Consider the following 72089-nt stretch of genomic DNA (forward strand, 5'->3'; position numbering starts at 1 on the left):
CGGCCTGTAGACGCTACCCTGCCAAATAAATACAAGACAAAGCCATACTCCTCATTTAGATATCACACCTTCAAGTATAAGAACCTTCCTAGGGATTATTTATCTGATTATTACATTTTGATTATTTCACAATTCAATAGTAACACGCTATGGGATTTTCATGAGGGGCAGCACAATAAAGGAAAAAAAATGCATGAACCAGATTTAAAGCAAAACTATTAGTGTTGAATAATGCTTCTAACATCCCCTTGATTAAAAAACAAAACATTAAGTTCATCCATTCCACATCATCTGACTTTATCAGACACCCATTATCCAACTGTAGATTGGGTCTACCCTTTCCAGACTCCACAGACTGTAAACTCCATGCCTAGATGACCTTTATACAGACACAGGATGATTACGGTACGTTTAATTTGCTTGCTCTGCAAGCAACTTTCACCACCATGTGGATTATTTTGGTACTTCGTCCTTTTCCAAATTTAAATCAAATCAAACTATATTTGTAAAGCACTTCTTTAGAAACTGAAATCCAACTCAAAGGGCTGTATAAAAGCATTCCATGTACAATAACAGAACGTCAAAGACACAAAATAAACACGCACAGACCAATGAATATTTTTGAATAATATTCCAATCAATGTTTTTTTTTTTTTTTACTGAATAAAAATTGTTTGTATCACAAAGAGGCGCTAAATATTACACACTGTTCTTTTTCCTATCTTCCTATTTTATAATCTTTTGTGCTAGGACCTACTCATTTAAACTCATATGCCCGTCCGTGCCCAGGGTTGGCTAGGGTTACTTTAACTGGATTACTTTCGATTACTTTTGGATTACTCCAATACCAAATATGCTAATAAAAGACAAAAGAAACTAAATATGAATAAAAATTACTAAATTTTGTGAAGGCCTGGGGAGTAACGGAATACATGGATTGGCAAAAATGATGTTGGCAAGCTGTTTGGATTTATTTTCATTTTGTTTCTGTCGCATTTTATGTTCGTTTTGCCGGAGATCAAAGAGATCAAAGCCAGGAGAGAAAGCTTACCACGCGTTGTGAGTCATCATTTTAGTCATATTTAGTTTCTTTTGTCTTTTATTAGCATATTTGGTATTGGAGTTATCCAAAAGTAATTGAAAGTAATCCAGTTAAAGTAACCCTACCCAACCCTATCCGTGCCAAAGTTGAGTAACAGTGGGAACGAAATTACCGTAATTTCACGGCCATAAGGCGCACATAAAAGTCCAGGATTTTCTTCAAATCTTGCAGCGGCCTATTGTGCAGTGCATCTGGTGCCTCATGCCCCCTGATATAGTGGGGGTGCAATTGCACTTTATTCTTGAAAAAAAAAAAAAAATCTCTGAGGTCACAAGGACCCCTCTTGAGAGAGGCTTGGGCCCATTGGAAGGACATGCCCCACTTTTTGAGAAACACTGCTTTCATATCATTGACATTATTTTCAAAGTACAGAGAGGATAACAAGGGTCTGAATAATATTTGGGGATCAGAACTATTATATAAAAATTTGGTTTAAGAGAATAATTAACCTTGTTTTTCTTCTTCATATTGTGATATATAATACTCTAACGGTTATAACTATTATTATAGTCATTATTATTGGTGTCGGGATGATATTAGTTATTAGTAGTTTCATACATTTAATAAATGGGTAAAACGAACAATTAATCTCTTATTATTCTTATTCTAACTATTGTGTGTCATTTTTATCATTATTATTATCATCGGTATGCAAATGATAGTGAGCAGAAGCCTTATACATTCAACATATGGGTCAAGCTAATAATTAAGCTTGTTTTTATTATGGTAAATGGTCTGCATTTATATCGCGCTTTTAAAGTCAATGAAGACCTCCCAAAGTTTTACAATGTGCTTCACACTTACCCATTCACACACACACACACACACACACTCACACACCAATAGTGGCCATGCAGCCATGCAAGGCGCCTACCTGCTTATCGGGGGCATTAGGGATTCAGTGTCTTGCCCAAGGACACTTCGACATATAAAGCTATTATCATGACCATCATTAATATCATTATCATCTATGTGATTTTTTTTTGTTGAATGTTCTTTTTGTTATAATATTGCTGTCACCATTATATTATGAAATTTCTGTACAATCTAGACCTATATTTATAAACAAAACAATGAGGTGAAAAAAATATGTTGGTGATGATGGCGGAAACTAAACAAAAACTAAATAAACAGAGATACAATCACATAAAGTTAACTTAATAAGAACACAAAACAGACGTACTGTACTGCACAACTCATAGTTAGGGCAGACAAGTGGTAGCTTTGATGCCTGAGACATCTGGCTCAGGCTCCCATGTTTTGCTTTTTAATGCACAGATCAGGACACTAAGCAATGGGTAATCCTGCTGCCTGGGGCGGCCCCCCCTCTACCAGCAGGTTCAAAGATTCTTTGTATGATCGACAACGCACGCCACAAAACAGTCAGTTGTCATAATGATCACCAATGAGAATTATTATTAAAATATATACACTACACATATATATATATATTATATATATAGTACACTGAAAATGTACGGAGACAGCAATAATGACAATGCCGATGAAAATCGTGATGGTGATAATGAAGTAACTGTGTATCCAAAATCCAAATAATAGCAGTACAAAGCGACTAACCAGAATATATTTTTTATTTTTACATACCAGAGAAGTTACCAGCAGGTGCAGTAGATTCTCAGGAAACAAACAAGATCGAGCATTCATAATAGGCACGCTCCCAAGGCTGTGCAATTGGGCAACTCGTTCAAAAGGGTGTGTTCAAAAAAATAGCAGTGTCTGCTGTTGACTGTACAATCTCAAAACTATTTTGTATTTCCAAAATTAAAGGTAGGATTAAACAATCCCAATATTTAGTTGCATGACCAGTTTTTTTTCTGTAACTACTTCACATCTGTGTGGCATAGAGTCAACAAACGTGTGTCACCATTCAGTTATTTCACTCCATGATTGCTTATCATTCCACAATTCATTTACATTTCTCGGTTTTGCCTCACAAACAGCATTTTTGATATCACCCCACAAATTCTCAATTGGATGATTTCTGGGGATTGGGCTGGCCACTTCATAACATTAATTTTATTGGTTTGGAAGATTTTGCATGTCTACTGGTGTGTTTGAGGTCATTGCAATTTCACGGGCATGTCCCCTTCAGCATAAGGCAACATAACCTCTTCAAGTATCTTGACATTCACAAACTGATCCATGATCCCTGGCATGCGATAAATGGGCCCAATACCAGAGTAGGAGAAACATGCCCAGATCATGATACTTGCACCACCATGCTTCACTGTCTTCAATGTGTACTGAGGTTTGAATCCAGAGTTTGGGAGTCATCTCACACAGTCTGTGGCCCCTGGACCCTAAAAGGATAATTTTACTTTAATCAGTCCACAAAATGTTCCTCCATTTTGACGTGTTCCTTGGCGAATTGTAACCTCTTCTGCACATGCCTTTTTTCTAACAATTTGGACTTTGCGTGGGGTTCTTGAAAATCAATTTTCTTCACACAGACCTTTTAACTGTCAAAGCACTTACAGGTAACAGCAGACTGAGTTTGATCGTCCTGGAGGTGATCAAAACTTTCGTTTTAATTTTTTACAAATCAAACGTTTGCTTTATTCCAATTTCGAAATCTTCGTTCGGTTTGGAAATTTCGGTTTGTTTGGCAATTTGCATTCTCGGCAGCCAATGAGAAGCCTGCATCGAATAACTTCGTACTTTCCCGAGCGTTATAAGGTCGCGCATTTGCATATCATTTTCCAAAGTAGACGCACAGAGAACACAAGAAAAATGGATAAGTGGGTAGTAATCAAGCCAAAACCTCAGCCCCAGAAGAAATATTCGAAAGAAGCTAACAAAATTTATGACGTTACAAAACGTAAACGTACATCAAAAGCATCGTGGAAAGAGGAGTTCATGTGGCTTGTAGCAGACGACGCAATGCAAGCATTGCATGAATGAAGATGAGTAAATACAGGTACATACTGATGGTAGATGGAAAATGCGGTCATATTCATGCAATGAATGTTACAAACGGATTTATAACAAACTTAATTTTAAAGTGTTGTTCTGTTATACATTCTGATTATCAATCCTTAATACTTTGCAACAATGTTTTTTTTTACGATTAGACGTCTAATTGTTTTTCAAGTTGTGAAAAATGGGACAGGCAACTTTTCAGAGTCGTCTGCTCTGCTGTCCGGTAACTTTGTCACGAGTTTCAGACACTGCTTTAAGACACAATTATTAGGGAAGTCAAAAGGGTAGGATTAAATAAACATGCATCTTCCTATTCCTTTCCGATTATATTACGTTAATATCGTTATTTGACTTGTTTCGCTTGATTCATTCAAATCCTTACTTTGTGTGCGACAAACTTCATGTAGTGGTATGCAATGTTCCATGTAATTTTCCACGGGTCTGAGCGTTCACACAAAGTCGGTGAGCAACGCTCGAAACAACAGTGAGCAACAGCAACCCCAAGTGTGGCAACTAAATCATTATCAAACATGTCCAAAACTTGACATCAAGGTAGAGTTTGCGGAGTTTCCGGCAATGTAAAATTATTTTTCACTTTTGAATGAATTTACTCATGTATTATTGCAAAGGTTGTACGGCCTACAAACGTCGTTTGTTCTTACAATTCTTTCACAAGATATCCATTTCTTTTTTTTTCCTGGTATCTTTTGTCGCATAATACTAACATTTTTGGTGGCTTGCACGATACACAACTGTATTTAATCACATTTTTGGTGGAAGTACAATGTTGGCAACAAGATTGACTTGGTATAATCAGAAATTATTTGAATGCAACACAAACATTTTCTTCTTTTTACCTTTTTTTCCCCAATTTTTAAAAAATTCCTTTAAAAAAATCTCATTGAGTTTATTTTTTCCTAGCTGTTACTTTTTTCATTTTGTTCTCTACTTTTTTCTTAGTTTGTTACTTTTCTTTTTTTTTTTCCCCTGAAATTTTCCTTCTTTTTTCTCTTCATTTTGTTTCATTTTTTTCTCAGCTTTTAACTACTTTTTCATTTTGGTACTTTTTCTTTTTTGTTCTATCCCCCCCTTCCTTTAAGTCATTTTGTGCACAATTTTACATAATATTTGGTCGTGTAGGGATTAAAGAAGCAAAAACAACCTGAAGAGCCGTTTGGGACCCAAAAGAGCCAGTTCTTTTTAGTGAGCCGAGCCAAAAAAGCCGGTTCTCGAAAAAATCTACTGACTTTACTCAACTTCGTTCTACATCGACCTTCACTTCCAAATACTGCATTTAGAACACAACGTCAGGGAAACCCTTGTATTTTTACCTTCATGCACTAACTTTGACTTAATTCGCTTCTTAATTAGCAATTTCGAGCCCTGATTTTTGTGAGCTGGCTAGATTTTATTGTGCGCGGAAAAGCTCCGGGTAGTGCTCAATTGCGCACACACGCAGCTTAGATGGAACATTGCGCTGGATAGATTTTCTTGAGCGCTGAGAATGTGCGGGCAGTCCGCAATTGCGCAGTTTAGAGGGAACATTGGTGGTATGTGTACTTAGTATCAGAATAGAATGGTAACTAGTTGTACTACAAAATTCATACTTTCAACACTATCCGTTTTGATTATGTCAAACAAAGTTGTGTTAAAGCACACGCTGATCTCCTCATTTCAAATCTCTCCTTTATTAATGTCTCACTCGATAAAGTTCATCAGTTAGCCATCGAGATTATCATATGAAACATATTTATTCAGTGTTTAAGCTGTTTGGTATAATTTTACATCGTACATATGTAAATTCAAAATATTCTGGATGTAAAGTTCGGGAAAAACAGAGATGAATGAAACTAATATTAGAAGGTAACATTCATTTTCAATTAACATTTGAAGGTGATAACTATGAACCCCAGCCATGAATAACACAAATCCAAACTAAAGCAGGCAAAAGGTACAGCATATCATTTTTTTTCAAGACCATCTGTTTTATAAAACTATAGCTTTAGGTACTAAACCATATTTTTTTATTCTTGCTTTGTTTAAAAATATACAAAATTGTCTCAATAGGTTTATGTCTATTCTGCTTTTTTCTTTTGAACATCAATTCAAAATTGACAATTCGGTAAGTCACTTTTTCATAACGCAGCAATGACTGTAAAATCAATACTGTAGTACAATAATAATCAGCAAAAATACAAAAAAAAACACACCCGTGCAACAATGCATTTTGCAGTGTAACTTATAATTTGCAGTTTGTAACCTGAAAACTTCAAATCATAAGGCCCACCTGTAATCAAAAAATGCCATACATTCGGGATTTCTCTACAAATCCTTTGAAACATTGCAAACCTTTTATGATTTTGATATTTCTGGTTATGGCTTGCAGCCTACTGTTATAATTTTTCTTGACATTAAAATATTTTGAGATGGGATATTTGTGTTTCTTTCCATCAGTGTTCTTATGGTCAATCCGATAAATGGAAGGCAATGGATGTTAACAACAGTGTTATAACAATAAATATGTAAACAGGCTCACAAATTTCTAATTCAAATGATTAAACTAAATGGAAGACAATATAAGTTTAAATTTCAACGGGGACATAAGATAAAGTATGCAAAAACATGACAAAGTGCAAAATATTTCACTTAAACATTTGGGCAACAAAGCAAATGAAAACGGGATAAACTCAGAAATGGGCAAATTATCTGATAGGCGATAAAATGACAGTATGTATGATTAGACCACTAGATATCAATGTAGTGTCATGCACCCGAAAATGAAAGCTAAAAATTACAAGAAGAATACAAACTGCAGCGACTAAAAGTCACCAAACCACACAATTTTTTTCATATTTTTATGCCAAACCTTTAGCGAGGTTTTTGGGAGTACCTGTTGCAGGAAGATGGCAGACAGTTATTTATTAAAACCACGACTATTTAAGAAAGACTATGCTCATATGATGGTTTACGAGTTTTTGCTTGTGATCTAAAGCAGGGGTCTCCAACATGGTGCCCAAGGTGCCCCCTAGGGACTGTTGAGGGGCCCACAGACCAGTTCTGAAAACAGCTCACCAGTGTTGGGTCATTGTGATTTTTTTAGTAAAATTATTATTATTTTTTTTTAAATTGGGATCAAGAGGTCGCAGGTTCAATTCCCGGCTCCTCGATGTTACATGTCGAAATGTCCTTGGGCAAGACACTGAATCCCTAATGCCCCCAATAAGCAGGTAGGCGCCTTGCATGGCTTACTCCCTATTGGTGTGTGAGTGTGTGCGTGAATGGGTAAGTTTGAAGCACATAGTAAAGCGCTTTGGGAAGTCTTCATTGACTTGATAAGCGCTATATAAATGCAGACCATTTACCATTTATTGGTTGACTGAGTCTATTTAACTCTTGTTTTAAAATGTAGCCTGGTAATAACAGAGTAATACCATGATGAATTGTTATTTTAGAAATCCAAATAAATTCCAGTTCAGAGGCTTCATGGACAAGAGCCTCTATTCAAGTATTAATAATTATTTTAGGAAATTAACAAGACAATAGAAAATTTTGATGCATTAAACAAATATATTTATTTATCAATTTTTTATTGGACAGGAAATAAAACAAAACTAAATTCAAATTTATTGGTTTTATATAGCGAATGAGCAAAAAATGGGAATTTTTTTGGCTAGCTGACTACCTTTTTCGCTATTTGGTAAATTATCTTGCTCGCTTTTTACATTTCTTTGCATGCATCTAGCTAACGTTTGATCTTTTTACGATGGTTATCAAGCTAATGTTTGGTCTGCTTCAAGCTAGCCTTTTTTTAAATAAAGATTCTATCTGGCTATTTAGTTGGCTTTTTACTTTTAGCTAGCTATCCAGTTACCTTTTAGGTTTTACCTGTAGGTTTTAGATCAGGGGATGGTGTAATACTAGTTTGTGGTTTGCAATAATCTGTGGTCTGTGCAGCCCTTTGAGACTCTTCGTGATTAAGGGCTATACAAATAAACAGGACTTGACTAGATAACCATCAAGCTACTTTTTAGCTATTTAGCAAACCATCTAGCTAAGTTAAGTCAAGTCATTTTTATTTGTATAGGCCTTAATCACAAAAAGTCTCAAAGGGCTGCACAAGTTGCTATTTTATAATATTGTTTCATCAAACCCGGGGCTGTTTGCGCCATTTAGTAACAAAATGTAGTTCTCAGCTTGAAGAAGGTTGGAGACCACTGAATTAAATTTGTTTTAAATTGAAAGGTTTTTTTTTAATTTTACAAATAGGAGGCTTTAAATATTACATACTGTCCCTTTAATGAATCAGTAAACTAAATATGAAAACAATTATTTTATTAATTGGGAAACCAGTCACATTTCAAAGATTCTGACAGTGCAAGTACTGCTGAATTAAATAAAACTCACGTGAACAAACTTGAAACACCAAAACAAGCGTATTGTCATCGAAATTTACGTTTTGCCGTGAGCTCAAACACCTATGAGCTTCTGCATTGATGTTGGTTGGAGTTGATATCTCAGTGGAGCTTTGTACTCGTTTTCTTTGCTTGGTCTTTTGTCCATGTTGACTTGTGTCTTCTGTTATTGTTCTTTAATGCCATCCCCAAAGTGCCGGGGATACAACATGGACACTTTGTGCGCTTTCGCGTCCTTCCTATTCTACTAGTATCTGAATGAGCGCTGTAAAGGCTTTGGGCATCGGAGTGCTGCAAATTCGGAGTTTCAAGTTCATCCAAGTTGGGTATGTCATCATCGATGGGCTCCACATAGCCCACCATCAACTCTGTGAGAAAACAGAAGATTGTCTCATGAGCAGTTGCCAGGGTGTTTTACATTTCTTAACCTTGGTTTTCCCATCCGCTTATCCTCAAAAGTAAGGTAAAATATTTATAAAATGAGTTGATTTTAGTGGCAGCGACATGGCTGCTGAGTGGTTAACACGTCCGCGGCAGTTCTGAGGTCACGGGATCAAATCCAGCTACCAGACTTCCTGTGCGGAGTTTGCATGTTCTCCCTGTGCTTGAGTAGGTTTCCGGGCTTCAAATCCAGCTACCAGTCAGTCTGTGTGGAGTTTGCATGTTTTCCCCATGCTTGCGAGGGTTTCCGGGAACTCCGGTTCTCCCACATTCAAATCATGCGTGTCAGGTTAATTGGCTGGTCCAAACTGTCCCTAGGTGTGACTGAACGAGAGAGCTGTGTGCCCAGCGATTGGCTAGCAATCAGTTGAGGGCGTCCCCTGCTCACGGCCCTAAAATAGCCGAGATGGGCTACAGCACCCCCACGACCCCACTGAGGATTAGTGGTGCAGATAATGTATGTATGGCTGATTTGGTGCCACTCTTGACCCCAAAATTCAAATAGCTGGCTACATTTTTCTTTACTTGCTCTTTTATCAGACGATGGAAGATGCATTATGTCTACCAAGATATTCATCAAATTTAAAGTTGTAATATTTGACCCTTAGATGTCACTGTATTGTTTAATGCAACTGAAATCAAGTGCTGAATGGTAAACTGAAGAGTACAGACTAAGAAGACCTAAAGAAACCAAACCACATCATTTTTCTTCAATTTCCCCCCCCCCAGCCTTTTGCAATGATTTTGGTTCAAAGGGGTACCATCCTTTAGCAGCAAGGTGGTAGACAATCATGTCAGCTCCCTTTAGTGGAGCCTCATGCGATGTAAAATAGATACAACTAATTCTTAATGAGCATTTATATAATCAATATTGAATTATTTTTAATGAATGAAGTTTAAATGACAGGTATGCTTGCCTCAAAAAAGGTTGAGAAACACAGGATAAGGTACACAATCAGAGAATGAATGTGAATGTCATTTTTTTAAAATCAGGTACATAGATTTAAAAATTGTATCAAATGATCAATTATATATATTATATAAAAAAATATCTGTTGGAGTTTCACGTGAGATCTGTCAACTGCCCCTTTCTGTGCAGCCCTTTCAAACCTTTTTAGTGATTAAGGGCTAGAAAAATAAACATGACTTGACTTTTAATCTACAATGTAGCTTAAATATGCAAAACAAAAACAAAACACTTCCGAGCTCGCCTTTGAGTTTTTAAATACATCATACAAAATGTTGTGCTTAGAAAAAGGGAAATACTACTTTACTTTAATTCAGAGTATTTCAATACCTACTTATTTGAATGGTCTATTTATAGATTGAAAATTGAAATATTTAAATGTACATGAACTGTAGGTGCCTGCATGTTAATTTATCGCTGCTATTCTAAAAAGACTTGGCTTCACTCCTTGTCATTTATTTTTTGCATCACTGAAATGTTTACAAGACGGTAAATAAAAGACGTCATTTTAAAATATGTAAGACAAATTCGATACGCCGACACTAAATTTTTTCCACATGTATTGCCAATGTGTGGTATAGCAGTATAATTCCTCCAGACCTGCTTATCCTCAAGAGCAGGGATAGGAAAACTACAGCCAGTTGGCTTCATTAAAGCCCTTGTGTGTAGTATTTGACCACTAGATGGCACTGTTGTCTAATGCAGACAAAAAACAGTGCCACAGCAGGATTCAAGATGGCAGACAATAATGGCAGCGTATTAAGTAGGGATTCCACTAAGTAAAAGGAATACAAATTTCTCGGACTAGGATTTATTTTATAAAATAAAAATTAACATTTGGTTTGATAGTTTATGTATTTTGGCTTAGTATTCTAACCAATGTTTTGTTTTTACGGAATGTTTTTGTGCCCCTTAAAAGCCACTAAATATTATACGCTGTCCTTTTAAAACTACAGTACAATGGTAATAAGTATAAATTATTTTTGTTTAAAGTATATATTTGTTGATTTGGTGCCACTCTTGTTCCTCAATGAAAAACATTTTACCCAACGCAGCCTGTGAATCAAAAATTTGCCCACCTATGGTCAAGGGGATCAACTGGGATACTGGAGCCCATCCCAACAGACTTCAGGTAGTGGGCAGGGAACACCAAGGACTTGTTGCCAGGCAATAGCAAGGAAAACAGGAAAACAGACGCAAACAAGCATTCCCTCACACACTTATTCATAGGGACAATTTTCTTGACTCGCCAAACAACCTGCATGCATGTTTTAGGGATCTGGGAGAAAACCAACGAATGCAAAGAATGAACATGCAAACTCCACATAGAGGAGTTGGTTGCGATACTTGAACCTTTGAACTGGGAGGCAGACGTGATAACAAGTCACCAAGCTGCCAGCGTTTGTTCTTACCCTTCAAAAAACAACACTTGACTGGGTCATTACCTGCATGGGGACTTGTGGCAAGAACATCTTCTGATGAATTCTGTTCAGATGATTGTGTTTTGTGATCAACTGGAAAACGTCTGATATCGACATATGGACAGTTGTAACTGTACTGCATGAAAATTTCACCCTCTTTCAGAAGGTTTGTGGTTCCTCGAAAGTCCACCTTTGACTCTTTGTGCACCAGCTCTTTCAGGCCAAGCCCTGAAGAATCTGAGTCTATTCTATGCAGGCAGATTTTCACATTAGATGTAATCCCAAATGCTAGCCTTAGTTGGTGGTCAGTAGATCTGCAAACTGGTGGATTGTTTGTGGAAACCTGAAAGTCAGATCAGCATAGTTAACAGGAAAGAATGAAAACAAAACACTATCCCATTAGGTTAAGACAAGCAGAGAACTGAACTTGAAGATTACACAGCTTTCTATGTCATCTCTACAGTCACTATTAGAGCTAACGGTTACAAGTGGGCAAATATGACTGCTTTTAAATCCCGAGGGGAAAAACACACAACAAAAACAAATGTTAAAAGAATTAAGTAACGCTGATGACTAATACGACTAAAAACATTAGTTAGTGCAGTTTTGCTCATCTTTCTAAGCACTCATTTGAAAATGTTTAACCCTCCCATCGGAAGATCTGCAATAGAATGCCGACTGAAGACGGACTATTCAAATTAGCCCATTGGAATGAGTTACAGAAATGAGTGCAGAATAACAAATTTTATTCTGACCAATCACCTCGGATGATATCATCATTAGATGACTTGTTTTGGGGAGATCTACCGTTTTACCTGGTAGGACCAGGAGAAATGGAGGAAGTCTGGGATCACACCTCCAGCCTCTCAATTGAGACGACTACTATAATTTTGTGACTGAAATCAGTTTGAAATTTGCGTGTCTGTGGAGTTTCCTCACCTCTTTTTTGTTTGTTGATTCGCCAGTATCAAGGGCTGCAGCATGGAAATTTGATAAATTCTCAGTTCCTGAAGATACTGTTGGGATGTCCAACAACTGTTCATGGCAATTATTTTGACAGCTCGTGACTGAATCCCTGTCGTCAGCAGCTTCTGTGCTCACCATCAGGCTGTCACCAGTATTTAGGCTTTTAACAACAGAGCTACCTTCCAAGTTTGTACTGTCGTGTTCTGGCCCACTATCCGAAGTCTTTCTGTTCGTTTGGTTCAACTCATTACCGGATGTGTTTTCTGCCACACTTTGCATTGGCGCATTTGCAGATTTTGGTGGAATATATGACACAAATATCACATTATCCCCATCCAAAACAGGGTCTGTCAGAGGTTGAGACAAGTCCTCTAGATTGTCATCACTGCAAAGGTCAATGACTTCATTGGGCTCCTTTGAAGTGACAACCCTCGACTTTTTATAAAACAAATGTGAGGATAATGGTACCATGGAGTTTTTGAGCTGCAAGTTTTCTATCGTGTCCTCGCAAGGTGACGAAAGGACATCCTTTTTGGCTGCAAAAAACACCCGGCCATCGCACATGACTAGATCTTGCTGATGATATGTTTTGCTCGACAGAGAAACGGGCATCGCTGTTTCAAGCACACTGCTTTCACAGCTTTGTGAGGTCGTTGATGGAAAACAGGGAGAACGGGGAAGGTCATGCGCCGGCTCACATGAGGGAATTTCTTCTATTACCCACTTCATTGGACTGTCAGGTTTTGGGGAATCCGTGGGACGTAGTTTCAAGCATGTTTTGTGGGGTCTGTGTGAAAGTGAATTCGCAGATGATGTTGGATGAACATTCTGAAGTGGTGAAAAATATGAAGAAATATTGCTTTGAAAAGCATTTGTCGTTGAGGATACAGTGGGCACACTGGTTGAGTGCGTACTTAAAGTGCTGGTAGATTTCAAAACCTTTCTCCCACAAACCGGGGAACCTGCTTCGACGTGGGTTTTGTTGGCTCTGGTAAATTCTAGTGGTCTCGTGGTCCGTGATGGCGTCACGTTGTTCTTCATCTCGACGGGAACCGGCGCCGATACAGAAGGTTTAGGTTTTGTGATGCCATTTGGGAAATATTGATCATTGACCTTCTGAACAGGAATCAGTGTCATGATATTTCGTCCATCAGCAGTGATAGCAGGCAAAGCCTGGTAGAAAATCCCAGTGCCTCTGAAAAATACAGAGAAAATGTTAATTACTTTAAGACAGTGTTTTTCTAACCAGTGTGCCGCAAGAAATCGCCCAACTTTGTCTTTTAAATAAAACATGCTATTTTTAGTATCTTTGCTTACTTCCAGGGATCAGCCGAGTAACTGTAATATTCTTCCATATCAATAGGTGACAGAAAACGAGGTTCTTTTTTTCTTTGCATATGCTCATGAGAAGCTTTTTAAGATAGCACTGCAACAAAGTAAACTGAGAAAAAAAAAAAAAGTATTTTGTTAAATTTAATGACTTTGTTGTTTTATAAATTTAAAAAAAAACAGAAAATGTTTTTGTTCTTCCCTAGGCGGAAATATTCGCTATTTTATTTTTTATTTTTATATTATTTCCCTGGAAAACTAAAGTATAGAATTATAGTAAACTTAAAAACAGGTTAAATATATGGAATATAAAAAATGACAGCAAATTTATTAACCAAAACACATAAGCTATAATACCTCCTGAACCACAGTGGCCTCAAATGATAACAACTTTGTATTGTCAATTTAGCCAACATGACACACATGATGGATGGTGCTGCAATAGACGCTGAAATAAAGAAATAACGTTTTTAGGGGTCATAATAGACAATAAATTAAGCTGGAAAACACACATCAAACACATACAAACTAAAGTATCTAAAAGAATTTCAATAATTAATAGCCAAATTCATTTTAAACTATAATGCATTGTATTTATTATATTGGTCTCTAGTTCTGCCATACTTAACATATTGAGCAGAAGTCTGGGGCAATAATTACAAAAGTTCACTACAGCCTCTTTTTATCCTCCAAAAACATGCAATTAGAAACATACACAGGGTAGGATATCGAGATCATACTAATATTTTATTCCTGCAGTCCAAATTATTAAAATTAGATGATTTAGTAAAATGTTTAACTGCACGGCTGCTATTTAAGGTAAACAAAAACATAGTGCCAGAAAACATCCATAAATTATTCATTCGGAAAGAGGTAAATTATTATTTGAGGGTCTTTAGTAATTTCATAATCCCAAAGGTGAGAACCACCAGGAAAAGTATGTGTCTGTCCGTGTGTGGAGTCAAACTTTGGAACAATTCACAAGACGAGATCAAACAATGTCCAACTATTCACTTGTTCAAATTTAAATACAAAAAACATTCCTGGCGGAATACTGAGATGAAGAAAATGGGGTATGAGTGATACGAGAGATTGGGAATATTGCGTCTAAAACTATGCTTAACTTTTTGTCATTGTTGCTATTGTTATATCATAAATGTTATTATTAATATTATTACAACTGTTGTTATATCATTGGTGTATTTAATAAGGAAGATGAAGGGGTAGGGAATATAAGCATTTGCTTCTTACTACCCCTTTTTATATTTTGTAACGTTCTTTTGTTGTTGAGTTATTGTTTTTGTTCTATTTTTATTTTAATGTTCGAATAAAGTTTTCATTCATTCATTAAAAAAAAAAACATTATTTAAGTTTCAAGGGAATAAGCATCATTTGAGGTGTCCTTAAAAAAGTTGAAAGTTAGGTAATTCCCTGTTTAGTATGCATCAATGCTCAACTGAGTTCAAAGAGCCCTTATACTTTTTCCACTGCTCTTATATGACTTTTATCAGAGATGTTTGGGGCAGAATACATTAGGGTAGATGAACGGGGGCTGGGAGGAGTGCTGGAGAGTGAGGTCATGCTCGTACCTGCAGGTTTTTAATAAATTGAAAATGGTAAAAGGAACCAAATGCCTGCTCCAGCAGAGTTCAAATGTCAACCAAAACCCCCCAAAAAAAAGAGTTTATCTAAGCACATCTAAGAAACGCACGTTCTCGCACATGCATCATGAATGAGCAGAGGCTTTAAAATTCCGGACAGGATTACACTCTGCCGCAATCCTCTGATTTAAAATTATGAATGCAGCCTCAGTCAGCTCATTCCTCAAGTATGTGCATTTCTTAGACGTGTGAGAAAGAACTCTTCTTCCCCCATCTTTTTGGAGGTTTGGGATGGCGTTTGGACTGTATTTGAAACAGGCCTTTACTTTAACCAGTTTCATGCTACACTAACATAAACACAGGGACGAGCATGAAATCACTCTCACCCCTTTCTCTGCTCCTTAATGTGTTGCATGTCCCGGGAAAGCATTGCTAAAAGTAAGATAAAGGCAGCTAGGCGCGGTGGGAAAAAATACAAGGGCCCTTTGAACTCAGGTGGGCATTGTTAACACATAATATAGAAAATATTCAACTTTGTAGGGAGACCTCGCACGACACCCACAGATAAAACTAAAAGGCTCAGGTGTCACATCACCATCTATCTAGCACAATTCATCTTATCTGAGAGGTAGGATCTAAGCATCCAGCCATCCATTATCTGCACTGCTTATCCTCAGTAGGGTCACGAGGGTGCTGGAGCCCATCCCAGCTATCTTCGAGCAGTGGGCAGGGGACAGCCTGAACTGGTTGCCAACTAGTCATAGGGCACACAGAGACAGACAATTCGCCTGCTCATTCACACCTAGGGACAATTTCGGCCGGCCAATTAACCTGACATGCATGTTTTTGGAATGTGGGAGGAAACCGGAGCGCCCGGAGGAAACCCAAGCAAGCACGGGGAGAAGAAGCAAACTCCACACATGCAGTGGACACTCTGAACCAGTTGCCAGCCAGTCACAGGGCAAGGAATGAGGGACCAATCCATTTTCCCAGCTCCTTCTCAAGTCTGTTTAAATTTCCCCAAGCTGAGGTTTTTGAGTTTTTCTTGCCCCGATGTAGGTTACAGATCAGGCGATGCAGTAATGGTCGTCTGTGCAGCCCTTTGAGACTTTTTATGATTAAGGGGAGGTTTGAACAATTTTATTGACACTATTAACAGCAAATAAACAATGTGAGGTTTGAACATTTTTTCTCGACAATTTCAACAGCAATTGAAATATTCACAATTTCGTTATATCATTTTCTAACAATATGACGTTTGAACAATTTTTTGTCGACATTTTTAACAGCAATTAAGCACTTTCACAATTTCATTATGTCATATTCCAACTATATGAGGTTTTATCGAAACTTTTAACAGCAATTAAATACATTCGCAATTTCATTATGACTTGACTACTGTCTGCAAGTGTAAACCATGTTTTGATTTCTATGTTACTACAGTTGGAGGACTTTAGCACGTCATTCGTAATGACAATTAATTAAATGTTACTTTTAGTAACACGACAGCCTTGTCATTTGCTGGTTACTTTACCTTAATTCCGTACTGTCCTCCCCGACTGTGGAATACATGACTGTCCAACAAATGGGGATCACTTCACTCGTGATGAGAACGATAAACAGAGGATGGAGGGTGGCATGCTAACTCCAGTAACAAGCTAACGATTGTAAGAAAGCAACGTTACTGAGTAAACTGAGCGTCCACGTTTCTTTGCCCATCTGTCTTCAGCCATCTCGCCTACATTCCGTCTAAATATTCACTGAAAACAGAGTTTGATAGCAACATTGTCTTATTTCCTGCCTGTTTTTGCAAGCTTTTTCGAAGGTGTTGCTTCTAATTCTATTGCATGGCAATATGTTAGCCAAAAACCAATAGTGTGCGTTGGCGCCACCTTGTGACTTGGAGACCTGGCTGAATCTAATAATCAAAAGTGGTGCGCAGATCGTATAAGGATCGCTGTTTTAAAAAAAATTAGCTACAGAGCATTAAAGGGACAGTTTGGTTTGTTTAGCACCTTCTAGAGGTAAAAAAAACACATTTATTTATTAACATAGTAAAAAATGCATGAACTGTCATATAAACGTGCATTTTTCAAAATATTCATAGGTGGAGAAATTATGAAATGAACTGATCTGCATTTATACAGCGCTTTCAAGTCAATGACTTTCCAAAGCGCTATACAGTGTGCTTCACATTTCCCAATAGCGGTCTTGCATTGCAGCCATGTAAGATGCTGACCAGCTTATTGGGGGTATTAGGGGTTCAGTGTCTTACCCAAGGACACTTCGAAATGTAACACGGACAAACCGGGATTTGAACTGGGATCCCTTGATCCCAAGACGAGCGCTCTACCTCCTGAGCTACTGCCGAATTTATTTTACATGACATGAGCCTCCCCTATAGAAAGCTAACATAAATGTCAGTCATCATGCTGCTACAGGTATCTCCGAAAAACAAACATCTTGAAAGAGGCTTGACAAAGATAATTAGAAGAAACGTGGTGCAGTTTGGTCTTTTTGACCCTCTGAAGTTTGTTTTCTTCATTGGGCACTTGTTTTCGGTTGCCCAACACAAAACAGCAACATCTGGCGGTCAAATACACACTGTCTCTTTGAAATTTATGCACTACTTGCAAAATATCATTGCTTACATCAGTCAGTCATTATTGTTTTGATTTGTCTGTATCTGTTGACCACAGTCAAAGGGCAGTGTTACGACGGTGTAACGTCACGGCTGTAAAGCATACGGTTGCCAAAAAAGGTTGTTTAGTAAGTGGATCCTGAAAATAAAAATGACAATGAAAACAAAATATTTTTTGAACACAGAATTGGCGACAAGGATGGAGCTTCCACTATCGCCTCTTCCTCTGTTCCTCGCCTTGCCGGCCAAACCACCAATATAGAAGCCATCGGGCGCTTTGAGGCTAGCGAAAGAGAGCAATGCAAATTAATTGCCTGGGCAGTGAGGAACACATATCTCGTACCCTTGGACCCGCCCAAATTTTTCCGGACGGTACTAGATTGCTCTCCGGACACAGAGCATCACGCTGCGCCGAGTTACCTTCCGGCAGCATCGACAGCGCTCCACAACTACGTTTCCGACCTCCGGGGCTTGACCGGACTGCAAGTTCGGAGATTTAAAAGACAAAATGATTACAGACCAACTAGCTAGGAACACGACAGACCTTAAACTGTGAGAGATGTTTTCATTGCCAGACGACACGTCACTGTCTACGGCAATGGAAATGGCCTTCCCGACTAGCTGCCTCAGACCCAGCTCATGTCTTTCCCCACCTAGATCCACATCCAGATCCATGACAATAAAGGCATATTCTATTCTATTCTATCCTACTCCTCCATTTCAGACTGTTGTTCTCGTGGCCCCACTTTGAACACACCACACCTCCTGGCGAGCTCGAGATTAACGTCACAAGACGTCGGGGTGCCACGATGAAGCAACATTGTGGAGCCACGATGAAGCAACATTGTGGAAACTGCTGCTCCTTGTCGCATGAAATACACACACCCGTGTGCCCGGCACAAGGACAAAGATGCCATTGTTGTGGTAACCTCAACCACTTTTCTAAAGTCTGCCGCTCTTGCATCTGTGGACGCCAAGCCTCACCTAACCATCGCATCTGCCTCCACCACCATCCACTTGGTGGATGCCAACACCAAGCCATTCGAGTGGTGCACAGTTGAGCTGAACGGCATGTGTCATTGCTGCTGGACATCGCGGCTTACAAGTAACTTCTAAATGAGTTCACTGTCTAGTGAATTTTTCCACGGAAGACTGTTAAACCAGTAACGGAAGACCTGTTTCGTTACGGGCAAACCAAAATGAACATGACCGGTACCAGAACTTTTTCTGTGCACTAGCTTTCACCTTCTAAGAGTCCCGCAAGGATGCCAATCTTCTCGGTTTTGACCTGTTCTGGGCCCTAGGCTTCTCCATCATGGACAACATGGGTGCCACCATACTGACCGTCTTCACACCCTGGCTTCATTGCTTGCCCTCGTTGTTCACTGGACTGGGCTGCCTCACTGCACTGGGCTGCCTCACCGCCTTCAACCACCAACCCTTGCTGAACCCAACGGTGGCCCCGCTCATCCAGCCTCTACTCCGTCTGCCCCTCGCCCCACGTGATATTACAGCTGAGCTGCAAAGACTTCTGGATGATGGCATTATCAAATGGGTGGAAGCATCGCTGGGGATTTAAAACCTAGTGGTGGACTGAAAGAAGACAAATGGCCTCAAGCAGTAGTACCAGACAAATATCCCTTGCCTGCTACAGAAGAGCTCTCATCCAAGTTTCATGCAGGGTTGGATAGGGTGACTTTAACTAGATTGCTTTCAATTACTTTTGGATTGCTCCAATACCAAATATGCTAATAAAAGACAAAAGAAACTAAATATGAATAAAATTATGACTCACAACACGTGGTAAGCTTTCTCTCCTGGCTTTGATCTCTTTGATCTCCGACAAAACTAACATAAAATGCAACAGTAACGAAATAAAAAGCAATCCAAACAGCTTGCCAACATCATTATTGCCGTTCCATGTATTCCGTTACTCTCCAAGCCTGCACAAAATTTAGTCATTTTATTCATATTTAGTTTCTTTTGTCTTTTATTGGCATATTTGGAATTGGAGTAATCCAAAAGTAATTGAAAGTAATCCAGTTAAAGTAACCCTACCCAACCCTGGTTTCATGGCTGTCCACTGTCTTCTCCAAGCTCGAGGGTTACCTGCAGGTTCTCCTGTACCTGTGATACCATTACAGCCTTGTTCTGCACCCACAAGCAGAATATTCTGTTTTATTAATCACAATTTACAAATACAAAAATTTCATGTTGATTCGTCATACTTTAAAAAGAACATCCCCTCCAATTTAACACACAGAGTTGCATGATTACACTGCATTATTCAACAGATCATCCAGAATACGCTCACATAAATACAAGCAACGCGGTAAATGGAAGAACCCTGCAGAGAAACAAATGACATGATTATACATAAAGGTTTTGCATTCAATAAAACTCTAGAGCAATGTTGTTCTCACCTTTGTAAGGGCCTCCTTTAAAATCCAGAACCACTTTTCCATCTTGAGACAGATAACCAAACCATTCGCCATGTTGGTCATCAGAAAACTGTATAACATACAAGAACATGTTGTTTTGGGATAAATGGAAAGTAGTACGGACAAAAAAGCTTTAACTCAAGCAGCTCGTTGTTATTTCAATATACAGCATGACATATCGTTCTCTTTCACAAGATAAAGTTTGACGCAATACTTGCATGATTAAACGTGTAGTCATAAACTTGAGAGAATCTCTCCAGCAGTTGGGGTCGTTTGGTTTGACTGTAGGCCATTAGGAAAGCGATCAGAGCCTCACAGTGAGGCCACCACAGTTTCATATTCCACTCCAACTGCTCAAACACATCGAAAGGGGAAATTTTCATTAGGCAAGTAGCAACACCTAAAATTATCGTCCAAAACGAAAAATATTTAAAGCTGTATTCTAAGAAGAAATATGCTGAGAATGATTCTACATTAAATGAATGAAAGTGGACCTAAGAAGCCCAAATTGAACAGGAATTTACATGTTCTTAATTCCCCAATACATTTGTCAAACATGAGCTAGATCATCCCTTCAACTGCCATTTGGGTGTCACTCCTCTCAGATATCGTCCAAAACTCAGCTAGTAGCCCATGATTCATTATGTGGCTGCATTATTAATCAGCGTCATTAAACAGCTAGTGTGTGGATATAAGAGGCATCATATGTTGTGCCAGCAGGTGTAAAAAATATATATATTTTGGATTTCAAGTGCAAATCAAATCCCGGGTAACAATGTCTGAATTACCTGTGTGGGACAGTGGCCATCCACATCCAGGAAGTAGAACAGGCCACCATACTGTTTATCCCAGCCATATTGAAAAGGCAAATCTATAAACTTATCAATAGCTTTCTCCTGGAGCTCCTTGTCTCCCCATTGAGCAGAGTACTGAAGCAGGAACCAGCCCGCTTCCAAGGCATGGCCTTAATCAGAGTTGTGAGAATGAGGATGAATAAGAATTAAATACAAGAAACAATCAGTTTTCAGGAAAGAAAAATAGCTGGTAACCAAGTCCAAGTGAACCAACTGTTACTTGCACAACTTCTTGGATAAGAGTGGCTGGCTTACCTGGATTCTGAAGTCGGCCGAGGCAACCTGGCAGCTCTGCCCCGTCCGCGGACACATTCTCCAGGACAGCAGTACCATCTCTCTGAACGAAGAACAAATGGTCAATAGGTAGTATTATTTACATTATTCATTAAACAGTATTCTTTTTGATCATTGCTGTTGGTATGACAACTTGACTGTAAAAAGTTTTTGAATCTGTGTGCTTTACTCTATATACTGGACCAAACTGATTATCAAGCCAACTACCCACTTGACAAACCGTCGCATAAACTGTACTCAAAACTTCAGTGGAACCTCGGTTCTCGACCATAATCTGTTCTAGAACCCTGTTCGAAAACCGATTTGTTCAATCACCGAAATCGTTTTTCCCATTAAAAGTAATGTAAAATCGTTTTAATCCGTTCCAACACCCTGAATGTTTACCATGAACGTAAACATGAAGCCAACCCAGGCTAATCGTACGTTCGCGTTAGCGTAATCTTCCGTACGAAAGATTACGCTAACATGAACGTGTAAAAGTAAAAAAAGGATTATGAATAGGATTTCTTACCTTTGTGGTGGACGGTGGGGAGAGAAAAATCATCAAAAGTTTTTCAACCTCTTCCAAAACTTGCGGCAGTTGCTTGCTTATGCGCTAACTTCCTTAGCCACATCACTCGATTTCACAGCCTCCTTATTCTTTACTATCGTACTGATAGTAGATTTAGCCATACTGTATTCACTAGCAAGATCGGAAATTCGCACACCTCTTTCATATTTAGCTATTATGTCTTTCTTAACGGCAATAGTTGTACGAACAACTTGTCTTTTTTTACCTGTCCTGCTTGCACCGACCTTCTTCGGAGGCGTAATTAGGGGCTAAAATACCCGTACGCCGCTCAGCATCGCACCCTAGCGTACCGGCGTTCGAACTCCGATTTTTGGACCGAACAGCGAAGCAAGAATTTCTCGAAATTTTTGGTCGAACACCGATTTGTCCGAACTGAGAGGCGTTTGAAAACCGAGGTTCCACTGTATACCGAAATGTTTATACGAGACAAAACTTTACCTCCGAGCCAGATTAACTCATCAAAAGAGCCATATATGGCTTACAAGACATAGATTGCTGACCCCTGATCTATTATAGCTATACCTTTTGAAACAGTATGGCAATGGCAAACATTTAACTAGTACAGTTCAATCTTTAGCACAAGCACCGTTAGGAAGCAGCTATGAGGGCACACACTAACCCAAATAGCAAAATGAAATGATTCAAACTCAAAACACTATTTAACATGGAGATTGATGTGGTAGTTTCTAGTGGAGAGCAGCTAACTACCACTGCACCAGATCTTAGCATAAGCAACAGTCGGAGGCAGATAATCGTACAAGAAAAAGTACCACAAATTGCAAAAGTATAATCACAAAAACTATATCATTAATTCTGATTTCTCTAGTAGATTGAGGTAAAGAGCAACTAACAAATACAGCACCAATTTCTAGCATAAGCAAAAGGTATAGGCAGAAAGTAGGAAAAACAATACTTAAAATAACAAAAACGCAGTCACCAATAATATGTTTAAGAATTCTGATGACTCTAGTAGTTGGAGGTAAAGAGCAGCTAAATACTACTACACCATTTTTCTGCATAAGCAACAAATAAAGGCAGATATTTTTGAGAACAAAAACGGCTGGATCCCCTGGGTTCCGATAGCTAGGCCTTCCTACCACATCAGCTTCTACCAATAGTCAGGATTATAATTTATTTAGGACGGACGGCATGGCAGCTGAATAGTTAGCGCGTTCGCGGCACAGTTCTGAGGTCATGGGTTCAAATCCAGCTACAGTGGGACCTCACTACTTCGCGGTTCCACGTTCGCAGGTTCAGAGCTTTGCGGGTCTAAAAAAATAAAATAAAATGAAATAATTAAAAAAAAAAATTATAAAGCATTTGTGAGATGGGATTTCCACTTTTCGCGGGTGGTTTTGGTCCCCATTAACCGCGATAACCGAGGGATTACTGTAGTAGACTTCCTGTGCGGAGTTTGCATGTTCTCCCCGTGCTTGTGTTCTACTCCGGGCACTCCGGTTTCCTCCCACATTCCAAAACCATGCATGTCTGGTTGGTGTGAATGAGCGATTGAATAGTTATCTGTGTGTGCCCTGCGACTGGCTGGCAACCGGTTCAGGGTGTCCCTTTTCCAATGCCTGAAGATAGCTGAGATGGGCCCCTGTACCCCCGTGACCCTACTGGGGATAAGTGCAGATAATGGATGGATGGATAATTCACCCACAAATATTTAGATGATAGAGGCTCTATTTCTTTCTTTTCCTGCTGCCTGGCTGGTGGTTGACCAAGGGAGGACAAACCCGAATGAGTCTGGACTTGAGGCATGCAATCATCTGCATTGACTGAGATTGTAAGCTCTGTGGTTGCTGTCTTGGACTTCTTGCACAATTTCAGTTGACTTTGTGTTGTCTATCAGTGCCCTTTCAATATCCATTGCAGCCTGTTGATCCTGTAAGGGGGGATTTTCCAATGTAGTATTTTTGCAAGGTTACTGATTTTCCTCATGCTGGGGTTTTTAAGTTTTTACTTGCTCTTACGAAGGTTTCAGATCAGAAGATGTTGTATTGTAACTGGTGCAGACTCTTGTCATTGAGGCTATGCAAATAAATGTGACTTGACTTAATAGCAAAATAAAGAAATGTTTAGGTATGAGTCATGGTTTCAGGTATACGTGATGCAACATGCCATTGCATGAAAACTTGTTCAAACCTGGACATGTTGGAGAATCTGCTGCACACACCAGCTGCTCAACTTTTTGTACTTAAGGACTGCATCCTGACCACGGCCTTCTGTTAGTTGTTGCACTAGACACATCAGCATCATCGGCACTGCCATGCTGTTGGTGTGCGTCTCACCGGGTAGCGTAGGTCGGCCCAACCCTGTTGGGTCAACCTGAACCCAGATGATGAGCTGTGCCATCATATTTTCAGCCTCTAGCTGGGTACAAAAGAAGTAGTCAAATGTTATGCTGGTTAATATTTCATTCCAGACATCTTAAAAGCGTTTCTTTGCATGAAAATCAAGAACCCTACTTATTTTTCATTTCAGGGTGTGTAAGCCGGGTTGTAAAAGGTTGATCAACTTACAAACCTTAGGCTAAAGCATTGAAAAAAAAACCTATTCCAAACTCAGAGGAGCTAATGTTATACTTTGTTTTGCTTGACGGCAGCTATGTAGGACCAATCCTGCCATATGGAGAAACAAATGTACAGATAAATAAATACATACAAATATATGACTTATAAATAAATGAAGACATGAATAAATCACGTAGTGCCTAAATATATGAAATAAATACTATGCCACTTTGTCACAATAAAACGTTATTAAAACGAGAGGGCGGGTCCAACTGGCTAAGCTTTTCACCTATTGGTTAACCGGCAAGTGCACTAATCAACTGCAATGCCTTTACCCCCAAAAAACATGAAAAAATAAATGCCAAAATAAATAAATGACAAATTACATTTTTCTTGTAAGGTTTACACATTTTCCGCTCCAAGATTTTAAGCTCTCTTAAGACCTTGAGAGAAGAAATGTTAGATCATTAAAATGTGTCACTGAATATGTAATCATAATTGCATGGGTTTTCCAGTTATACTAGTTTTGTTATTTATCAACATTATTAGTTTGGAGGGCAGCACGGCGGTGCAGTGGTTCGCGCGTGTGCTGCACAGTTCTAAGGTCATGAGATCGAACCTCCTGTGTGGAGTTTGCATGTTCTCCCCGTGCTTGCGTGGGTTTCCTCCCACATTCCAAAAACATCCTTGTCAGGTTGATTGGCCGGCCCAAATTGTCCCTAGGTGTGAATGAGCGAGCAAGTTGTCTGTCTTTGTGTGCCCTATGACTGGTTGGCAACCAGTTCAGGGTGTCTCTTGCCTACTGCCCGAAGATGGCTGGGATGGGCTCCAGCACCCCCGTGACCCTACTGAGGATAAGCAGTGTAGATAATAGAATGGATGGATTATTACTTTGATAATCACATTATTCATACAGTTGTTATAAACGCATCTCATGTTTATTCACATATTTGAATTATGTATTTGCTTGCTGTATTCATTTGATGTTTCAATGTATCCTTTATTTTCTTCAGTACTTTTCTAGCAATGTTTCTGTGGGGTGTTCTTATAAGTCAGGCCTCGAATCTGCTATACTTATTACAACACCTGCAAAATCCCGCTAGATGCAGTCTGAACAAAGGTTTCTTGTAAAGGTGTCCCTTCCTTGTATTTTAAGTACAGTTTTGTTAAGTATCATTTTGTCAATCCACACCTCTTTCCTATAAAGACAGGGGCGAAAAAAAATTCTATGGTTGTCTCTGGGTTTACCGTATCCCATTCACGGGCCCAGGGTACACTCGGGTGTTATTTTGGAACTTTGTAATAAAAGTCCTTAACCCATCTGCTCTCTTCAATTCTTTTTCTTTGTCCAAATACTCGGCTCGTGAGTGGACCACGCGAGACACGGATTGTCTTTGTCAACACAAGATAACGCACTCCTTGCCTTTTGGAACGAGAACGCTCTCCTGAACAATGGGTCTACAGTGCAGTTTGTTTCATTTTATTTTGTACTTTTGTAATTAAAGTCTTCAACTGATCTGCTCTCTTCAGCTCCTATTATTTCTCCGTCTGGTCCCGGAAACTGAACATGCGGCGACATAAGGATGTCTACTATTTATTTGTACATACTGTATGGCTAGATTGGTCCTCTATAGGCAGCCACACAACCTGTTTTAACCACAGATTATTTTTGCAAAACTTACACAAGACACGCAACTTTTCAAAATCTAGTAACTACCAGACAAAATAAAGTATCAAAAGCTGTTATTCCAAGTTACATTTATATTCTGTCAAATAAAAAAAAAGGTCGCGTTTTTTTAAAAACTAAATTGAAATGTAATCAAGAAATATCAAAGTCCAAAGAGGTATAGAAGATTTAAACTCCTAATTTGTTGATAACTGACATTCACCAGAGGTTTGCATTATTATTATTATTACCACAATGCATAGCAAAATACAATAAAAGATCAATTTGATTCAGATTCTCTTAATTGGTGTGTCTACCTGCATGTCCTCGTCGCCTGTGATTCTGCTCAGCTCGTCCAAGGCCATGATGTAGAAACATTCACTGAAAATGGTTCTCTGGATTTTCACAGCTTTCCCATCTCGTGTTAGACAGAAAGAGCACTTCATCTGACCGTTGCTGTTGGAAACACGGGCAAACTTTCGAAGGAAAGTCCCTCCTGAATAAGAGAAAACAGTTATCAATGCCTGGACATCAGTATAAACAGGGTTAGTCAAAACAGGCATAAGCATGCATACAGCTACACACATGATCACAAACACGCAATTATGATACATTTAATTTTGTACTGAAATTGACACCAATACATTAACAAAAAGAATGAACAGTATTCGTTTTACCTGATATTTGCATAGTTTAACGTCAAAACAAAAGCAATTCTTAAACAAAATCCAAATAGCACTTGGTGTTACCAAAAAGCTTCCTCCTAAAAAAAATAAAGCTTAATTAAGCATCTAAAATTTAGTTAAATATGTGTTTCCTCCTGTTTAACATGAGTTTGAATATGATCAATATATATTGAAAGTACTCTCATTCCAGATGAGGGACGAAAGCATGACCAACTTAGGTGCCTAGGTGCCTAACTTGTTTGGGTGTTTGGGCTTTTGGACCATGGCCAACCCCAATTTTTTTTTTGTGTGTGTGTTTTTTGCTATTGTTTCCCTTTTATTTTCTTTGTTATTGCATGCGTTTGTCTTGCTGTTGGTCACCCCTCTTGACTAAGGTAGATAGATAGATAGATATACTCTCATTCCAGTTATGACTTGGATAACATCTGTTGCATGCACAGCAGGAGTCCAGGTGTGGCTTCCACTCAGCTTTTTGAAGTCGATAATGACAGACAGGGTTTCATTTACACAGGTTGCCCTAATATATAACCCTGGTGCAGAATGTCTCCATATTAGGTACATTTTGTGTTTACATCAAAGGAAAATATGTAAAAAATACAGTACTTGACGATGAAATTTCCCAGGTTGGTAGAGATCTACTTAAGTTCGAAATGGAACCTAACAATCCTTTCTAAACAATTTAAACAAAAAGAAATATTGTTTTTTTTTTACATACACAATATTGAAAACCTATTTGTTGAATAAAATTTTGTTAAAATTTAGAATCGCTAAATTTCAAACCAGGCTGTACTTGCCCAACATACCACAGAAAATGAAACCAATCTGTTTAAACCTGATATGTAATGAAAAAAACACACGGATATTTTACCATAAAAAGTCAAATTGCATTCAACATGTTTTTTGTATTGCATTACTGACTATTATGATACATTTACACTGTAAAAAGAAAATTTAAATATGGACAATTTTGCGCCATTTATCAGTAGAAAACACGTATGCAAAGAAAATATTTAAATAAAAGTTTCATTGTTTTGTACAGTATAGGTTTAAAGGAAGAGTTAAGTTTTTTGAATTTGAGTCTTATTGTTTTATATGACAAAAACCCTGGCATTTCAAAAATGCATGTGTAGTGTAAACTATTCATAGCCTCAAGTGTGTAAAGTAAAATTTGTAAAGAGGCTGACTCAGTGATAACATTTTGGACTTGGGGCAACACAAAATGTCAGAAAAGTGCTGAGACAAGAGTAATTTGTGCAAAGTCTAAGTTCCGAACAGCGTAAACGGAAGTTAGACATTTATACACTTATGCCACATCCTGGCAGCATAGAGTGGATTTGATGACTGTGTGCTATGCAGTACTTTTCGCTGTGGACTCGAGTCTTTTGTTAAAGATGAGTTGGCTGTTCGCAATGATGCTACCAACTTGCAGGACATTATAGCTTCGACCAGTTGATTGAACAATTGTACGAGGGGGAAGACGGAGAGAGAACGGGGCCTGGAGCGCTTCAATCCACTCCAGCAGGCCTAACAAGTGACTAACAAAGAGTCTTTGGGTCAAGCCATGGCTCAACACGCAGGACGCTAAAGTTTCAATTGTGTATGGCTCTGAGAGAAGAATCTATACAATTAGGTGGAGGAGCACTCTTCCTAGAAGAGAGACTGATTTTATCGGACCGGGGCCTATCTCTTATGTGGGTAGCTTGGCCACAGAATCACAACCACTCCGACAAGACGAACACCCTTAACACCGACCATTCTGCTTGGACAATGAAGAACAGGAACAGAGATGGCAGCTGCGAAACCCAAATTCTGACAAGCAACGTAAATCCACAGAGTTCCCACAAACAAGCATAATGAACACTTATAGAGTAGTTCTGTCGGGAGGGTTTTTAAGAGATGGGAAAAGAGTCCGAGTGAATGCTGTTGTGGATTCCGGGACAGACGATTGCTTTATTGACTCCAGCGCTAAAACTGTGTCAGACCTTCCTGTTGAACCACTATGAGGAAAAAAAAAGTGTTAGAACTTGACAGTCGCCTACTGGGGTTCGCTACTCATCCTACAGAGCTGCTCATGTTATCCTCACACATCTTCATCGAGCTGAAGTAATTCCTTGTGATGACTTTCTGATCCATGCCAGAAGTTTTAGGAATGTTGAGATAATTGTAAAAAAATCCCGAAAATTGGAACAAACTGGGCCTTGAATCTTGGAGTATGTTTTTTCACTCCCATTTCTTTGGGTCACCAGAGAGTGGGAGTCTGTCAAATCTTCAGACCCGTAAGAATCTAAAAAAAGATCCAGATCGTATACCATGAGTTGAGTAAAAAAATTATAGCAAGGACCGTGCCTAGCTCCCGCTACGCCAAAGACCGAATGGATAAAGACAGTTCAAATTTTAATGTCCCACCTTTTGTTATGCTGATCTCTATTTTTCAAACTTGCAAATCAAAATAGAATGAGGCCATGACTGCATCAGCACTGTTAGGGTTGACATTTTCTGCTTTTAAACTGATAGGTCTCACAAACATTTGCCAGTGAGGAGGAAAAAAAAGAGGGATTTCAATCAAAAGGGATATCACAAAAACGCCACATCAATAATTTGCTTCAATATAATCCAGCAATCAATGCATTCACAAGGCACCAGCAGACATCCAAATTACATTTATACACCAGCAGCCAGGTATCATGGTGGCTGAATGGTTAGCATCCCTACCTCACAGTTCAGAGTTCCCAGGTTCAATCTCAGATTCTTGATTACCCGCCTTCCTTTGCGGGTTTTGCATGTTCTCCCTGGGAACTCCGGTTTCCTCCCATATTCCAGGAACATGCATGACAGGTTAAATGATGACTCCAAATAACCCTCGGTATGGATGTGTGTGAGTGGTTGTATGTCTAGAAGTGCCCGTTCAGTGGCTGGCAATTAGTCCAGGGTGTCCCCTGTCCACTGCCGAATGTCAAATGGGATTGTCTCCGGCACCCCTGTGACTCCAGTGAGGATATGCCGTTCGGAAAATGAATAAATGCATAACCAGCGGTATGATGGAGAAACATGCATTGTGTAACAGTAACCTAGCTTTTCCAATGGTACTGTTACATGTGCCGATATTGACCAACCAGCATAGTAATCAATGGCACTGGTGATGACTAATCAATGATTGCATCAAGAGCGACTAAATATAGTGGACTAATATTTGAGCACGCATACCAGCTTTGGCTGCTTCAAGGATTTCAGGCCTGTGGAACCGATCCATTGTTCTGTACAAACGACAGTACATCCACACCTAGGAAGGTACAAGAATAGTCAAGATGTCGATGGAAAATTATGGATTACATCCTTTAAAAATTCACTTACCTGTCGGCCCTGCAGCCAGACATATTTTAACTCATCATAAATTGTCCCATTTTTCGCAATACAATTGAAGAAGCCACTGAAACAGGAAGAAGTCAGCCATCAACACAAATCAAATTTTTAATCACAACACTTCAGATTAACTGTGAATAATTTGCATTACCCATAAACCGTGTCATGAGAGTTTTTCAGCCAGAAATCCACAACGCTGTCCAGTTCTTTGCGAATCCTCTCTCGGCACTCTTCCAATTTTACTACAGACATCGTGATTTTTCTACAGGGAATGGAAGGATATTTGTGAGACGTGTAAGAGAAACAATATTCTGAACTCAAAGCACTCCAAGTTTATTCTGAAGGGGATAGTACCGTTTAGTGGTTGTTAACAATACTTACATTCAAATCCCACCATATACGGCGTTAGAATAAAGCAGCCCCCCCTCCTCCATACATCCAGCCCCGCTTTTAAAATGGAAAAATATTAGTGATCGTGAACGCATGCTACGATTGTTACCAAGAATGTCTCCTTTGTCTGGATGTTTAGGATTTTTGTAGCTAAGAGACTGCAAAAGACAGCAAAATAAAGTCAAACATTGTAATATGCATCCATATATCCACTTTTCCATAAACGGGTTTAGAATAAAGCGGCCCCCCACCCCCCGTACATCTAACCCCAATGAACAGGATCTTAAAAGTTTCTCATTACCTATACATTATGTTGTGTGACAGAGTGGCAGTATCTCAGCAGGTAAAGCGCTCATCTTGGGATCAAGAGATCGCAGGGTCGATTTCCAGCTCCTCCATGTTATGTCAAAGTGTCCTTGGGCAAGACACTGAATCCCTAATGCCCCCGATAAGCAAGTAGTTGCCTTGGAGTAGTAGTGCATGGCTGATGCTGCGATTGGTGTGTGTGAATGGGTTTCTTTATCAAATGTGTTATTTCAATGATTGCTTTATTTGATTATTCTTAAAGCAGTCATCAATCAGTTGCATTAGTTATTGATTGAGAGGATCAAAATAGAATTAAAAAACATTTTCAGAGAAAAAGGCACAATAATAATTTAAAGGTCCAGTTAAGGTGTCTGAAACACTGATCTGTATCACATTTGAAAAAATTGCTGCAAAGACCAACTTCGATAATGGGACATCGAAAAGCCACTTCCTTCAATTTTGTGAAAAAAAAAAAAAATGTAGATAATGGATTTTACCAATTTCTCAGAATTGACTTTACGTTTATTAGATAGCCCAACCAGTAATGGCGGTTCTATATTAAATTACTCCCTGGGCGAGACTACTGGTGATTAGGGCTATACAAATAAACATAACTTGATCACCTCATGCCCCCCCCTCCTTTCATAAAGAAAACAAATGCTAAGAGACAAATTTAAAACGAAAAAATGAAGTACTCAGTTGCACAAATACAAACATAAATATGGGAAACATCCAAAAAATGCATAAATAATATATACAACTACAGTAAATTAATAAAAATTGCAAATATTTATCCAAAAAATGCTGAAATAATACAAATACACTGCAGACATAAAACTGGCAAATATTTATCGAAAATGTGGAGAACAATAATATAAAATAATAAAACAGACCTATATTCTTATAAAGCAAATCACACAATTAGACACATTTGACAACACACTAAGGCGGCTGAGTGGTAAGCGCGTGTGCGGCACAGTTCCGACGTCATGAGATCGAATACTACTGTGTGGAGTTTGCCTGTTCTCCCCGTGCTTGCGTGGGTTTCCTCCCACATTCCAAAAACATGCATGTCAGGTGAATTGTCCGGTCCAAATTGTACGTGCAAATGAGCGAGTGAAATGTCTGTCCCTGTGTGCCCTGCGACTGGCTGGCAACCAGTTCAGGGTGTCCCTTGCCCACTGCCCGAAGATAGCTGGGATGGGCTCCAGCACCCCCGCGACCCTACTGAGGTTAAGCGGAGAAGATAATGGATGGATTGATGGATGAAAACACACTAAAAGAAACAGTAGTTGTTTAATGAAAAGAAAACCAACTAAAATCTGACCTTTCTGGCTCTCCCTGATAATCAATAAAATCGTCATAAGCAATCTTCTCCCCTATATCGTGATTTAAGCTGATGACAGCAAGGCCAGTGAGCCGTTCTGAGACATGGTTGACCTCAGGTACGACTTTATCAACCTCCGTTTTGTTCCTCTGCTTGAGCCGCCGTGACTGGCAGAGAGAGACAAAATGTGCAGCATTTGGCCTGTATTTTCAAAGTTATGAATAATGGGCGCTATTTGAAAAACAGGATAGTATTTATGTACAGTAGTAATACAGAGAATCTTCCCCCTACCCCAGTCAAAGGTGAACTGTCCTCTAGGCCGCCCCTCTCCTACGCTTTTCTTGGTCTCAGCCTTAGTCTATCTCAACACCAGCAAGCAGGCGTGTGAAAGCTGCAACGAAGGGGTGCCCATTTGACAAGAGGCAATGTCATATGGTGGTAAACAATTCAAAACCGCTTTTTGGCGCTCATTTTTTGTAATTGTTTATTTTTAGGGGATGATCTTGTCCCGAAAACTGCCACTTCCCACCACCGCCTATAAAATGGTATATCTCTTGTGCAGTCTCTTCTTAAGGTTTCTTCATTTTTCTCATGCAGCTGTTTTGAGTTATTCCTTGCCTTCATGTAGGTTTTAGATCAGGGAATGGTGTAATAATAGTCTGTAGTTTGCAATAGAATGTGGTCTGTGCATCCCTTTGAGACTTCTTGTGATTAAGGGCGGCACAAATAAACATGACTTGACATTAATCCATCACTTTCATATAAAAAGTTTTGTTATCCTTGCACACAAAAATGTAAATCATAGCATCTCCGCGTTTGAAATAAGTGGGAAGTGACACGAGGAGGGCTGAACTCTTAAAAGACGTTACGTTTCTCTTTTAGTTTGCAAACAACATCCACAAGAGAGCAAGTTGCTCTACAACATTTTAGACGTTCTGCAACATCGCTTTGACGAAATGCTTCTCGCGATGTCCTCTGTATTTAAAACAGACTTGCTTGATCTGCGATACTGCATGTACAGAATCAAGACACTAAATGTGTGTTAATAAAAACGAATTTTTACCTACCGAGTTGGCAGGTATTAAAGAGGTGTGAGGGTGGATTGATCCTGAGGATTTTGGCCGTCTCCCACTCGAGTGCTGCGCTTCACTTCACCGAGCCTGTCACATGATTAGGCAAACACAAGTGGAAAGTCTTCCTGGCCTGTGACATCATGCCTGGAACGTGACACTTAAAAACGGAGGCAGTCGGAGACTCATATTTGGATTTTTATTTCATTTTCTTTGCCATATTCATACCTGTCAACCTGTACGGTTTTGCCGTACAAAGTACGTTTATTATGCATTTTAAGACGTACGACGTACGAGAATACAGTAATCCCTCGGTTCTCGCGGTTAATGGGGACCAAAACCACCAGCGAAAAATGAAAATCCGCGAAGTAGCGACGCCCCTTCATAAATGCTTGAAAAAAATAAAAAATATATATAATATATATATAATATATATATATATTTCCTCCGGGCAGTCCGGTTTTCTCCCACATTCCAAAGACATGCATTTCAGGTGGATTGGCCGGTCCAAAATTGTCTGTCCCTGTGTTCCCTGCGATAGGCTGGCAACCAGTTCAGGGTGTCCCCTGCCCACTGCTTGCTGGGATGGGCTCCAGCACCCCTGCGACCCAACTGAGGATAAGCGGTGCAGCTAATGAGATGAGATATGTATATTTTTTTAAATTGTTTTTTTAATTATTATTACTTTTTGGACCTGCGAAGCTCTAAACCCGCGAACGTGGAACCACGAAGTAGCGACACCCCTTCAAAAATGCTTAAAAAAAAATACATATATATATATATATATATATATATATATATATATATATATATATTACATTTATTTAATTATCATTATTTTTTAGACGCGCGAAGATCCGAACCCGCGAACATGAAACCGCGAAGTAGCGAGGTCCCACTGTATCCGTACGAAAAAACGCAAATTGGTCAATGATGGGTACCATCCGGTGTACACCGACTATCACGAAACGGCAAATCAATCAAGTCAAACGAGTTCGCCGCGGAAGCCTCTATCTCGGTATCGTTTTTTCCGTTGCAAACCAAGTGAGCGGTTTGATGTAGTGAAAGGGAGTCCGTCTCTTTTTAGAGAACCGGCTTTTTCGGCTCAACTCATTAAAGAGAGCCGGCTCTCAAACGGCTCACTTGCTTTGATGCATTATATTTCGAATTATGTTGTATAAAGAAGTTAAGAAAAAAAGGAAGTATAAAATGACAGGTTTGTGGTTATCCTTTTAATCAGTATATTAACAACAATAATTTAATATGAATTGATAATTTGAATAAGAAAATGTATTATTCTACTATATTCTATTTGCATGTAATTTTTCCTTCTACAGTGAACGTCCAAGCTACTTATTTTTTGAACTTTTTTTTATAATAAACCTCATTCATGTCGAGCAACTCAGGATCTCACAACAAAATGTTAATTAACAATATATACGATATAACGAAACACATCTACAGTATAACATGTTAAACTACATAAATAAACATGTTTGAAAAAAAAAAAGATGGTGCAAGATTATTTTGTAAGGGAAAATACGACAGTTTGTAAGGGCATGGAGCCCTGGAGCTTGACAGGTATGCTTATTGAACATTCGCATACACACTCCCATACAAACGTCTTACTACAGTGTTGCGTAAACAGTACATTCAAACTGTCCAACAAACTAAAATACCAATAAAGAAAAAGGAAAAATTTTGATGATGATGGCGGCGCGCATAGACGCAGCGGCTCACAGCTCTTCAGGTAATTTTCTATTACCATTCTCTTGTCCATTTTGCTTTCTTTTCTGGACACATGCGTGGCCAATAATACCTAAAGTAGGGAGGACATAGAGATGCATACCTTTCAATGTCAGCCAATTGCTCCCCTTGTTATTGATTTCAAATCCCCTTATTAAGCGACAGCAAACTTGACAAACACAATGCGGCACCTATTTACTCTTATTTATACAGACTATGCAAAATAGCGCGACAATATAAGCAATTTACGGTGACGTTTTTGTGTGCTACTAGTAGGGCTGCACGATTTTGGAAAAAAACCCAATTGCCGACTTTTCAGACCAGTATTGCAATTTTCGATTTTAAAAGAAAAGTGCATCTTCTGTGCTATTTGTGAGTACTTGATCAAAGTGAGCAGTGTTTCCCATAGAATTTTGTGAGACCCCGGTGGATGGATAAATCTAGCGCAGGGGTCAGTAGCATGCGGTCCGGGGGCCAATTTCGGGTCCGCGGGATGATTGACGCCCCCACCGTAATATGAAAGTTGAGACATCTTGTGATTAAGGACTATACAAATAAATGTGACTTGACTTAAAGGAACAGTTGAATTATTTAGCGCTTCCCAGTGGCTAAAAAAATTGATTAAAAAGAACAACATTGTTCTAAAAAAATTATCCAAAATACACAAACTATGATATTCATTGTGCGATCAATTTGCATTTATTTTACATAAATTGAGCTAATTGTTACCATCTTGCTGCTAAGGGTCAAGTCATGTTTATTTGTATAGCCTTTTATCACAATGAGTCTCAAAGGGCTGCACAGATCACAGACTATATCAAACTACAGACTATTATTACACCATCCCCTGATCTAAAACCTACATGAGGGCAAAGACAAATTAAAAAACCTCAGCATGAGCAAAATGAAGAAACCTTGAAAAGGGACCGCACTTGAGGTAATCCCCCTTTCAGGATGACCAAGCTGCAATGGATGTTGCATTAAATAACAATAAGATTACAAATAAAATATAAAATAACTAATGTGTAATATAAAATAAAAGATACAAAATAAAAAGGATGTGAAAATTATGAATATGTGTTAAAGTAAGTATTCATATTAATGATTAATTGTCTGGACTACAAGTCGCTACGGAGTAGAAGTTGCACCACCTGGAGTATAAGTCATATTTTGGGGGGAATTTCTGGGAATAAAGTCCCAACTTTAAAAATCATATTGAAAGCCAACTTAGAATAAAGATAAAATAACTAAATAACACATTAAAGGCTGGCCAAGAAAATGGCAGCTAAAATAGTGCATTTTGGTCACTTTGAGTCTCTAGTTTGTATTCCTCGCACTTGTTCTGGTCGCATTACAGAATATAGCAACATCTGGGGGTCAAATAATACACATTGAATATAATAGGATTTGGAATCTTTTGAAATGTTGTCCTCATCCTTCAAGCATCATTAATCTGTCCTGTCCCAACTTCTGCCCAAAGGTGTGGAGGGAAAATATATCAATATATAGATGTTGGCAGTTCTTCTCACTTAAACATGCTTGTTCCATGAATCCTCTGTAAACCCCCGAGACCACAACAGGCCATGACAACTTTCCCCCTTAATGATAATATATTAATATGTTTTGACAGAGTGGCAGTAGCTCAGCAGGTAAAGCACTCATCTTGGGATCAAGAGATCACAGGTTCGATTTCCAGCTCCTCCATGTTATGTCAAAGTGTCCTTGGGCAAGACACTTAATCCCTAATGCCTCCGATAAGCAAGTAGTTGCCTTGGAGTAGTAGTGCATAGCTGATGCTGCCATTGGTGTGCGAGTGTGTGTGAATGGGTTTCTTTATCAAATGTGTTATTTCAATGATTGCTTTATTTAATTATTCTTAAAGCAGTCATCAATCAGTTGCATTAGTTATTGACTGATAGAATCAAAATAGAATTAAAAAACTTTCATAGAAAAAGGGACAATAATAATTTAAAGGTCCAGTTACGGGGTAAGTTGCGACGGGCTAACCACTCATCCGCCGTGCTGCTCAGATTAAATTGTGTTTTACATAATTGAATACAGGGATGGTTGAAAATATTGTTGATTTGTATTGTGTGCAATTGTTGAAATAAGGAAAGAAAAAGTCCACTGGATCTCTATGCATCTTCTAACTGTAGTTCCTCAGGTACACAAGTCTGTGAGGCTGAAACTTTTCACGGCACAGGGGACACTCAGCCTGTATGAAGTCAAACAAACATAAACAAAAAGAAATAAGTATACTGATTTACAAAACACATGAAATATCAATGCATTTTTAACAATGGTGAGTACTCAAAGTACAACAGTACCTCTACTTACAAATGTCTCTAATTACGAAAGTTTCAGGTTACAAAGTACCCGAATGGAAAAATATTGCCTCTAGCTACGAAGGCGTTTCAGGATACGCATTAAAAAAGAAGAGTACAGTATGCGCCGCTCCCACAGTTTACTGAACTAAACAAACTGGATATTGCTTAAAAGCTGCGTGGCAACCCTGTGCGCAAGTGTGCTCCCAGCATGCTCTTCGTGTCACTATCACAGTTCAGAGATGACGAGGGGGAGCGGTTCCGTTATTCAAATCAGCTCGAATAAAATACATTTTAGAAAAATTCAACGAAGTCTCGGAATTTGTGCAAAGGAATTAGGAAAAAGTATTGACAAGTCGGGCTAAATCTGCCTCGCGCATTTCCAAAAGATTGTCAAAATCCAGCAAAAGCAGACGTCATTGGATCACCTTTTCAAGAAACGCAGGTAATTGAATATATTTTTATTATTTCCTTTATCTTTTGTTGTTTTTACATTATGTTTATTGTGCGGTAATCCAATTTAAACATATAATTGTTACATGTTCAGAGGCTCTTTTTTGATTTATCAAATAAATATCATACTGCACTTGTGCAGGGGCTTGGCATGGATAAGCACATATACATTCAAAATGCGTCTCTATTTACGAAATTTTCAGGTCGATAAGTTACTCCCAGAGTAAATTAAATATGTACGTAGAGGTACCACTTTTTCAGACTCAAAACTCACAAAATCGACTAATCATATTATAAAGTGCGATACTATAATGCTATCATGTATTTCAGTCTGCAGAGTATGATTAATGCAAACCACAGAATGGTGGTCTGGGGGTGACAACAAAGGACAGATCCATTACTTCTATTAATATATTCTGACTTTATAATTTGAGCTATTTGTGTTTTTTTTTCGACTCGACCGGGAAGTGGTGTTATTTTTGCATTGATAGGTTTCTTTTATTTGAATATGTATTAATATTTGTTATTTTGACTATTATTGAACACTGTTATGCGTTGTTTGGACCATTATGCACGGTTTACTTCATTGTCACTATCGCCCAATCATGTTGCTGTTCTTTGATATCTAGGATGCACCTGCTTTTATAACCTAGGAGAGTTAATGAAAAGAAAGAGCGCAGTGGAGAGCTTTTAGAACAGGTTGATATCTCTTATCTAGCGTTTAGGCTCTCTTCATGTTCTCCTTTCAAGTTCAAAATCCATAAATGCCTTATCTTCCTATTTCTAGTGCCTAACAAACTCAAACCAGGTAGTATGTGTATGTATTTTAATCCTTGATAGGTAGACATATACGCCAAGGACCCTACCTTGGTATTGCACCACTCTGTGATACATTCCCAACAGAAAAGGTGGCCACAGGGGGTCAAAGTCGGATGTCTGCGCTGCTCTAAGCAGAGGATGCAGCGAGTGGGCGAGGACCTGGATTTCTGCGGATGTTGTGGACTGAGCAAGCACAAAACAGATTGCTCAATCAGGGATTTAGAAGATGTAGAGTGAACGATAGTGTCCTCATTCCTTTAAAATGAACATTCTGAGTTTACCTTATCTTTTTTTTGGAATATAAATTAAGCAGCAAAATCCTCACATTATTCCCCCACCACAAGCACTGGCCAATTTTTGCCATCTCTTCAGGCTTGGTATTTAGCTAGCAAATATCACACGACCAAACTCTTAACAGGTGAGCCAAAATAGATAGTTCCCTGTGCGCAATTGCAAACAGTCTTATCATCGCACAGACAATAAAAACAAATACTTCAATGAACTTGTCATTTCAAAAATCGACAATTTGACTCACAGCTGATCTGTGGAGCCCTTTGAGACTTAACTTATGTTACAACGGTCCCCGCAAGCACCAGGTAGCTTCCTAAGGACAGCTGATAAGCCTGTACTAAATCCAATAGCTTACCAGTGCTGGGTCATTATTATTTTTAGTGCAATTTTGTTTAAATCGCTGACTAAATCTATTCAACCCTACTTACAATAATTAACCAGGTAATAACATGGTAATAACACTATAATGCTTGATTTTAGAAAATGTATATCAAACTGGTAAACCTTTGAGCGAATTAGTAATAAAAAGGGGCTCTCACATTAAAACAAGTTGGAGACCCCTTACAAATAGCCTCACTAGAGGATGCTGTAATGATGGTCCGCTTACTTGCTGCAACGGGTACCCAAATACCCCAAACCCTGCGAAAAATCTTTCAGCAGAACTTCCCATTAATCCCTTGAAAAATTAATACCCACTGTATAACAAAGGGGATTGACTTCATTACTTGAAGAAATGGCGGAAGTTGTATAAGATGACATTATAAATAAGAAGAAAAATTGTGCAGTTTGGTCACTTTGGGTCTTTGTAGTTGATATTCTCCGTTGTGCTTTGTTGCACTCGTTTTCTATTGCACCAGAGCGACATCTTATGGTCGAATACATTTTAATTATGTGTGCATTTTACAAGGTCTATTATTTAATAGTGATTAAATTTGCAATTTTCCAGAGACTGACTCAAAAGATGGACATTTTCCTTTTTCTGTCACCTAATTTTACCTATCATTGTGGTTTCTGTGGCGCTTCCATTCCTGTCTGGCTCTCTGCCTCTGCCTGAAGTTGTTGAGCTGCAGACAGACTGTTGTTAGCAGCTGAACGAGGGATAGGGCTCCTAGCAGCTTGTAACTGGTCCTGATGGTCTCGTCATCACTACTGGGCCCGGAAACACGAAGCTGCCCAAGCAAAAGCATTCACACAGGTTTTCAGAGAAATTAGGCGACAACTCAAGACTGTTAAAAAGGTAGAATGTTTTGAATGCCATTAAACAACAAGATTACTGTATTTTCTGGACTACAAGGCGCACCCCCAAAATTAAAACAATTTGGACAGAAATTTGAACGTGCAACTTGGTGCCTTTTATGTGGACAAAATTGGGAATGCATTACCATGTTTGTGCAATGATTGATCAGTAGATATTCAATGGTGGTAATATGGAACAAACCGGATAGTAATGGGACATGTACAGTTATTCACAATTACGTAACATGGAAAGCAACGGTAATCAAACATGTATCGTGGTGGGGAGAGGCCTGGATCCTACCCAAAGACCTCCTGGGTTACAGATAACACATGAAAAGGAAAACCATTTGATAGTAATGGTACCAGGTAAGTTAGAGTAGAGTGAATGTTGTTTGGCTTTTTCTCATCTCAAATTAAGCATTGTGGGTGACAAATGATTCAAATGAGTGCAGCCATGTGTTTATGTATATCTTTCAGTACTACCAACAAACTACCACAATGTCATTCATTCTCTTTATTCAGTTCAGAATGTCTGAATTACTTTCCACAATGCCTTTTTCATCATTCAGTTCAGAATTTCTTCTTAAAAACTTTGTCGGCTTCAGTACAGACCAGTTTTTATGTACCATGACTAAAAATAGTCTCATCTCAACAGCTGCACCGCTTATCCTCAGTAGGGTCGCGGGGATGCTGGAGCCCATCCCAGCAATCATCGGGCAGTGGGCAGGGGACACCCTGAACTGGTTGCCAGCCAATCGCAGGGCACACAGGGACAGACAACTCACTCGCTCACTCATTCACACCTAGGGACAATTTGGACCGGCCAATTCACCTGAAATGCATGTTTTTGGAATGTGGGAGGAAACCTGAGTGCCTGGAGGAAACCCACGCAAGCACGGGGAGAACATACAAACGCCGCACAGGAAGTCTGGAGCTGGATTTGAACCCACACAGGAGGTTCCCATGACTTGAACTGTGCCGCACATGCGCTAACCGCTGCGCCGCCGTGCTGCCCACTAAAAATAGTGTGATGACAAAATCAGACCTAATACCTTTAAACGGGTGGCCGTAATCTGGGTCGGATTCCCGATGCCTCCCATTTTATAGGTTTTCTATGCAATGTTATCAGTGATAAAATCTAAATGGTCCATCAATGAGCAATTGCAGCACTTTTTCATTTTTTGTGCAACCCTATCCCTTTCAGTAACTTTAAATCCATGTGGCTTATAGTTTAGTATGCCTTGTTTATAAACATATCACAAAATTAATTTTTTTGGGGGGTGCGCCTTATGATCCGGTGCGACTTTTAGGGCGTAAAATACTGTACTTCAAATTACTTACATATCTGATCGCAGACGTCCTCTTGGAAAAATGATAGAAAATGCCGCTGACATAAAAGAGAGCCACGTGGAATCTGTGCAGGAGGCTCAGCATCTGCTGAAAAACAAACACGGGCGGCAAACACTTTCTCCTCTGAGGCTCTGACAACGCTCCCACTGCCCTCCGTATGAATTTCCTCAGCCACAATTCCAGGCTCCACGGCCCCAACTCAGCTTGCCGTCGTCTGACGCTACAGTTCGTATCGTCCGTCCCCTGGAGCTCATTCTCTAAACAGACCAAGACCTTGTCCACGAGGTAGGGAAGGAAGGTATGGCAGAAAACAAAGAGGCCTCGTCTGGCAAGGGAGGGGATGCGTCTTCTACTGGGATCAACTTGGATGATATTGACGTACTCCTCACCCAAGGTCTGGTAACCTGAGAAAAGTATTAATTAGGGCTTGACCACACAATAAAAATCTCCGCAAAAGGATAGTCATTTTTAAATATACTTAAATGTATTACTTTATTTATCTGGAAGTATAGCAGAAATATGTTTTTACCATATCTTTAAAACTAGTCCAGTGGTTCTGAATTATTTTCTGTCACTCATATTCGGCACGAAGGACGTAGGTTTGAGGTTGGCATTAGTGAGAACCAAATCATGATGAAACATAAGTCTCACATGAAATCAAGGAAAAGCACCAACAATACATTAGTCCTATGCGTCAGCAGAAACCATTATTTAACCCTTTCTGTGCTGCTTTTATGGATCAATCTTTTTTATGGTGATCACATAGTATTGTGTGTGTATATATATATATATATATATATATATATATATATATATATATATATATATGCAAACTCCACACAGGAAGGTTTGATCCCATGACCTCAGAACTGTGTCGTACATACACTAACCACTGCGCTGCCTTTATATATTATATATATATATATATATATACATACATACATACATACATACATACATATATACACACACACACACACACACACACAGTATGTCACAAAAGCAAGTACACCCCTCCCATTTCTGTAGCGATTTCATCATTATGTTTAATTGAACAACACTCAACAATGAAAGATCTGTGTAAAGCTTTCATAGCAGTGTACATTTATTTTCCCCCATGAAAAACTCCAAAAATATAGCCATAAGTAGCTAAAACCTTTGGAACAAAAGTGAGTGCACTCTAAAGTAAAAGTTCCTGAAGCTCAATATTTTGTGTAGCCAATATGATTTTGCACAACAACCTCAATCCTCCTGGGCATGGGTTTTACCAGGGCTTCACAAATTGCCACTGGCGTGCTTTTCTACTCTTCCGTGGCAACATGACAGAGCTGGGGGATATTCGAGATCTTGTGCTTGTCCACCTTCCGCTTGAGGATGCTCCAAATAAAATTGGGTTTAGAGACATCGTTGGCAAGTCCAACCCCTTTACCATTAACCCCTGTAGAAAACCCATGGTCACTTTAAGAGGTGTATTTTGGGTCATTGTCAGGCTGGGACATTATCCAGCGACCCAGTTTCTGGAGGAAGGGGATCATTCCAGAATTTCACAGTACATCCTTGAGTTTTTGTTTCCCTAAATGAAATGCAGTTCCCCAATTCCAGTTACACTCATGCAACCCCAAACCATGACCTTCCTAACACCATGCTTGACTTTAGGCACGACACAAATATGTTTGTACTCCTCACGTGCTTGCTGCCGCGCATGCTTCACACCATCAGAGCCAAATAAATTAATCTTTGTCTCATTACACCAGAGGATTTCTTTACAGTAAGCCATGGGATTCCCAACCCAACCGAAGTGTCGCAACACCTGTAGTTGAGAGCCATTCGGTTTGTTATTGTATAGTGACTTGTTTGCCTGATTGCCCATTTTGCACATCTGGTCAGTTGCTCCTCTTGCACTCTTTGCACTACTGTATAATACTATACATAGCTATAATTATTTAGGATATTATTAGTACTTCAATACTCCAACTCAATACAACATTTTATTTATATCTGTACATTCAAGGAAACTGTGCGGGTCAGATGTATCGACATTTCGTTCCGTATACACGTGTGCAAGAATGACAATAAAGTATATCTGAATCTGAAATCCCCCAATTGAAACCCCTAATGCCGAGCGCCAAGCAGGGAGGCAACGGGTACCGATGTTATAAGTCTTAGAGGCTCGAACCAGGGACATAACTATTTATTTGTATATTAATGGTTGGAAAAATAAAAGTTTCTACTTCACAGATTTTGCCTAACTTGAATGTTTTTTTGCGAATGTAACTCATGTGATAAATGAGGGATTACTGTATGGTCAACTTACCAAGGAGTGTTGTTAACCCAAAATAGGTGATATCTGAGAGTAGTTCAACTTCTTTCCTCCAGTCCAGCCACCTTTTAGATCCTTAAGAATAAAAGAAAAACAACTTTGATCAAGTTATAGTGAAAAGTGGTACAGAAACCAATTAAAGGATGATATCGACAATCTTAAAAGTCTACACCAGTGGTCGGGAACCTTTTTGACCCAAAGAGCCATAATAACAAAACATTTGGATTTTTTTTTTGAAGAGAGCGCCATAACATATAAAAATCAGCAAAACCGCCAAACCCACTCTCCTGACAAAATCTTATTTTTTAGCGCATTGCACTTCTCTGTGTAACGTTAGGTGATCTAACAAAATTTATGAAATAATAATAATGCCAGAGCCTGTGTCCCATATCAAGAAACATACCGCCAACAATGACATTTTTTTAATGAGCTTCAATAGAAAGGATTTTTTAGCAATCTACAGCCAAAATGGGGTCTGTTGGTGTGACATCTTGACTGTAAACCATAGGTTCTAACCACCCAGTCGCCGTGGGTTGAAGTCTAGCTACCCCAGCCTCCCCTGTGAAGTTTGCATGTTCTCCGTGTGCCTGCGTGGGTTTCCTCCGGGCACTCCGGTTTCCTCCCACGTTACCAAAAACATGCATGTCAGGTTAATTGGCCACTCCAAATTGTCCCTCAGTGTGAGAGAGCTGTCTGTCCCTGTGTGCCCTGCGATTGGCTGGCAACCAGTTCGGGTGTCCTTTGCCCAATGTCCGAAGATAGCTAGGATGGGCTCCAGCGCCCCTGCGACCCTACTGAGGATAAGCGGTGAGGATAATGGATGGGGGTAAAAACATACAATGAGCGTATTCACCACCCCATAAAACAAGTAAAACTATCTCTTTTTAATAACTGTAGTATCAAGCTGGCAATAGGCAGGTACCTTTGCACAAGTTATTGACATTATAGTGGCTTGAATATAGATCAATGAGAACTGTCGTTGGCTAATATTTACCGTACTTGCTTGACTTCGCCTAACATTTTCACACATCTACATTACGAAAACAATCTCAAAAAGTACGAATATTGGGAATGAACTTACCAGCTAGCGTTTGAAAAGCTTCGTTAGCGTTAGTTTTAAGAAAACTTTGGTAGTATTCGTCCTTTTGACCGGCTCGAATGAGCTGAGACTGGTTGGCAGGAGCGAGAGGCATGTCGATTTACACCAAACTCGATTGTATGAACGCCTCCGAAAACATTTCTGGAAGAAATCTGTACTTAATTCATTTTCCGAGCAGTCGGAATTGCTAATGCATGACACGTTAGGAAATGAATCGGAAGTGAAAGACTGGACGCCTTGTGTACAAATGTAAGACTTAACAGTAGAACATTTGATAAAAACGTCACAGCGCCACTCACCGGTTAGTTTTGGAATTGTAACTGAATGTGGCACAATAGAAGGAAGTCGCTGTATAAATCTTTTTGTTTATTTAAAAAAAAAAAAAAATAGTTGCTGTATATATGCAGGGTTGGGTATGGTTACTTTAACTTGATTACTTTCAATTACTGTTGAATTACTCCAATACCAAATATGCTAATAAAAGACAAAATAAACTAAATATGAATACAATTATGACTCACAACACGTGGTAAGCTTTCTCTCCTGGCTTGGATCTATTTGATCTCCGGCAAAACTAACATAAAATGCGACAGAAACAAAATGAAAATAAATCCAAACAGCTTGCCAACATCATTTTTGCCATTCCATGTATTCCGTTACTCCCCAAGCCTGCACAAAATTTAGTAATTTATATGACATCAAATATCGGTCAAGTTCATTTTATGGACATCTATATTGAAGTACTTAATGCAATCTATCACGGGTACAAGTCACACAACCACTCAAAATATGCAGTTATTTTTGATAAAAGCCAGAGCTGTACTAAACAATTCTTTGTGGACACATGACAACAACAACAACAAAAATCCAACAAACAAACAAACACAGCTTTTAAACAAACATACAAATATAAAAATTACCCATGGACTGTGATCTAGGATTTAGATAAAGCATGTCAAACATACGGCTCGCAGAACGGCCCGTTGAATGGTTTAATCCGGTCTGCCTTAAATTTTTGGGTATGTCAAACAAGTCTCTAGTCTCAGTTTGGCTCTGGGGCCGGATGAGTAAAACAATGTCAACTACAAATTTTAAGCTTTGTTTTTCAGGGTTATGCTTTATCATTCAGCCTACATTACTTACCTTAAATACTCATAGATGCTAACGCTGCTATCTTGCAATCGGAAAGTTAATGTGCTACCAGAGACTGAACAGAGTTGCCCTCAGAAATATTATTTAAGTCCAAAACCTCACTTTCCCTCCATTGAATGGTTTCCACTTTTTTGTCCGCTATGATGTTTTGATTTCTACGTTTGACATGCTTGTTCTAGGTCCGTTTCTACAAGAAGTAATTGCTTCCTCTGGATCTAGAGGTCAGTAAAGGATATCCTCTCAGATTTAGTAGGCCCAGCATAGTAGTTTGAATCTATGTAGTCTAATCTTATTGCCCATATTATGTATTTCTTTTAAATTCATTTAAGTATGACTATTAAGGCAAAAACATATATTTTTTCATAGGTCCTACTTGAGTTTGTTTAGCGTGGTAATTTGGGTCAGGTGTAAAACTGCATTCCCTTAACTGTTAAAATAAACCACTTAATCCTTTCAGTGCAGAACATAAAAATAATTTTTGGCACATTGTGAATAAATGTGTCATGCTTACAAAAGATTCCTTGTCATCCGTGATTATTCAAGCTGAATGATAAAGCATAAAAAAGCAAAAACATTTGGAGTAAAATTTATTTTTCTGATCTGCCCTGTCTGAAAACAAAAACATTGTAAATTGTAATTTCTGTTTTTCGTTTTATATTCAGAATGTTGAATGTTGTTAAATTTTAAAATTCTCACTGAGCCGAGACAACGAGACAATTTCCGATGATTTTTATGTGAAGATTATTGGTTGAATAAACTAACTAACTAACTAACAGAAGGTCTACATCTGGCCCTAGAGTAAAATTGAGTTTGGCATACCTGCTTTAGTTGAAGACGTTAATTTAAAATAATATAATGTTTCTCTGGGAACAAATACAAAACATACACATTCTGGAAAACATGATTTATAGGGATACGGAGTAATATTTGACCACTAGATGTCGCTGTATTGTGCAGTGCATCTAAAAAACGGTGCCACAAGCACAGAGAAGATGACCAACTACGGAGGCAGGAAGTGATCAAACCTCAACAATTTCTTTCATAGATTTTCCCAGCCTTTTACAAGGTTTTTGGTTTTGGGCGTATATTAGCTCCCTCTATGTAAACCTAATGTTATATAAAATTAATACAAATGTCTTGACCTGTGAGTATTAAACAAAATATGCATGTTTATGCTTATTATTCAAATCAAAATTATGTTTTTTAATGAAAAAAAAATCATTAAATCATTAAATGGCTTTCTGAAATGTAAATTAGTTTCACTTCCTTGGATTAAACCTCTGATAAACAAAATAATTACACTCATCAGATGGTTCCCAGCCATTATTATTAAAATCATTGAGGTTTAATATTTCCTATATGACTGCGTGATATGCATCTTGATAGAATATTTCCAATTATTTTGTGCGATTACAATTTTAAATACATTTTTGAGAAAACTTTAAACTAATCCCAACTAGATTTAATTTTAAAGAGTTATATCATTAATTCACCCTGAATAAAAAGTCCAGACTTTAACTGAATTTAAATAGGGTTTAACATTCATTTAACATTTTTAGCTTTTGCCTAACGACAACTGAGTAGTTGGTAGTCATGGTAAAAAACATCCTGTTTAACTGTCACGACCAGAACGGAATCAGGACTCAAATGCGTAGCCTTAACCACAAGTTTATTGATAGAGAGAGGAAGGGCAGCGCACGTTATCCGGTGCTCGCTGGACGCGGATCGTGATCCTAATACGGAAGTGGATCTTCCTCACTAAGGACGGAAAAAACAGGTCGATAACCGGGACAGGAGAGCAAAAACGCGTTCGGGATCAAAAACGGGTCGTAAGCCGGGACGGGAGAGCAAACGTGATCGGGGTCAAAAACAGGTCATAGCCGGAGACAAACGGTGAAATCAGGAATGGACGGGTGGAAAAACAGGTGCAAAAGCAGGACCGACGGGAGTCAGAGTCAAAGTGCTTGCCTTGTACAAACAGAGGTTCGCCGATGGACTGTCAACAGGCGAGTGAAAGGATAAAGCTTAAAAAGGACAGGGAACCAATCAGGTAGCCCCCAGCCAAACGAGCAGGCACAGGTGATACTAATCAGTCATATTGACATCAACAAGAAATCGAGCATTTTCCCAAAAGTGCTAAAGTTGTAATAATCAGCATAAGCTTTGAGTGATTCAAATTAAACTCCTAAATTTCAGTCATCGATTTGACAATTTAGTGAAATTTCAAATTGTCGATTTTTAAAAATATCTAATTAGTTTATCGCCAATTCCTGGTAGTCTACATAGATGAATAAATGAAATAAATAAAATAAATAAATGAAACTCTTGCAAACACACTACCTCATACAGATGTAAAATTGTATTCATGCCTATGCTCACTTTGCACAATGTTGCCTATTTTTGCACTACCGCATATTGCACTAATACGGTCCCAAAACTGTATGTAGTCAAGTCAAGTCAAGTCATTTTTATTTGTATAGCCCTAAATCACGAAGAGTCTCAAAGGGCTTCACAGATTGTTACACTATATTACACAAACTATTTTCAACCGACAAGAGGAGTAGGTTATTCGTATGCAATGGAGTAGAAGTGAGTTTTAAGTTTAGATTTAAACATTTCCACTGAGGTTGCAGATCGAATCTCAGGGGGAAGAGCATTCCACAGCACCGGTGCCCGGATGGAGAACGCTCTCGAACCAGCAGAAGACTTCTTTGCTCTCAGGATCATCAGAAGACCAGCACTCTCAGATCGTAGGCTTCGGACCGGGACATAGTGGCAGATCAGATCTGAAAGATAAGAGGGTAACATCCTACATGCCCACATTTTTTGTGTACGGTATATATTTTGTAAATTATAACCTTTATCTTTTTTGTTCCTTTATGTTGTGTGAATTATAACCTTATCTTCTTTGTTCTTTTATCTTCTTTGTTTTCCTTTATCCAACTGTTAAATGTGAGACTGGAGTGCCACGTCCAATTTCGTTGTCACAATATGTTCAACCTATTTTGTAACAATGACAATAAAGGTATATTCTATTCTATTCTATTCTAAATGAATTATTTTGTCAGTTGTCATTGATGATTTTTCCACTGCAGCACAGGAAGAGCAAAGCATTCATCTCTACCCTGAATTTTGTTTACTTTAAAAGTTTATGGTTCTTTCTACTTAACTAAATGTTTGATATTGGTGTCATGTGTCTTGTCACAATATTCTCCAATCATCTCTCTCACCGGTGAAAGTAGGGTAAAAACATTCATGCATTCAAGCTCTTCCATGATCAGCCTGAAAAGTGGCTCAACCAGTTCCTTTGTCTCCCCTGTATTAGCTCCTCAGCCAGAAAGGTGTATTGTATCTGCCAAATAATGCATCCCTTTATAAGTCTTCTCATGTGAACAGAACTCCCAATAACCCTTGGACACTAGTCTGGTCCCCATCCTGCTTACCGGGAAGTTGAACTTTGCTTCCATGTGCAAAGGGAGGAGCTGGAGTGTGAACAGTATTCCACACTTGTCCTCAAGTGCTAGCAATTGATAAGTAGCATGTTTCAAGTAAACGGTGGATGGTGTAGGTTGGGACTGTGCTCTTGGAACCTAATAACCAGGTAAGCTCACCTGGTTGCAGAAATGTAGTTTAGTGTGTAGTGGACTACAAAACATTCACTTCATGAGTAGTTGAAAACGGAACCTTTAATTGTCTATTGATGTGTCCATGGTGCTTTCAAAGAGTACGCGCCCTTAACAAACACTGCAATAAAGCAGATCTCTTGACAATGACTGATAAAAATCGTTGAGTCTCCTCGGGTTGCATGATTTTCGATTTCAGCGCAGCGCTTAGACTTCATCAGCTTTATCTTTGTGTACGAATGTGCCTCTGGGAAATTATTTGAAAGCATTGTCATGAATGATTTGCTCACCTGTTTAAATCTGTCTCAAATGTACTTTCGATTTGTGTTGAAATATGACATCTCTAGCTCCTAGGATTTCTGTTTTTCTCCACAAATAGTGACCTCTATCTCTGAATAAAACCTGGGCACCAGGTGTAAGTAAATATGTGGCCAACCTTTCCTTTTGAAGATAATAGGAAAAGTACCTGGGAAGCTGATATAACCTTTACTTATTCCACTATGTCTTGCAGTAGGCAATTTTCTTAGGTTTGGACCTTTAAACACTAGAAAGTCCATTTGCATGTCTGAACAGATGAGTTGAAAGAAAATGTGTTATTTTGAAGAAAAATGATTCCACCGCTACAGAACATTTGTTTTAAAGGATTTATTAAGCAAGGTTGAAATCCATCCAGCCATCCATTATCCTCAGTAGGGTCGCGGGGGTACTGGAGCCCATCCCAGCTATTTTTGGGCAGTGGGCAGGAAATTTGGACCGGCCAATTAACCTGACAAGCATATTTTTGGAATAAGGGAGGAAACCGGAAAGCCCGGAGGAAACCAACGCAAGCACGGGGAGAACATGCAAACTCCACACAGGGTCTTTTTTTTTTTGCTTACGCGCTAACCACTGCCCCGCCGTGCTGCCCATGTTGAAATCAGTTTTCATATTTTTGTTTATGCACTTTTGCTAAATACAAACTATCATTAAACGTTTCAAAACAAAAAGTATGGTATTTTGTGAAATCCAACAAAGACATCAAATAAAAAAATAAAAAAGCAAATGTTCAAAAATTTAAAGTTAAAGAATAAGAGTACGTTTCTCTGAGTGGTTCCTAGCCATAACAATAGTTGGATACCTTATATAAGTAGTATAAAAATTCTCGAAGAATATTGAAGTGTTGAGTAGATGCAGTCATATATTTGACTAAACCACTTTTCATATATTGTATAGTTCCATATTCTTGCCTTATTTAATTTTATTGTAGGGATTTGAGGAAATACACATAGAAGCAATGTGGAAACACTCTTTCAACTACAAAAGAAAGCTTTTAGGTGTGTGCATAATGCTGGTTACAAATAACACACACATATATAAAACTTGATGACATAGTTAAATTTAATAGCGAAAATATTTAATGAAAAAGTCTTTAAGGACACCTCAAACTAGGCACCTCACCCACAAGTCTCTATTATATTTCTAGAAAAAATGGGTTTCCAAACTTTTTCAAGCTGAGAGCTACTCTTTTATACTAAGTAGCGCAAAGGGCTCCCAGTATGATATTTACTTCTGAAATAATGACTTATCATGTTATTAATATGTTGTTACTATGTTATTGCCAGGTTAATTATTGGAAAACGGGTAAAATAGGCTCAGTCAACCACTAGACATACTATTACCAGAAAATCACAATGACCCAGCACTGCTGATCTATTTTAAGGCAGGCAAGCAACCACCAACTCTCAACAAATATTAAAAAGTTGTTTTCTACCTAGCAGCTACTTATCATCTAAAGGGGATTCATAATTTCAAAGTCTAATATATTTAAGAGCTATTGTGCTCCTCAAAGAGGTATTAATTTGTCACGATTGCCCATTGCCCTCAACTGGGCCTGCTCGTTTGGCGCCAGCTGCTGCTCGTTGTTTGATTGGCTCCCTTCCTATTTAGACTCAGTGCTCTCATTCACTCCTTGTCAGTCCGTCAACGAACCTCTGCACTTTCAAGACTTGCATTTTGACTCTGTCTGGTATTCTGCTTGTGTATCCAGTAGCCGGTATCGACAACATCGATCTGTCACGAGTACGATACACCCGTGACAGATTGCTTTGGCAACATCAAGTTGACATATTTCAACCTGCAGCTTGTTTTTCTCTTGCGCTTCTCTCAGTGTTGTCTCGCGGGCCGGATTCAATCCCTTAGCAGGCCTGATCTGGCTCGCGGGCCGCCTGTTTGACACTGGTCCTCTAGAGGATGACCTTAAAAATGTCCCTAATTTAAATACGTAAAAAAAAATATTAACTGAGTATTTTTGGAGACTACACAAAGCAAAATTAATACATCAAAAGTTTCTTTAAAAGCGTTTTGATTCCAGGCTTGAAATGTATCATTTTTGGTCGGGGTTTTTTCATTCTTTGATTTTGAAAGTGTCTTGCCTGCAAGATAAATAGTAGGGGGGCACTTAAAAACTTCTGCTTCAGCCTACATTTCTTGGGCTCATTTGTGTGTGTTATTGTATTGTACAGTGGATTGAGTGCAAGTATTTTGTTTATGTTGATTATTTGAGGGCAGCACTGCGGCACAGTGGTTAGCGCGTGTGCGGCACAGTTCTGAGGTCATGAGATTGAACCTCCTGTGTGGAGTTTGCATGTTTTCCCTATGCTTTGCGTGGGTTGTTCTCCTGGCACTCTGGTTTCCTCCCACATCCCAACAAACATGCATGCCAGGTTGATTCACATGTTCAAATTGTCCCTAGGTATGCATGAGCGTGAATGATTGTTTGTGGCCATATGCCGTGCAAATGGCTGGCAACCAGTCCAGAGTGTCCCCCTGCCCGCTGCCTGAAGACTGGGGATTGGTGCCAGCACCCCCCGAGTGCTAGAAAGAACATCAAGAGAATGAATGCATGTTAATTATATTCTGATTGTTGTTTTTGCGCTGTGCTCAAACTAAAAAGCCATGCGCATGCATGCACACACATGTACTTTATATGTAAATGCTGCAAGCACTATGGCTTAATTCTCACGGACAGACAGTTGGAGCAAAACACTACATGAGCTGTGTTCGGAGTAAGAAATTGCCATGTTTAAATGGCCAAAAGCTTACACAATTTCAATGATCTGGATATGCCTCCTTTAGATATTCTCCACACATTACGAATTTTGTGATGCCCTTGCTGATGCTGAATTGTGTTTGTGTTTTGGGAACACATTGTGAGTTTGGTGTTTGTGCTGTGAGGAAAAGCTCATTTTAGTGTTTGGCAAGTCAGGTTTATGTGCATTGCATTTCCTCACCAAAGTGTCTCTAAGTGCTTCCACTGATGTAAAACTCGTTTGATTGTGGACTGGGGAATAGTCTTTCCAGGAGGACCAGGCTGGAATGAATGTCAACAATGTTACCTGGGGAAATTTGATTCAAATCTATGAGTTGGTGCATGTATCTCAGCATTATACACTAGCTGTTTGGGATTCATAATAAATTAAAAAAAAACTTTGGGAAATCATTTGTTGAGTCAACAGACTGCGACTGGCTGGCGACAATTCTGATGGTGTTTTCTGCTTCTCACTCAAAGTCCGCTGAGGTATGCAGGGTGGTATCCTAGAAGAGTGGTTTTCAAATGGGGGGTGGGGGTATTAGTACCTCTAGGGCATGGGTCTCCAACTTTTTTAAACCTGAGAGCTATTTTTTCTCACGAATTAGCAAAAAAGGCACCCAGTTTGATATGCATTATTTAAAAAAAAATCATTATGTTATTACCATGTTGTTACTTTGTTATCACCAGGTTAATTATTTGTAGAAGGGTCAAATAGACTCAGTGAATCACTAACAAAATCATTTTACTAGAAAATCCCAATGACGCACTACTAGTGAGCTATTTTCAGAACAGGTCCATGGCACCTCAACTGAGGTTGCAACCTGGTGCATGCAGGCACAACGTTGGCGACCCATGCCCTAGGGGTCACATTGATTTTATAAATAAAAAGAAATACTTAATCTGGGCAGGTTTTTGACTGATGCCATAGTTTTATTTAGTTTTTACGATTTTTGAACTAGAAAATCCGATTTGGATTTTTTTACTAAAATATGAAAATAATACTTGGCATAAGAAAAAATGTATCTGTTTGTACTATATCAGAACATTTTGATCACTTCATATATATATATATATATATATATATATATATATATATATATATATATATATATATATATATATATATATATATATATATATATATATGAGTGAACCTGGCTGACTAAATATTCTTCAAAGGGTACATAAACAAAAAAGTTAAAAAAATAAAATCTTAATTAAATGACAAAAATGATTTGTCATTTTAAGTATTATTATTTTTTTATCATTGTAAAAAAATGATTTAAAAAAGTTCTATAACCAATCTGTTTTCTAAAATAACATTTCTCAATTTAATAATTAATTTTGTCTTGCTAGTAAAAAAAAGCTAAACCATAGAGCAAAAATAAAAAAAGACCAATTATTTTCAAAAAAGCGAAAAAATATTGAATTAAAAGAGAAAAATTGTCACGTGGGGGACAGGGGAGAGTTGTGCTGTCATGAACCGAAACAGGATCAGGACCCATATGCGTGACGTTTCTCACACTAGCTCTTATTTTACTGGGAGTCATGCACGTTAGGCAGCGGTCTGGTGTGGAAAGACAGGAAGCCAGAGACCGACGAGATCGACACCAATTGCCCGAGCAGACATCGATGGGGTCGATACCGGACAGGACGGGACAGACAGGATTGATATTGAAACAGGATATTGAAATTAAACAGGACAAACTAGATGGGGACGAAAATTGGAAACAAATATTAAACAGGACAAAATAAACGGGAACAATACCGGACAGGAAATACTAACAGAAACAGGACCGAGTCAAAACCCACGTCTTATGGGGCAGCGGTTCATTGACGGACTGACAAAGGAAGGGTGGGAGCACTGAGCTTTAATAGACGGAAAGCCAATCTGTCAACGAGCCGCAGCTGGCGCCACGGCCAATTGGGCGCCATGGCAACCGTGACATGTGCTCTATTTACGTACTATTCATTTTTTTTAAAGTTAAAAGTATTTTTAGAAAAAGGAAAAAAACAATCTGCCAAACTGGCAGCCACGTTTCCATCAGTTTTCCCCATGGCTACTGTTGCTACGTATGTAGTTTACCGCCACCCTTGTGTGAATACTTGAGTACCAGAATAGTATATCCATTCTAAAGCATCTTAGAGTGTCCAGAAAAGGGCTACATACATGTGATGCATTAATAAAATATAGGTTTGGATGTAAAATCAGAAAACCTTATTATTTCAGTGCGGCAAAGGCAGCATAAAGAAGGCCATTTCAAAAAAAAAAGTTTAAACATAAATAAATAACGGGAAAATCTCCAGGATTTATTTATTTCCACTGGGTATAATAAAAGGAAAATTGTGTTTGATAGTCCTGGTGGGGTACTTGAGGATAAACGGCTTATGTGCTTTTGATAGTATTGGTTGGAAAGTTTTACTTTTACCATTAAGATTTAAAGGTACCTTGCATGGAGCAGGCACTACTTATTGGTTTAATACATTATACAGCATTATATGCATTCTTTTTTCTGTATTGTTTTTTACTAAAAATACACAAACCTCCTGGTCTTATGCAATGGGATTGCTGATGGTTATTTTATAGAAATAATTGAAAACAACTAACATTTGAGGCCAATACTGTATTTTCCACTGCAATACTCTCTAGCAATAGTCGGCAACCACTAGGCCGCGAACTGTGAGTTGTTTGGTACCGGGCCGTATATTTTCCTGAATTTATTCATGAATACAAAACTATTTTTTTACCCCCCAAAAAACTCAAAATTTGAGTGTGCGTTATAGCGAGGTTTTATGGTAGACGAATATTGCGGACTTATTTGCTTAGCAACTGATGCAACAGGAATCAAACCCAAATTGTGGCGCTGACGGCGCCAAATCTTAACCACGAAGCTACTAGGAGCGAAGTTAACAAAAGAAAAGGAATTCGATTTTATGACACACTATTTTCACTCACATTGCCAACGTTGTACTGAAGCATTATGGGAAACTGGTCAGCCAAAACAATGTTGTACAAAGTGTTATTGTGAGTAAAAATTGTCTGATGGTGAGAAAAAAGTAAATGCCTTTTCCTATGTCATCTAGATCCCTAGTGGTGGATTAATTGCACAGTGGATTTGGACTTATTATTAATATCAGTAATATCTTTATTGTTATGATTACAAATGTTATTATTGGGCCAGCCGCAAGAGTATAGTCATACAATAAACCGGTCCGTGGTACGACCACTACTCGATAGAAAACTCTCTCTAGCAGTTTAATTGTATTATTCAATAACTTTTCAAACCTCTTAACGTCAATCGGTTAACTGGGCGTGCTGGAGTCCATCACAGCTGACATCGAGCAATCCGCAGTGGACACCCTGACTGTTTGCTAGCCAATCATAGGGCAGATATACAGTAGAACCATTCACACACACACATGTTCATTCCCAAGGACGATTTGGAGTCACCAATCAACCTGAAATGAAGAAGAAAACCAAAGTGCCTAAAGCAACACAGGCATGAGGAGAACATGCAAACTCAGCACAAGTGAGGCTGGTAGCTGAAATTGATCCCGCGACCATTGAACTATGAACTTTACATGAAAACCAGTCATCTACCGTGCCGCCTTCATCGCCAGTGTTGGGAAGGTTACTTTAAAATAGTAATCTGGAACAGATACTAGTTGGGTTGATGAGTGAACCCCTTACCACTAGGGTCATGGGAGCTCCATTTCCTGTGATGTCTTGGGCAAGTACAGCCTGGTGGCGCCCATTCCTCTGAAAAATGTAATCAGTAACTTAGTTCAAATACTACAATCATACTATATTCCTTCTATTACTTTTGTATTATGATGATAAAAGACAAAAACAATGTAAATGAAATTATTAAATTGTGTTTAACATCAATGAACAATGTAACCTCGAAAAAAAAATGGAGGAAACCAAGTTAAGGTAGTAGCTTGTAGTCCTACTCAATGGTGCTAAAATTTTGACCACATAGTTTAGTTTATTAAGCAAAAGTAACATTTTCTCTATCACATGGCAGACAACATATAGTTTACATATAGAGGAAATTAAGAACCAATTATGGTTCACTTTCCATATTTCAAACTGTTTTACTCGTTGGAAGTGGGAATGCCAAACCTCTTGAAAGTATTCAGATTTAAAAGGTAATCATTCTCACAATATAACAATACAGCCATCAAATAATGGATTTTGTACAACAATTAACAGCCGAATACAGAAAGAAGATAATCATTCAAATTTACAAATTGTCCCTCAACGCATAAAGTCAAGTCAATTCACATTTATTTGCATAGCCCTTAATCACAAGAATCTCTCAAATGACTGCGCAGGATTACAATTACACCATCGCCTGATCTTAAACCAACATGCAGGCAAGGAAAAACTCAAAACCTCAGCGTGAGGAAAAAGGAAACCTTGAGAAGGGGCCTCACAAGTGGTAATCCCCCTTCCAGGATGACCAGGGTGGAATAGATTTTACATTGAGTTACAGTACACAAACATAGTAAACATCAATAAAAGAGAATACTAGGTAACATGTTGAAGTTTGTCCGGAAATTGCATGACAGCAACGACGCCTCAAGCCCGTAAACTAGTCCAAAAAGTCAATAACAGCTTCCCATCTCTGCCGGCTGGACGATGCAGGCGTTGACATGCTTCAGGCCCGGACGCTGGTCCGCTGACTCATCTCAAATCGCCCTTCTCCTTCATATCACCACCAGTCAGACAGTCGGAAAGAGATGGGACATAACTAACCTTACCCACGTTGTGTGTAAACCTAATCTCTCTCTGTCTCTGTCATGTCAGACATCAAATTATAACACGATTCGTCTTTCGGCGCATTATTTATATGCAAATATAATTCTAAATAAAATTGTCATCCTGCCAAGTAATTCTTGTTTTAACTAAATGTACCTGTAATTGGATTATGTCCTTTTTTATGTTTTATCTGTAACTGTAACATAATATGATGACATTTTTTGGTATCCTGATTTCTTAACGCCCTTACATGTACGTTACTCCCCAACCTTGCTCATCGAATTTGATATTGCATAATGTTGCACGAAAAGGAGTTCGTTCTCTGAAGCTACAATTCGGTCCCTGTTAAGTTTTGATTTGTTAGAGTGAATATACAAATGTTTTATTGAAAAATGTGAAACCTTTCATGACTAAAATTGTGCAATAGAGGTAAGGTGTCTCTGCTTGGGCTTGTTGACTCAGAGGACAAGAGCTCTTTAATTTCCAGTGAACACTCCTTAGTAGGTGTGGTAAGCATGTCAGCATGCTCTATTAAATTAGCACATTGGCTAAAATACCAACCGAGAAAGACCAACAATGAATTAGGACTTTTTTTTCCATATGTTGGTCTGGAGAGAGATGGGTGCTACCAGGCTGTACTTGCCCAAGACACACCACAGGAAATAGTGCCAATACGACCCTAGTGGTTAAGGGATCATACCAAACAACCGACTAATATTTGACCATTAGCTCACTCTCTATTTTCTAATGTGAACAAAAAACCTCTTGTGGTATTACACACTGATATTTGACCACTAGATGGCATTGTAAAGTCTTATGTGAACAAAAAAACAGTGCTGATTAAAGCAAGGTGTGGCGACTTCTAGGAAGGGATTCCACTATGTAAAAGAAATACTGCACACATTTCTCCACCTACGATTTTTTAAGAGAAAAATTAACAATTGTATGATACTTCATATATTTTGCCTAGTATTCAAATCAGTGTATTTTTATACTGGTAAATGGTAAATGGTAAATGGTCTGCATTTATATAACGCTTTTCAAGTCAGTGAAGACCTCCCAAAGCACTTTACAATGTGCTTCACACTTACCCATTCACACACACACTCACACACCAATAGCAACTATTCAGCCATGCAAGGCGCCGACCTGCCTATTGGGGGCATTAGGGATTCAGTGTCTTGCCCAAGGACACTTCGACATATAACACGGAGGAGCCGGGAATTGAACCTGTGATCTCTTGATCCCAAGACGAGCGCACTACCTCCTGGTTAAAAGATTTTTGTATCACTAGGGGACTATATATATTCCACACTGTTCCTTTAAGTACCTTCATATAATTAGTTTCCCTGAGGATAAAATAGTTAATTAACTTACATTTAGTGGTCCGTGATCTCTCTGGCTATCACTGATCTCTTGTTAATGCTCTAGCAGTTTCAGCGACAGACTGCTGTCACTGTCTTGTACTACGGACAGACTGAAGAGATCTTTTCTTCCTCATGCCATGAGGCTCTTTAACTCCACCCGGCAGAGTAAAGGCCCACATTAAACCACACCACCTACATTGGATATTACCGAATCTTACTGCAATATGTATTCTGTGAAGCACTATTTAGTTACTCTATATAACACGCTACAGTGGGCATTTGCACGTCACACTGGGTATTTGTATATTGTATTCTTTTGGCTTTATTATTGTACTGTTCTCAGCTCAGGGATGCTGCTGGAAATGTGAATTTCCCTTCGGGGATGAATAAAGTATCTATCTATCTATCTATCTATCTATCTATCTATCTATCTATCTATCTATCTATTGAAGCTCATAGAGTTTTCTGTTGTGCACTGTTCCTCAGCTACTTTTACGCTAGCCAAGAAGACACTCTGGGCGCATCCAGGCTTTTCTCTAGCAAGGTCCTTGAGACAGTATCAATACATAATAGTAGAGTCAGAAGAAAATCCATCACAAAATGAAGTATTTCAATAATCAATGAGACATATTTAGAAATATGACTTCTTTGAATAAAATGTAAGCAACGAAATAGTGGTTCATAACAAATACTGTATGTTTGAAATCTTTAAAAAGTGGTATCTTCTGAAACTATTTATTGCTTGCCCCAGCAGATTTTGCATATAACTAAAACAATGTATAGAGAGGCATTTATCCCGTTGCAATAAGTAAAACGCTTGGTGTAAATAAATGAATTAAGGGAACAATTATTGAGAAATGGAGAACATACAAGACCACTGTTAATCTTTTTCGATCTGGGGCTTTATGCAATATCTCACCCCATGGTATCAAAATGATAACAAGAACCGTGAGCAAAAATCCCAGAAATACACGAGGGACCTAGTGAATGACCTACAGAGAGCTGGGACCACAGTTACAAAGGCTACTATCATTAACACAATGCGCCACCAGGGTCGCAAATCCTAAACTGCCAGACGTGTCCCTCTACTAAAGCCAGAACTCGTCCTGGTTCATTTGCAGTTCTCTGGATAGCCTTTGGATTATCCAGAGGAATGTGTTCTGGTCAGATGAATTAAAAATAAAAGTTTTTGGTAGAAACACAGGTTCTTGTGTTTGGAGGATGAGGAATACTGAATTGCATCAGAAAAACACCACACCCACAGTAAAGCATGAGGGTGGAAATATCATGCTTTGGGTCTGTTTTTCCGTAAAGGGACCAGGACTACTGATCCGTTAAAAGGAGACAATCAATAAGACTATGGATAAAGAAATTTTGAGTGAAAATCTCATCCCATCAGAGATGGTGGTCTCAAGGACGAAAAAACAGGTCGATAGCCGGGACAGGAGAGCAAAAACGTGGTCGGGATCAAAAACGATTCGTAAGCCGGGATGGGAGAGCAAACGTTTTCGGAATAAAAAAACACGTCGGAGCCGGAGACAAACGGCAAGATCAGGAACGTGAGATGAGAAATGGCTGGGTCTTTTAGTACAACAATGATCCCAAATACAACCATATTAACAAAGAAGTGGCTTTGTTAGAAGCATTTTAAGGTCCTGTATTGGTGTAGCCAGTCTCCAGATCTCAACCCCAGAGAAAATCTGCGGAGGTTGTTGAAAGTCTGTCAGCACCAAAACATAACTGCCTCAGAGGAGACCTGCCTGGAGGAATGGGCCAAAATACCAGCAATAGTGTGGCAAAAGCTTGTGAAGTATCACAGAAAATGTTTGACCTCATTATTGCCAAGAAAGGTACATAACAAATTATTAAGATGAACCTTTGGTGTTGACTAAATAATTATGATTTGTAAATTAATTATTTAAAAAGCAAACAATATGATTTTAAGGTTTTTCCCACATTCTGTCTCTCATGTTTGAGGTTTACCCACGTTGGCAATTAAAATATTTTCAAATGGGAGAACTAGCACAATTAGAGGTTGACTAAATACTAATTTGCCCCTTTGTAGCTTTTACACACAAGAATCTTAAAGAGACACTGTGTAATATTTGCCCCACAAAAACCTTGTATTGTGTAGTGCTACAAAGCAAAGTTTTTGTTTCTTGAGGGTATTCGTAGCAACAAGATGACAAACCATCATGTCACCTCCCCCTAGGTGAGGCTCATGTAATATTCAACAATTACATATTTGTTGACCAAGCATTTTAAGAAATTGAAGTTCATATGCTAGGCCATGTATTTTTGTTTATTATTTAAATCAATATTGTTTTTTTTTAAATAAAGTATTTATAACCATTGGGAACCACTAAATATTACACACTACTACTTTAAAACGGTAAATGAAACATGAAAATAGTACTCTTATTATTTGAGAATCAAGACCATATTTCAAGTACTGCACCATATTTGTGTAAAATTAGACATATGTTTTTCTTTTTTAAACCATTAGGTGTCACGACCAGAACGTAATCAGGACCCAAATGCGTAGCGTTAACCACAAGTATATTGATAGAAAGAGAAAGGACAGTGCCCGCGATCCGGTGCTCGCTGGACGCAGGAAGCAAGCTGCTCACGCAATCGTGATCGGAATACGGAAGTGGATCTTCCGGAGAGGGAGATGGCGGTCTCAAGGACGAAAAAACAGGTCGATAGCCGGGACAGGAGAGCAAAAACGTGGTCGGGATCAAAAATGATTCGTAAGCCGGGACGGGAGAGCAAACGTGGTCGGAATCAAAAATCAGGTCGGAGCCGGAGACAAATGGGGAGATCAGGAACGTACGGGTGAAAAAAACGGGTGAAAAAACGGGTGCAAAAACGGGACAGGCGAGAGTCAGGGTCAAAATGCTTGCCTTGTAACAACAGAGGTTCGCTGACGAACTGCCGTAGAGTGAACGAACTGGGCCTAAAAAGGGACAGGGAACCAATCAGATAGCCCGCAGTGGCTGGTGCCAAATGAGCGGGCACAGGTGACGTTAATCAGTAATCATGACATTAGGAGGCACTAAATAGTTCACAATGTCCCTTAAGCTTTACATTTCCTGGTAAAATTCAGTACAATAATCAACTCCCAAATGTTGAACTGGATAGAGGGAAAGTTAAAAACTAAAACAAGCCAACATGAATAAAAAGAGACAATCTGACTGCAATGGGCGCAGAGAGAGCACCAGTTTAAAGATGTACAATATGATAATAAACTTTAATTGTCCATAAAGCCAATATGGCAATCATACCTTAAAAACAGTTGTTGGTGTTAGCGTAACACCACTTTATGCTCCCAACCCTCAGGCATTCTTACCCATTCAAACAATTCTCCGGTGAAGGGTGAACAACTGTGTTTAAGGGATACATAGACATGTCCTGACCTGTAGCTTTAACTATCCGCGGAGTCGACCAAGCTCCGAAAAACGGTTCTGAACATGCTCTCCTGCCTGCCCACCAATTTTAGTAAACTCCACCTCCAACAGACACAAACGTTCATTATGTGGACTTTGCGTCCCTGCTGTCGGATCTCACTAGGTTGACTGAAGCTTTCCAGCAGAGTATCTGACCTTTTCATGAAACAAAGCATGCTATAAGGTAGGCAAAGGAGAGGGAACGTTAGTTGTCATGCTGTTGGTTATCTCAATTGTATTTTTTTGCGTGGGATCTTAATATCTTCCCGAATGTAACTTTTTTTTCCAGTGAAAAATTTTGAATACAGATGTGTTTAAACTATGGGGCCATTTGTGTCACATTATCTATTTCCAAGTGCTATTAATCTATTTATTTGATATAATACATTTTTTTGTAAATGCTAATGAACAATATACAGTTAAAAGCAACAACATTGCATTTAATACTCTATAGCATATGAATAACCTATATTTTTTTGTGGACAATATCTGTGTATTATTTGTAATCGCAACATCCATTGCAGCCTGGTCATTCTGAAAGGGGGATTACCACATGTGCGGCCCTTTCTCAAGGTTTCATTTACCTCATGTTTGAGGTTTTTGAGTTTTTCCTTGCCCTCATGTTGGTTTCAGATCAGGGGATAGTGTAATAACAGTCTGAAATAATAGTCTGTGCAACAACCTGTGCAGCCCCTTGGGACTCTTTTTGATTAAGGGCTAAACAAATAAAAATGACTTGACTAGTAGATACATTATATTACTAGAAATTCCAAAATCTTGAAACAAGCTAAATATGGGGTGCTAACACAAAATGACCAAGTCTAATTGATCTACAATTCTAAAATTCAAAACATCTACTTATTTTCAAATGATATTAAGATTTATTGAAAATATTACCACGTTTTACGGATCCCTCAACCGCCAGAGTTGTTGGGGCACCGTTTTCCTTTACTTGTGTGTGTGTCTTTGGCAAGTACAGTCTGGCAGTGCACATCCATCCTCAGACTGTTTTTTGGGGTAGGGGTTTGCTCCCCACATGAAACAGAACTTATTTCCATGGTTACCATTAGCAGGAAATGCCTCCTGATGTGACTCAGATACAGCACTTTCATCATTTGGCCGTCGATGTAAATTGTAATCCTGCTCTTCAAAGATGAGCCGGAGTTTGGTATTGTCAAGCAGCATCGTGTGACAATAGTGATAGTATAAAAACTAAAAGGGACAAAGATTCAGAACAGTCTGTCTACCATAAAAAAAACGTCTTAATTTGTGTAAATGAATGCTGACATTTCTCAATGCATGCTTAAATAAACTAAATACATAGCCTTTGCGCTACAAGGTTTTGACATCAGCGCTTTACTTTCACCCTTGTTTTTTAACTACTATCGATTTAAATCACCACTTCACTGTTTTTTTCCTAAAACATGAACATTAATAAATTAGTTTAAAGAGCAAACTGATTCTGAATGCCTGATACTTAAAGTGAATGGGATTTCCCCAAAATATGTTCGTAGTCCAAACATTTTATTGTTAGATTTGTTGTACTGTATGTGAACTAAAAATTCAAAATCCGTCTCTATTTTCATATCGCTGTAGAGGTAAGATCGGGCCTAAGAAATTCAGCCCGACCCGACTCGCTGGTATATAAACCCAAACCCGCTCGAACCCAATGAATAAACTGGATTTGAAAAACAAGCCTGAAATAAATCCGAAGCTTTAATTTGCCACTAAAGTAAACACAAAGCTTCACTCCGGCCGTGCGTACTTCAGCGCTAAAATGTATGTTTCGGCTGAAATACGCAGTTTAGTGTTTACTTGGGGCCGAGTCCCTCAAATCAAGTGTGCCTTTCGAAGTGCAGTGCTGAAATGGACCATTTGGCGGCAAAGTGCGCATCTCGGTGACAGGCTGCGAACAAGTGGCACCGAAAAGAAAATCAAATTCTGCAGATTACAAGCTGCAAATGGTGAAAGATTTGGCCAAAAAGAAGAAAGTTTGTAAGGCTTGTAAGCTATTGGCAAGAAGCAGAAATGACGTCTGACGTGAAGGAGGTGGAAGGAGGAAGCCGCATGCCTTTTACCCCAACACTAAGGAGGAAGAATTGAATTTAGTGATTTTGAGGTAAACTGATTAAAACTGATTAAAACTAGTTTAGTAAGCATTTTCTTTATCTGAATAATAACTTAAGTGAAGGAAAGTGCATGCTGTGTAGATCCCACACGAAGTAAAGAAAAAAAAACAGCGAGAGAGAGAAGGCCGACCAGGCCTACATAATGATTGACATTTTAAGCCCGAATTTCGGGCTGGGTTATGGGTCGGTTTAGGGCCTGGCCCCAAACTCTTACCTCTACTGTGGAGGACCAATTTTTGAGAATGCTATAAATTTAAAACAACATTTGATACTCAGGCTTTAGCTTAAAACCATTCACAGTTCACCTGCTTTCTTAAAGAAAGTCGTGATCGGCCATTAGCTGACGCTTCAGCAACTATGATTTTATTTTCACTTGACAGCATTCTTACAATGTCAATAGAATAGAATAGAATAGAATAGAATATACCTTTATTGTCATTGTTACAACATGGGATATATTGTGACAACGAAATTGGACGTGGCACTCCAGGTCCACATTTTACAGTTAGGATATAAGGAAAACAAAGAGATAAAGGAACAAAGAAGATGATGAAAATAAAGTGGCATATTTTCTAAAATGCCTCGTTTGAAATCACTTTCGCCTCACTCTATTATAAATTGCATAGTAATTCCCCCAAAGAATAATTAGAAAAGTTCAATAGATATTACTGACATTGGGCTTAAGCCACACATGAAAATAATCTGTAGACGTACATAGTGGATATGAATTTTGAGCCAGCAATTTTCATGGGAAGCAACATATTTTTGCTGTCAAATGTTAAAGTGAATGCAAATAAATTACATTGTATCACAAGTTACTGCCAATGTCCTAATTGAACAGTATTGCACATTTTTGACAGCCTTTCTTTGGTTATTTGGCCCAAATAAATACCATCTTCAAATATCATCTTCATATCGTCTTTATATACACAGTAGGTCTATTCAAGAAACTTGGTCGTATGGGAGGGAGTATATGATTTGGTTGTAAACGTGAGGCGATGGACAGAAGTGGTAGTGAGAAAATGAATCATTCTTAGTTGTTGGTTCACATTTGTTTATTCTTATTTTTACTGAGATTATCATGTAAACATTTAAAGTCAAGGCAAGTCATATTTATTTGCCCTTTATCACAAAAAGTCTCAAAGGGCTTTATAGAGCACATCAACAACAAAATAACAAAATATATCGTTAAAAAAAAATCATGCAGTGATTTCTGTATATTTCTTTTTAGTTTATCCCTCTCCCAGTGGACACGCACCTGCGATTAAAATTTCAGACCCTTCCATTATTTCTAAGTGGGAGAAATAGCAAAATAGCAGGGTGTTCAAATACTTATTTTCTTCACTGACTATTAAGACACACAAAAAAAAAAAAAAACGCCAAACCAGATCTCCAAAAGCTGAGTGACGTTTGATGATTTGATCAAATCTATGAAATAATAATGCCTGTGTCCCATATCAATATAAATATATGTGGTTTATTCTCACTGTGTTGCAGGGGAGCAGAGTAACGTCGTGCTTTGTGGTGTTCAGAGGCCTGCATATTTATCACCAATACCACTAACAACAGACTCGGGAGACCAGTTTGTTTAATTTGCATGAACAGACAAGAACTTTTTTTTTTTTACGTAAACTCTGAAAACATCACTTCAACTTCGATCACATCGTCTTTTAATGGAGCCCAGAGGAACTGGAATTGCTGTGGTAAAGGAATCACCAAGCTTGTCACTAAGATCAAGCACGACCATGACCACGGACGGGGACTCCTTCCTGAGCACAGCCAATCTCCCCTGCAGGCACTTCCTGTCGGCAAATGTCATCAATGTTGGTAAGTGTTCAGGTCTTTTCCCTCTATGAGCTGGATGTTGATGCCATGTTTCCTTTCTGAAACACGGTTTTTGCGTTTTGTTTTAATATATTATGTTGTGAGTTAAGATACCTAATGCCTGTTTCTCTAAGCACTGGGGATGTTTGATACCACATATTTAGCCTAATTCTGATATTCAGCTTTTTTGAAGAAATCAATACCCACTCCAGGTAGACATACTATCGCCATACCTGTAATAAAGAATGGCTCATACTTTGGCAGAAAGGGAAAAAAACACTTTCTCAGAAAAATCTCTATCCATTTTTGTCCTCATCCTTCAACCAACGCATAGGAAAAATGTGAATCATGTCTTGTTCTGCCATGATTCCTGGCTAGGGGGATGAGGTGGTCGCTTTCAGCCTTCTTAGTCGCCATTGTCCATTAGAGGCCCAGGCCGTCAAGGCCTTTCTTTCTTTCTTTCTTTCTTTCTTTCTTTCTTTCTTTCTTTCTTTCTTTCTTTCTTTCTTTCTTAACCAAGTTTGAGGATGTCTATGTTTTGTGTTGTTTGGTGTACATCCTTATTAGAGCAAACATTAAAAACAATAACGATTTGGTACTGTGACCAAAAAATGTGTGATTTGATCAAACCCAGTGCCTGTATTCCTAACGGTTTAGTCACTAGTCACTGGTGGATAAGATTCAGTGCCCCGATGTCATGCAATTGTGATCAGTGATATATTCCGACTAATCAATCAATGCACAAATTCGTTACTTTTTTATTTTTTGTGCAATCCTAGCCGTTGCTGTATTTAAAATTACATGCGTCTTCTATTCCGGCGCGTCTTATGTTTATCACAAAAGATTGTTTTTTTTAGCATTTGCCTTATAGTGTGGAATATACGTTAAATCTAATGCTTTATTAGTATTTATAATATCACTGGAAAACAAGAAATGTATATGTCAATAATCATAATATGGGTAAAATGTTATATTACAAGTATGTTATTCATCCACTCAAAAATACTACTTTTGCTTTGCTGTGGGCAGTATTGAGTTTTGAGTTTCTGAGTGACATATGCTGTTTCATTTGTGGCACGATTTGCAGAAACCTTACTTCATTTTGGGGATTTTAAAGAAAAACGCATTTCCTTTATTTCGAGGGAGGATGAACAGACCTCTCAAAAGGTTCGTTATGTTTGCTTGGTTCCCACAAATGATGTAGTTGGCCTGGAAATGCTTCAACATGGGTGAGGTTTGAAAATTGGTGTGAGTCCACACACAGGAATCCTGGAGAGTCGTGCATGCAATCAATGACTGTGATGCGCGAAAGAGCAATTTTTCCAATTCTATCTTTCTGTTTTAAGACATGGAAATAAATTGGGATTGCAGTTTCTTGTTGAATACATTATTATTAATATAGACAGTAGTATGACTGATGAACAAAGTGTTCTCTTAAACCAGAAACAACTCTTCTGCAAAGACAAATACTATAGTAATTGCAGAGGTGTATGCCTATTTGCATATGATTTTATACTGTATATACCGGAGCCATATCCCCTTAGTGGGAGGTGGCTAGAGTCAAGAACACATTCACATTTTTGACTCTTTCTGGGAGATTAAGGAGGGGATTCCCAGCCCCCTCGCTTAACCCAACTGATGTGTTGCAACATCTCGTTGGGAGTCATTGGGTGACCAACCCCCCCAATTCCAACCCCTAATGCCGAGCGCCAAGCTGGGAGGCTATGGGTACCAATGTTGTAAGTCTTTGGTATGAACCGGTCGAGGCTCGAACTAGCAACCTCCCAGTCTCGGGGTGAGCCACCGAGCATATTAATCATTTACATTTTTTATAATCAATGCAATACAAAGTTTGGATTTTGACATACACAAGGGACCAATTTACAGTTTGTGTTGAGTGGGGTGGATTTGCTGTTTGGACGGACACCCTGATTAAAATGTTACTACAATGGAGGAGTGTGCTTCATAACACATACAGTGGCTTAGTTCAAAAGCAAACCAGTGCACTGTATCCTTACTTTTACACTTATTTATTCATATTCATGATGTAGTGAACATAACTTTGCCAAGAGATGCATTAGCATTGAATGCCTTGGGGAGTTGAATTGGCGACTAAACCGTTTGGCTTCTGTACTATTCATACCTTGTCAGTCGAACTTCTCAAAAAGAAGAAAAAAAAACCTGATTCAGTGCATCGAACACATTTGGGATTTCATCAAAGTCCTAAACTGAGGTTAACTCTCCCTGTGTAGAAACCCGAACACATGCATAATGAAGTTAATGCGTGTGAGAGATGAATGAGTAAAGGAATAAAGCCAAAAACTTTCTGGTTTATTCTCAGCAGCAGACTGACGATGCCTTTAAATGTAATAAAAGCCATCTGCTCAGTCCCAGGGTGTTTAAACAACTCTCAGTCAAACGATAACATCTGTTCAATTACGATACACAGAGTGTGGATGATGCAAATAGTAGAGTAAATAAAGACAACATTTGGAACACTTAGATTTTTAGGATTCAAAGTGTCACCCATTTTTGTATCAAAATCTGTGAGAAAGTTTCAATTTTAATTCACAATAATAGTTTATTTTAAGGTAAGTCCGACATTTTAAATTAAAAAAAATAAATTCTTGTGAAATCATAAGAACGGACAAGGTATGCCTATTAGTATACATAAACTATTGAATTTAATGGTCTCAAATGATATGTTTCTATTGGTAGTCTGCAATGTGTTGAATATATAGCTTGTGGAGATTGTGTGGTTAGGAAATAAACAATGAAAAGAGCAGCGGTAAAAACAAATAACAACAATAATAACAACACTGTAATCTCTCTCTCTCTATATATTTATATGAGAAGGAGGTTAATGATCAAATTCACATCAAACCGTGAAAGGAGCTTGTTACTCCACAAGAAATATGTTCAGACAATTACCGCTCAACAATTATTATTAATGACACTTATAAACAATATTACAAACTTTATTAAAATTAGGATATATTTTTCAAAAATAATGGGCGCTTGTAAACACTCAGAATTGTATTTGCCCCTAAGGGAAAATGACACATTTGGGCCTATCATCTGCAAATTACATTATAGGTATTATTTAAGTGGGCTCACCTATTCTTTCAACCAGAGGAGGGCAGCGCATTACTTTTCTTAAACTGAAGCCACTTATAATGAAGACATACGGTCAGTCGTTCAGGAGGTTGGTGCAGGGTATTACCTTTTAGTGCAGTGAGTTAATAGGCTTTTTATTTTCGCTTCCTCGGAGGTCACACATGTAATTTGTAAACTTAGTTGATCTATGTTGTTTATAAATAAAAGGAACATATAAAAGATGAATCAAAATACTCCTTTAGAGGGTTTATACAGGATATTGACATATATCTATCTATCTATCTCATACCTGTCAACCTGTACGTTTTTGCCGTACAAAGTACGTTTATTATGCATTTTAAGACGTGTACGACGTACGAGAAGATCTGTACGGATTTGTCAATTATGGGTACCATCCGGTAGACACAAACTATCACGAAACGGCAAATCAATCAAGTCAAACTAGTTCGCCGCGGAACCCTCTATCTCGGTATCGTTTATTTCGTTGCAAACGAAGCGAGCGGTTTGATGTAGTGAAAGGAAGTCCGTCTCTTTTTTAGAGAACCGGCTTTTTCGGCTCAACTCATTAAAGAGAGCCGGCTCTCAAACGGCTCACTTGCTTTGATGCATTGTAGTTGAAGTAATAAAAAAAGGAAGTATAAAATTAGAAAATGAAAAAAGACAGGTTTGTGGCAACAATGATTTAATGCAGAAAATGAATTCATAATTTGAATAAGAAAATGTATTACTCTACTTAATTATATTTGTATGTATTTTTTCCATCTACATTGAACGTCCAAGCTACTTAATTTTTGAACTTTTTTGTAATAAACCTCATTCATGTCAAGCATCTCAGGATCTCACAACAAAATGTTAATTAACAATATGTATGATATAACAAAACACATGTACAATATAACATGTTAAACTCGTTTGAAAAAAAATATGGTGTAAGATTATTTTGTATTTTGTAAGGGAAAATATGACAGTTTGTAAGGGCATGGAGCCGTGGAGGTTCACAGGTATGTTATCTATCTATCTATCTATCTATATATCTATCTATCTATCTATCTATCTGTCTGCCACACTCTGCCATGTATTACCTGCCCTCGCTCATACCAGACACCACAGTGCCATCTAGTGGTGAAATATGATACATTGGGGCTTTAAGCATGTTTTTGCCATGTTTGACGTCCTACAGAAACCATATTATTTTCCATTATCAAACATTTTTGAAAAAGTGTCAGGAAGCCACTAGGGAGCGGCAAAGAGCTGCATGTTGCTGACTTCTGGCTTAGAGAGCGGCAGTAGCACAGGAGTTAAAGCGCTCGTCTTGGGAACAAGAGGTTGCAGGTTTGATTCCCTCCAAGTTATATGTCGAAGTGTCCTTGACACTTAATCCCTAATGCCCCCGATAAGCAGATAGTTGCCTTACATGGCCGACACTGCTATCGTTACATGAGTGTGTGTGTGAATGTAAAGCGCTATAGGAGGTCTTCATTGACTTGAAAAGCACTATATTAATGCAGACCATTTACATTTAGTCGAACCCCCCGTTGACCGACCCCCCAACATGAACTCCCAGCCTTGCGCTCATGTAAAATAATGGGCCGTCATTTATGCCATTGTGCAACTACTCCATCTTTGTATTTTATTCATGTGACAATACTTGAGAATTACAGTAAAATAGGTGTTAAGTCATATACCATGTATGGCAGATGGTCATGGTTGAATTGGTAATACTGTGGTCTAAATGCATCATCTGTCCAAAATAAAAGTACACTGGTATAAATGATGCTCAGAATCTTGTGGTGTTCAGTGTGTACAATTTTTGTGAAAATCATTACAAGATGATACAAATAATGTTAAATTACTAACATTCCAGGACACAATTAGATTATAGCTAAGATACATTTTGCTGGACTATGATCTATCATTAAAATAATAGTACTGTATATGAAAGTGAATATTTGAGGGTATGTAAGTGTTGATTTCAGTTCATTAAAACATCAAATCATGTCCATTAAGCGTCTGTAGCATGCGCACACTTGAACTTGTGCTGGGATATTTCCACACCAACCACTGCCCCTGAGGATACCCTCCTTACATTGACGCTCATTATCAACAATATCCAACGCAATTAGCACCAATAGTGCCTTCCATCTTGCTATGGCTCCAGCGCTACCATCTGCCAGCCGCCACATGCTAATGAATAAAATAGCACAGAGCCATTGCAAAATATCCTTATGTGCATAATATGGACTGATACACCGGGTGCTGAGTTTTGTGCTAAACCGAGGAAATAGGGAGGCCTAATGATGATGATATGCAATATTAAAGAGCATCATAAAGAGGAGGATCCAACCTACATACAATGGAAAACACTCCAGGGATTTTTTTATTTCTTTTTTTCTTAACATATGAGGGTAAAAGCGAAAGTCTTGGACTATTAGTGAAATGTATGCATTAGTTCAGATAGCTCTATTTGGGGGTTGATTTTAAATCTACTACACTAAATTGATATGTATGTGAGGCATATCATTTGGGGAAAAAACATATATTCGACTGACTGGCAACGGCTCTCGGGGTTATGTAAATTCTTCTCAGAGATGTTCCAGTTAATTCTAAAATAGGAAACAGACGCAAAGTTACAGAAATAAACATGCAGATTACCC

The 72089-nt window shown here is 38.6% G+C and overlaps 3 protein-coding genes across 3 annotated transcripts; all 3 read right to left on the reverse strand.

The window, feature by feature from the left end:
* Window positions 1-8210: 8210 nt before the first annotated feature.
* On the reverse strand, window positions 8211-17084 carry lrif1 (ligand dependent nuclear receptor interacting factor 1). Its single transcript, XM_088330992.1, has 4 exons — window positions 16714-17084; window positions 12223-13444; window positions 11308-11626; window positions 8211-8822 (listed from the first exon to the last, which is right to left on the reverse strand). The coding sequence occupies exons 1-4, from the start codon at window positions 16749-16751 to the stop codon at window positions 8557-8559; spliced, it is 1845 nt and encodes a 614-aa protein (XP_088187118.1). The 5' UTR covers window positions 16752-17084; the 3' UTR covers window positions 8211-8556.
* Window positions 17085-19978: 2894 nt separating this feature from the next.
* renbp (renin binding protein) lies at window positions 19979-33434 on the reverse strand. The gene is made up of 11 exons (XM_088329882.1): window positions 33299-33434; window positions 30360-30470; window positions 30200-30275; window positions 30053-30128; window positions 26480-26658; window positions 24129-24356; window positions 21371-21452; window positions 21050-21225; window positions 20480-20611; window positions 20244-20331; window positions 19979-20167 (listed from the first exon to the last, which is right to left on the reverse strand). Exons 2-11 carry the CDS (start codon window positions 30458-30460, stop codon window positions 20094-20096), a joined length of 1212 nt encoding a protein of 403 aa, XP_088186008.1. The 5' UTR covers window positions 30461-30470; window positions 33299-33434; the 3' UTR covers window positions 19979-20093.
* Window positions 33435-36892: 3458 nt separating this feature from the next.
* On the reverse strand, window positions 36893-45238 carry pex10 (peroxisomal biogenesis factor 10). The gene is made up of 6 exons (XM_088329883.1): window positions 44922-45238; window positions 43835-43915; window positions 41512-41924; window positions 39931-40103; window positions 38691-38826; window positions 36893-37262 (listed from the first exon to the last, which is right to left on the reverse strand). Exons 1-6 carry the CDS (start codon window positions 45031-45033, stop codon window positions 37194-37196), a joined length of 984 nt encoding a protein of 327 aa, XP_088186009.1. The 5' UTR covers window positions 45034-45238; the 3' UTR covers window positions 36893-37193.
* Window positions 45239-72089: the final 26851 nt, after the last annotated feature.

This window comes from Urocampus carinirostris, chromosome 3 (assembly GCF_059441175.1).
Source record: "Urocampus carinirostris isolate Australia breed hairy pipefish chromosome 3, RoL_Ucar_1.0, whole genome shotgun sequence".
In the NCBI taxonomy this organism is placed as follows: domain Eukaryota; kingdom Metazoa; phylum Chordata; class Actinopteri; order Syngnathiformes; family Syngnathidae; genus Urocampus; species Urocampus carinirostris.

Coding starts and splice junctions, on each gene's coding strand:
- lrif1 (XM_088330992.1), bottom strand. CDS start 16,751: ATGTATTCCACAGTCGGGGAGGACAGTACGGAATTAAG. Junction 13,445..16,713: donor GAGGACAGTACGGAATTAAG/GTAAAGTAACCA, acceptor TGTATTTTTCAG/AGGCACTGGGATTTTCTACC. Junction 11,627..12,222: donor AATCAACAAACAAAAAAGAG/GTGAGGAAACTC, acceptor TCTGACTTTCAG/GTTTCCACAAACAATCCACC.
- renbp (XM_088329882.1), bottom strand. CDS start 30,460: ATGTCTGTAGTAAAATTGGAAGAGTGCCGAGAGAGGATTCGCAAAGAA. Junction 30,129..30,199: donor TCTGGCTGCAGGGCCGACAG/GTAAGTGAATTT, acceptor GTACCTTCCTAG/GTGTGGATGTACTGTCGTTT. Junction 21,453..24,128: donor AGATTCTCCAACATGTCCAG/GTTTGAACAAGT, acceptor TTCTTCGTTCAG/AGAGATGGTACTGCTGTCCT.
- pex10 (XM_088329883.1), bottom strand. CDS start 45,033: ATGCCTCTCGCTCCTGCCAACCAGTCTCAGCTCATTCGAGCCGGTCAA. Junction 41,925..43,834: donor TGGGTTAACAACACTCCTTG/GTAAGTTGACCA, acceptor TACTTTTCTCAG/GTTACCAGACCTTGGGTGAG. Junction 37,263..38,690: donor CAGAGTGGTGCAATACCAAG/GTAGGGTCCTTG, acceptor GACTTCATACAG/GCTGAGTGTCCCCTGTGCCG.